At 49.8% G+C, this 59127-nt stretch overlaps 1 protein-coding gene across 2 annotated transcripts; it reads right to left on the bottom strand.

Annotated features, from left to right (window-relative positions):
* Positions 1 to 5369: 5369 nt before the first annotated feature.
* Positions 5370 to 31436, bottom strand: UBE2G1 (ubiquitin conjugating enzyme E2 G1). Of its 2 annotated transcripts, XM_054166469.1 has the most exons (6): positions 31147 to 31436; positions 16686 to 16788; positions 13651 to 13748; positions 12452 to 12630; positions 7804 to 7927; positions 5370 to 5574 (listed from the first exon to the last, which is right to left on the bottom strand). In XM_054166469.1, the coding sequence occupies exons 1-5, from the start codon at positions 31190 to 31192 to the stop codon at positions 7841 to 7843; spliced, it is 513 nt and encodes a 170-aa protein (XP_054022444.1). In that variant the 5' UTR covers positions 31193 to 31436; the 3' UTR covers positions 5370 to 5574; positions 7804 to 7840. The 2 variants fall into 2 exon arrangements, with proteins under 2 accessions (XP_054022444.1, XP_054022445.1); XM_054166470.1 differs by lacking the exon at positions 31147 to 31436 and having other exon boundaries at positions 13651 to 13743; positions 16686 to 16791.
* Positions 31437 to 59127: the final 27691 nt, after the last annotated feature.

Below are 59127 nucleotides of genomic sequence, written 5' to 3'. Positions count from 1 at the left end.
GAAGGGCCAGCACTGATAGGTCTGCAGCACAGCCATCGCTCCTGCCATGCCTACTGCAGCTCCTACTCGTAGTGCTTTGGTTCAGAGTCAGCCCAGATCTGTGCCCGCTGGGTTCAGAGTGTGGCTGGGAGTGGAGACAGGCAACGACCAAGTGACAAGATCTTTTCTCAAGCCACACGTTCAGCATAGCTGCCCCTAAGTTGTTCCTGATCCTGAACTCTCCTGCCTAGATGCAGCAGAAGTGCCAAAATCCTCTCCACAGATGCATCAACAATTTGAAGAGCAAATCAGTGTTGCCATACATCATACATGGGATTGTTATACAGACATCATTTTGGCCTGACTATTAAGTGATCTTTGAAGAATAGTTCTGCCTCATGTAACAGTCAAAATCAGAGAATTAGAGAATTATTTTGCTTGGAAAAGCCCTCTAGGATCATTGAGTCCAACCCTCAACCCAACACCACCATGGCCACATCTTTCTTGAACACTTTAGGGATGGGGACTCCACCACCTCCCTGGGCAGCCTGTGCCACTCCCTGACCACTCTTGAAGCAAAGAAATTTCTCCTGAGTACAAATCTACCCCTCCCCTGGTACAATTCCGGGCCATCTCCTCTCCTTCTATCACCTCATCCTAGGGAGCAGAGCCCTACCCCCACCCAGTTCCAGCCTCCTCTCAGGGAGCTGTAGAGAGCAATGAGGTCTCCCTTCAGCCTCTTCTCCACACTGAACACCCTCAGGGCCCTCAGCTGCTCCTCCCCAGCCCTGTTCTCCAGACCCTTCCCCAGCTTTGTTGCCCTTCTCTGGCCCTGCTTCAGCTCCTCGGTGTCCTTCAAGGAGTGAGGGGCCCACAACTGACCCCAGGATTCAAGGTACAGCCTCACCAGGGCCCAGTAGGTTTTCTGTGCCTGGGGCCTGGTTTCTAGTTACCATGGCCCAAGTTTTTCACAGCTCAATGACAAATGTGCAGGACTTTGCTATGTAGCTAAATAACACTGCTGCTTTATGGGTGCTATTGATCAGCTGCTATTGTAGATGTATTGCTGAAAGACACAGTTTGGCAGTGGCCTGGGTTAATGCTTGGACTCAGTGGCCTTAAAGGGTTCTTCCAACCAAAACAATTCTGTGGTTCTGCCTTGAAGAACTGTGAGGAAAGAGTCATCACTGTCTGATGGGGCTTGGTCTGAGTAACAACAGAGATTGGATTCCATTCTGCTGCTATCTTGCATCTGGGAAATCAGCAATCTCGCCTTCTGCTGAGGATCTGCCTGGGCAGGAAGCTGTCTTGTTACAGCCTCTTTACAACCCAAGCACCTCCTGGTTTGGTCTGAAGTCCCTCATGCTTCTGAAGATATGCAGGAATTTTAAGACTTATGGTGGTCCTCTGTTGGCAGTGTGATGGGACCATACAAACAGCAGTGCACCAGCTGGTGCAGGTGCAAGAACGTGTCCAGCCCTTCTCAGCCTACCCATAAAAAACAACACAGTACACTTCTGATCACTTCAGAATTAACGTTCTCCATTTATTGAGCTTCTTCCAAGAAGCACTTTCTAGGCACTTTCACAGCAGGAGAGGGTTTTTATCAGGGTGGCTCAACAGCCCTTCTGATTTTCACAGACACCTCTCACGCACGAGGAGCAGCGTGGAGAAATATAAAAGGAATCAGGGTGGCCACGCCGCTTAGATCATTAATAAAATCCCCACGCTTTGTTCCTCCTGTTTTCCTAGTGATGTGGTTATCTGACAGCAGGTGTTGGGGGAAAGAACAGCACAAAGCCCTCAGGACAAGCCTGCAGAGAACTAGACAAGGTGTGACTGATCAGCCAGTGTGCCAGCAGCCTACAGAAACCAAACCAGACCCAAGAGCTTGGAACCAGGGGAACTGAGTCAGATGCTATTTGCTTGATGGGTCAACAGGTGTTCCAGTACTACTTGTAGGTGCTGCATCTCTTCAGTGGTGTTCCTGGCTTGAGGCCAAGCAGAAATCTCTGGTTACATCAGTAACCATCACAATCAGGTCTGTCATGTGGGGGGTAGGGAAAAAAAGCCAGCTGGGATCACAGCAAAGTGAAACACGCCGTGGCCCGGCTGGTCAGAGGCTTTCTACAACTGGGACATTTGGCATAAGACCCAGAGCTGCTTCTTTCATTAAGTCCCTGGGCTTAGCCAGACCGGGACATCCGAACAGCACCCACACCAACACTCCTTCCTTTGGAATAGCTGGGCCAAGGGATTAAGGGACTGCAACATCTCTCCTATGAGGAAAGGCTGAGAGACCTGGGGCTGTTTAGTCTGGGGAAGGCTGAGAGGCTTTATGAATGTCTAGAAATAGCTGAGGGGTGGGTATCAAGATGAAGGGGCCAGGCTCTCTCTGGTGGTACCCAGTGATAGGACAAGGAACAGGGATAAACTGGAACACAGAAATAATCTTGTTTGATGGGAGGGTGCTGGAACCCTGGAGCAGGCTGCCTAGAGAGGCTCTGGAGTCTCCTCCTCTGGAGACTTTCAAAACCTACCTGGTGTGTTTCTGAGCGACCTGCCCTGGGTCATCTGCTAGACTCTAGCTCTGGAGTTCCCCTTTTCAACCCCCAGCCTCCTAACATTCTGTGACTCTGATCAGGTAGGATCACAAGCCTCTGTGTAAGCCCAGGAGGGGAAGCTGCTCTCTGCTGTGGAGTTAAGGGCCCTTCTACCTCACTGATGCAAACTGGCATTTCCAGGCTGCTCAATAAGCAGCACTTCTGGAGAACAAATGAGGTAAAATAAAGCTTTAACCCACTCTGAAGTTCCCAGATGGTGATCTGCTCATTGTACTGAGGAAGACAAACAAGGACCATGGTTGAACTGGCTGGAAGCAGCAAGTACAAATTACCTTGAGCTGCTGCCAGCTCTTTAGATGGGTGCTGGAAAGGAACAAGGGCAGCCTGGGGGAGCAGCAGTCTCTGCTGGGTTTGGGAAGGGCAGCTTCTGCTTCATGGCAAGAATGGCAGCATGCCACTGAGTCTCACAGGGCCAGCTCCTGCATAAGAGTAGCCAGCTGGGGGGCAAGAAACCTCACAAGCAATTTCCTCAAAAGGGAACTCAGCTTCTGTTGGGGAATTCATAGCTCTGAGGTACTGCACACAGGTGCTGTACAATTAAAGCAAATTTAGCTAATGAGGTCTCACAGTAACTGGTTCCCATCTAAACAGGTATTGGGACACATCCGTGTGGATCCAAAGCACCTGGAGAAGGAAGCACACCTCTACTTGTAAGGCTGCTGGTACTTACCACAAGGCTTGGTTGTCCCATGTGGCTGGCTAGCAACTGTCAACTTCCCACACCCCAGCTCTCAGGAGACCTGCAGTGGATGCCTTTGACTGTGAGGATGGTGCACAGCAAGCTGAAGTCCAGCCAGCTAGCCGATCAGCACCGAAGGCTTCTTACAAGGGGACCCACTAACACGGGAACCAATTTATTACTGGGTTACTCCATGATGTTAGAAGCCATGGTAAACTTGTGACACAGCAGAGAACAGGAAAGAGGTTAAACTTCCTCTATGAAGTTTGCAGCCCAGAAGGCAACCCTGGCCTGGGCTGCATCAAAAGCTCTCCCTCTGCTCTGGTGAGACCACACCTGGAGCACTACATCCAGTTCTGGTGCCCCCAGCATAAAGAGGACATGAACTATTGGAGAGTCCAGAGGAGGCCAAAAGATCAGAGGGCTGGAGCACCTCCCCTACAGGAAGAGGCTAGGAGAGTTGGGGCTATTCAGCCTGGAGAGAAAGCTCCAGGGAGCAGCCCTCCAGTACCTGTAGGGGCTGCAGGAGAGGGACTTTAGTAAGGACAAGGGACAATGGCTTTGAGGTCAACTGGAGAGATGAGGAAGAAATTCTTTCTAGTGAGGGTGGAGAGACACTGGAACAGGTTGTCCAGGGAGGCTGTGGATGTCCCCTCCCTGGAGGTGTTCAAGGCCAGGCTGGATGAGGCCTTGAGGAACTGGTGAGCTGGTGGGAGGTGTCCCTGCCCACAGCAGGGGGATGGAACTGGATGATCCTCAAGGTTCCTTCAAGCCCAAACCCTTCTGTGATTCTTTGAACTTCCCTTTAGCAGAGAGAAATTTTGATGTAGACTTGGAAAACTCTTCCAATCAGCTACTCCTGGGATGAGGATTTGCTCACTAGAGCCCAAGAAGTGTGTTTTGGTTGCTTTTTAATCATTCCAAAGTGAAATACAGTCAAAGCCAACAAACGGCTGCTGATGTGACACTGCTGAAGATGTTTGAGGAAGCTATGCTCCAACTGCAGTCACCCTTCCTATTTTGATACTCAAGACAGCCAGTTTGACACATTATTATTGGAAAAAATTATATTTTGGAAGAACTCACTACAGAAGGTGACAGAATTCCAAAAATCAAATTACATGAAAATATACATCGCCATTTTCTTTGTACATTAGGAGAGGAAAACTCTGAAGTAGAAGGCAGAGAATATGAAGGGCCACAGAAGAGAGGAGAGGGACAAAGGAGGGAAACTATTTTTGATACCAAACCCAGAAGTTAGTCATTTGAAAGCCTAGAGCTGTGCATGCTTGAAGTCAACCTTGAGAAAGAAAACCAAGCCTCCCACACACACCCCCCACCTCACAAACAGGCAATTACAAAGGCAAAACCAATTAATTAAAACTCACCCATAAAAAGCAGCTCATTCCTGTCTTGGACTAACTTTAGTCAACTGAACTTCCAAATGAAAGCACGAGTCCCTTGGAAGTTAAAAATCCAGCAGGCTGCTCAAGGGTGCTCCATGGCCAGAATTATTGCTATACCCAATTCAAGGAGTCTGTGCAATTGGGTTGAAAAAAGGGTGGGAAAGGAAAAATGAAAAAGCACCTTTGAGACTATGGAGGTCATCAGAAAAGAAGAGACAAGGAATTCGTAGCCAATCCTGTCAGGCTTTCATTGGGGAAAACTCCAGGTCTGCTGAGGGAAGTAAAAGGGAGTGCATTTCCAACCCACCCACCCCCCCACCCCCCTGCCTCCAAGATACTGAACTTCCATAAGCAAGAGATTTTAATTAAGCCTCAATGGGTCCAAGGAAAATTAAGATGGGTGGGAAAGAAAAAAAGCAAAACAAACCCCAAAACCTTTCTCCTAATTGGTTTATAGTTTAACATGCGTCACAAGTTGTGTTGGGTTGTTGCTTTTCTTTAAACTGATAGGAACCAACCAACAGGGGAGAGGAAAACCTGCTAAAATCTTTCCAATGTCCATTATTCTATTCCTACCTACAGAGAGCATGGGGTGGTACAGGTGGGTGTGTGGATGTACATGGACAGTAAATATATTATCCAGATCATGTTGTGCTATGTACACATCTTTACAATTCTTCCTGAAGGTTAAAGCAGTTTTTATTAGATTTCAAAATGCGTAATCATCTCGTGTTGGCACTTGTTAGGCTCTTGTCAGCATTGATAACTGGCATGTTTTATTGCAGCCCAGTTCCAGCCAGTGTTTGCCAACTTGTAACAACAGAAGTCCAGCAATAGGTGGGTAGAGTGCAGGAAAAAAACAGTGCCATGTTTCTCAACTGGAGACCTACAAAGAAACCACAGGTATTAAAACAAACCCCCTTATCATCCTCAGTTATGGTAAAGATGTTAAAGTGTTTCAGCTCAAGGAGAATATCATCACTTGTGCAAGAACTTTACGTACCTCTGGAGAGAGGATGCTCAAATCCCACCTCATCACCCGACAGACTTGGGCTTGAAGACCCAGAGTGCTGAACTCACTCAGCTATCAGCCTGGCAGGCTCCTGCTACTCCTGCTGCTTGCAAGCGCCATGTGGAGACCTTGGACTGTTCCCACACAGGGCTACAACTCCGCAGCTCCCGTGCAGCACTTACTGTGAAGGATGGACTCCGCTTCCCCAGGCAGGTGTGGCAGCAAAATGGCACAGCAGGGACACCGTAGCTCCACAGCCAGGCTATGTTTGTGCACCAGCTCTGTGGCCCCTTCTCACCCAATTCACTGCCCATCACTTTCTTAGGAGTCACCAGGACTTAGAAAACCTCTCAACACAGCCAATTACTGGAATACTTGTCACGAGCCTTGCTTCACCATGGCCAAGTCTGACATGGCAACAGAGCTGAGGTTAGCTAAGGACACTCTGCAGCATTACTCACAGCTACTCCCTTTCTCACAGAGAGAAAACACTGACAGCTGCATTAATTTGTACACTCTAGTTAGAGGCAGCTGTACAAAACATTCAGTTCCTTTGCCTAGGCTTTTATCAATATTAAGCTTTTTTCTGTGCTTCTCACTGGACTGGAGAAAGCTCTGCTCAATCAACACATTCCTGCAGAGAGGAGACACTGCAGTGCTGGTATGTCACAGATGGAGCCTTCCCCCACCCCCAACCCCCACAGTTCTTACAGCAGGATGAGAAAGGGAGGATCTCCTGTACAACCCTGGTGAAGAAAAATCCGCTAGCAGGAGCATTTAGCAAAGGTGCTGCAGTTGTTCAGACAGTGCAAGCCCTGTAAACAACCACCAGTGACACACTGGCCCACTCCCCAGCTTCCATACCCTGGAGCTAACCAGCACTCATGACTCCAGGCTTCTCAAGCCACTTCACCTGCCAAAGCAATCACTGAGCAAAGGAGCTTTGACAGGAAGCTCTGCTTTGCTTTCAAAAGTAAGACTGGGCATTTATTAGCTAGCTTAGGAAGTTCTTCCTTGGCACACTAAGATTAAAGTGACCAAAGGCCAGGTACTTAAGGGCCACCTTTGAATAGTTTCTTTTACAGGAGCTTTATTCATTATTATTACAACAAGTCTCATTCAAACGAGGATGGGACTGTTCTAATTACAGCTGGTATCTTGAGTCATATCCCATCAGCATCTCTCAGGTTAGAATCTGTCCAGACTCTCAGTTCAGTTTCCAAAATATCATGGCTTTGCTGAAGCTATTCATAAGCCTTCATCAGCACAAAATGTTTCTTGGTTGGGGAAAAAACCTTCCACCTTTCCTGATGTTATTGAAGGGCAACAGCTCAGTTGATCCTTTCTGATATGCTTGTAGACAGACATTCTAGTAAAACTTCCACCCAGACTTGCAGCAAGCTTCCTAACAACCTCACCAGTGACTTATTTCAAACCTACATGCAAAATGCCACCAACACCTGCAAGGTATCTCCACAGAGCTGCAAGAACGTTTTTAAGAGTCAAAAAAACCCCACTCTTCACAGTAATCCCAGAACCCCAGCACAGTGGGGTTGGAAGTGACCTCTGGGGATCACCCAGTCCAACCCCCCTACTAAAGCAAGGCACTCACAGCAGCTTGCCCAGGGTCACAATGGCCAGGGGGTTTTGGAAGCTCTCCAGAGAGGGAGACTCCACCACCTCTCTGGGCAGCCAGCTCCAGGGCTCCAGCACCATCAGACCAAATAGGATTTTCCTGATGTTTAGGTGGAAATGAAGGAATGATTCCCCCTCTTTGATTACAGCCCTGAGTGCTATGAATAAAGCAGGACCAACACCGATAGAATAACTTCAACTTCTGAACAGTGTAAATGCAAGAGAAGCCCCACAGCCTTGGCAGAAGGGGCTGCTCCTGCACTTGAAACCGATTTTAGTCTCTGGTATCACATACAGGCACAGAACTCCACAGGGACCACGCAGCTGACAAGAAAGGTTTGGGGGTTGGTTTTGGAGATTTGGGGCTTTGGCTTTTTAGCTTTTTGAGAAAAAAAGAAAAATTAGTTCAGCACTTCTGCAGGAGATCCTCAGCTGGGGCAGCTGACTTGTCTTGAGAAGGATACTTACCCTGAAAAAAGTGAAGCTACTAGCTGCTGAATAAGTGTCACTCAAAAGCAGTTTCTTGGCTTTTCCTTACACAGCGGGCAACTTTCCTTTTGAATTCTCCATTTCTGTCTTCTCTCCATTCTTTCTGTAATGGAACAGACAGCTTTCAGATGTCAGTCCTACAATCAGGCACAAGCTGTAGGATGGCTCTCAGTGGTTATGTCTGCAGGCACTGGCCATCTAGAAACACCGACATTTGCTTACAGTCCTTGAGCTAGTCACTGGAAGCCTAGAACAGTCAACACTTCTGAAAGCTTGTTGTGGGTGTCTCTGCAGGCTGCTCACCAGCCAGTGAGGATGCAGCCTCTTCCCCCTTAGATTTCAGGCATTTTTCAAGACTAACCTGGTGGCTACCTGTATATCACAACACCTAGGCTGAAATCTATTTACTTCAGCCTGCAAAGTAGCAGCAAACTCCAACTGCAGACCACAAGTTCTTGTTAAAGGTTAGAGAAAACATCCTCAACTGCAGTGCTGAGAAGTGACCCAGCTACTGTGGAGCCAGTAGTTACTGTGAGATTTTTAGGGTAGTTCCATCTATCCAGGACACTCCAGGACAGCAACACAGAGGTCACAGTATTCAGAAGTGGCACAGTGTCCTGAGAAAGACACCACCTTCTGGTTAGGCATGGCTGCAAGATATTGGCTCCACAAGACCAACCTTGACAGACCACTCAGCACAACTATGGGGATGGTCTTGGTGAAAAGGAGCTAATTTCAGAACTGCATAGATGAAAAACAAAGATAAAAGATAGACAGGAAGACAGCAAGAGGCACCCAGAGATGTGCACACCACAGAATCCCAAAACCTCCACAGGAAAACATGCAAGTTTTGAGCTTTTTGTGCCAGCCTCTTGGTGAGCTGGAAGCACAAGAGCATCATACAGCCTGGCTGAGGGAGACATGCTGGGTACTGTTTTAGGCAAGAAGTGGTGGGAAAGTATAAAGAACTCCTTAGTTCATGAAGCCACTCCTACAGGTCTTAGTTTTTGATACCAGCAACACATTCTTACTGCAGGGGTGAGGGAAAGGGTTAAAAACCCCAACACCAAACCACTGCAGTTTTACCCAAAGCTATTAGCACACAACACTTGCAGCCCCAACTTGGCATGAAGGTTGTAGCACATTTGAGGAGAACTGGCATATCCTAGCAGCTACCATCTCCAAGCTCACCTAGTGAGCTCTAAACCAAGACACCTAGCCAGTCAGCACACTGCCAGACTAGCAAAGCCAGCAGCTCTTATCCTTCCAGTGAAAGCACAAATAAAGCTGCTTAGTAATTGTTTGGATTTTCTTCCCAGCAATTAATATAGCCAGCATTCAGTTCCTTGGACTGGGACACAGGACAGGCCACAGAAGGTAACTTAAGCATGAACTTGTTTTCTCTCTGAGCTTCAGATTCTACCTTTTATACCTGTAGCTCTATAAAGCCAGTGTTCAGAGCTGGATAGCAAAGAGCTTCTAATTTGTCAACAATCTCTCAAAAAGCTCTCATTTTAAGTCAGAAACTGCTCACTTCTCCCAGTATCTGTTCATGCTCCTGTCCCTTGTTGTCCTGCTCCAAGAGCCATGAGATAATTTCTTTCTCTAGGGAGCAGCTATATCCTCTGTTCCTGTAATGCTGTGACCTGCCTGTAATCCCTTATGCTCTAAACTCACTTAAAACTAGGTTCTAAGCAAGGTTATCTTTTAGTAACTGCCAAATACTGCTGTTGCACTGAACTTCCACTTATTCAACCAAGTGGAAAGCATCTTGACAGCAGCTCAAAATAACAGCACCTGAGTTGCTGATTCTTCATTACCTTGATAAGTATTCTGGTGAATATGAAGAGGCTGCAGCTGACAATCCAGCAGGAGCAGCACATGGAGTTTAAAAGTTACTTGGAACATCTATTACCATGCTCAGAAAAACAGCTCTTAACAACCCAAGTGACACCACAGTACTGTCTTCAGTCAGATCTGGATTTCAGTTCTTGGTTCTTTCAAACTGGACTAGAAAACATCATGTCTCATCAAGACAGTGTCAAGCTTTACCCTAAGGTTTACATAAACAAATTCCTGATTTTTTTACCTAACAGCTCTGAGGCAAACAAATTTAATAAAAATAATTAATCATTCCACAAAGAGCAGAGTGTGGGGCACAGCAGAGCCTTTGATGCTGGGATGGTGACAAGCTAAATGTAAAAGCTTTCTCCAGTGTTAGAGCAGCTGCACTCAACATACAGGAGCTTGTCAGCTGAGGAACTCTGACTGTACTTCTAGCAGTTCATTAGCAACCTGCTCCTTCCAGGGCTCTCAGGTTTGCCAGCAGAAAACATCCACGTGTCTGAGGATTTGTTTCTACCAGTAAGGTGAGACAAGGGGAGGTCTAACACTCAAAAGAATGCTAAAACTGGGAATTCTTCACTGCAGCTTTGTGTTTGCTTTTCTTCCCCCATTAAGTTTGTTCCACGTGAGACTATTTTCATGATGAGCTTCCACATCTGGAAATATCAACAATCACAGGAGATCAAAGGTTTCAGGAAACTCCACTCCCACTCACTCTGCAGCAGTTAGACCTTTGGGAAGGCATCACTAGCTTCACAGAGCAGGTTAGCATGCCTCTACAAAACTCTGCATCTTAAGATTACCATCTCCCTTCTCCTCACTGTCCTATTTAGAAGCCCTAGAACTTCCCTGTGAGAGGACAGCGTGGATTGGTCACTGCTGAACTGCAAGTCAAGAGCAATTCAAAGTGTGCTGGCATACCTTACCTGAGTGGGGCCTCAAGTCTCTTCCCCCACTCCCTTTCAAAACTGACAATTTTTGCCTTCCCCACCACAAATGGTTATCAGTCCAATTGCTGTTCTGCTATGAATGCAGCTCTTCCAGAGCTGAGTGATGTGCTTACATACCCACACAGGACAGGCCATGCTCAGGGACACTGCTGCATAAAAACACTTCCACCTCTCTCAGGACAAAGCCCTCACTATAGACTGACTGTGGTCTTTAACCACAAACCAGGCTTGTTCATCACTCCTTAACCAGTCACTCCAATCTGGCACAACACTTCCTCTGGACTTCAAGGCCAGATGCCCAATGAAGCTTGTGAGCACATTCTCAAAGCACGCATGAGGAAGAAATTCTTTCCACTGAGGCTAGGGAGACACTGGAGCAGGCTGCCCAGGAAGGCTGTGGCTTCCCCCTGCCTGGAGGTGTTCAAGGCCAGGCTGGATGAGGCCTTGAGCAACCTGAGCTGGTGGGAGGTGTCCCTGCACTTGGCAGTGAGGTTTGGAACTGGATGAGCTTTGTGGTCCTTTCCAACCCAAACCATTTCATGAATCTATGAGTCAAACCTACTGCTTTCATCTATGATCCTGGGCAACTGCTCTAGAGAGGTGAATGCAAAAAAGTCACACCAACATGACACTGAAGGACCCCACCACATTTTCTCCTCACATTCAATAACTTTTTAACAGCTAAATCAATCTTCCAAAACAACAATGTTGGTGTGCTACGCATAGCAGGAACCAAAAATGTTGCAGAAGAGATTAACTTCCACATATAAATTTAATGGCAGAGATAACCACTCCATGTACACATCCACACAGGATTTTACAGCCAGCTTCCCTAAATTTAAGGCTGAAGAAGTTTAAATTCATCCATTAAGTATCTGTGCACCAGTTATCTACTATAAATAAATGTCTCGTTGCATAGAAGTTAAAGCACTGCCTATGAAAACTGACAGCATCTTTTCTTTGCAATCTGTTAGCAATTTTCCAGGGTAAGGACTAATTCTGTTTCACACCATGACTGCTTTCCCCCCCAAAAAAGCAGCCTGTGATATAAAAGGGTCTTCCAGAAGTTACTGTTTGTCAAGCAAGAATCACGGAATGGTTCAGAATGGAAGTGATCTCAGAGTTCATCTACTCCAAGCCTCCTCCTATGGGCAGGGACACCTTCCACTAGACTCATCCATCCTGGCCCTGAACACCTTCAAGACAGGAGGTATCCACAACCTCCCTGGCCAACCCATTCCAGAGACTCACCACCCCATACTGAAGAACTCCTTCAGCTCCAGTCTAACCCTGCTCTGCCTCAGCTTCAAACCATTCCCCCTTGTCTGTCTCCAGACACCCTGATGAAAAGCCTTCCTGTAGGATTCCTTCAGCTACTGGAAGGAAGCTCTAAGGTCCCCCCAGAGTCTTCTCTTCTCCAGGCTGCACGACCCCAGCTCCCTCAGCCTGTCCTCATAGCAGAGGTGGTCCAGTCCTTGGAGAGTCAAGGGGCAGAATCCCCTCTTTTGCCCTGCTGCCCACACTCCTCTGGATGCAGCCCAGCACACAGCTGCCATCTGCACTGCCTGAGGGCACTGCTGGCTCATGGGGAGCTTCTCAGCAACCAACACCCCAGGGCTTTTTCTCAGGGCTGCTCTCAACCCACTCTACACCCACTTCCACATGGACTGGGTTGGCAGGGACACCTCCAACTAGATCAGGACACCCAGGGCCACACCAAGGCCGGTCTTGAACGTGCCCAGGGAGAGGGCCTCCACCACATCCCTGGGCAGCCTGTTGCAGGTTCCCATGGTAAAGAGGACAAGCAGCAGACCAAGAAAAGAAAATCTTACCGCTGCATCCACATTGGCAGGAGAATCACCATTGGGATCTGCCAGCATGGAAATGACACTAATCATGATAGTTTCCACTGTGTGAATGGGCAGCCAGCGTTCCTCAGGTTTTTCATACCCATATTTGTCTTCTCCAGGCTCATGAAGAATTGAAATGCAGACATCACCGTTCTTGTCAACTACAAAACAGAACAAGGCGTTTTTCAGTCATGATCAACAGGCTGGCAGGGCTTCAGCATACTTATGGAGCTGCTCATCTTCACTCCAGCTAGGCTGGAATGTTGGTAGTGAAGACACCATACAAAAAAGGAAAGTCATTAACCATTGCAAAACTGCATCTGTACGGACAGGGCTCCAAGGAAGCCTGTGATGCTTGGACCTCAGGCAGACAGGGCACATAAGGAACAATAAGGCTGCTGCAGCTTTCAAGACTATTCAGGATTCCACTAAAGCTTTTTCTGTTAAGTTCAGCAAACTAGAGTGATTTTTTCCCACAGCAACAGCATCAGATGGATGTTACTGCAGTATATTGTAATAGCTAGCTCCTGGAATTTGAAGCCACCTGACAAACGCTCTGATACTTCCAGAGCTGAAAACTAACAGCAGGAAAACACTCCCTCTGTCCCTTAACCCAGGAGCACTGGATGGGTCTCCTCCCAGCTTTCAACGTCAATAATTACTTTAGAAACTAAAGCACATTCCTCCTTCCCAGTGAAAACCTTCTCCTGTTCTATTTTACCTTCCTGTCTATGGCCAGCAGTCCATAAGTAAAGGAGATATTAGGATTTGTCTTTGGAGGGACTAAAAAAACGCTGTTACTTCTTTTCATGCTTCACCAGAGGACAGCCTTGGCTCTTCTAGACTGAACTGCCAAACTAGTAATACCAAGGTGAAATATTAGAAGGTAAAGCAGAAGGCAGCTGGAAGTCAAGGTGCCTCTCAGATGGGAATTGCACACTTGGGAAAAATCAAAAAATCACTGAACAGCTACCAAGAATTCAAGAAGCTCCTTCCAGGAGCAGCCTCTCAGAGCAGCTCTGTTAAAAACTCCACCATGGTTACCGCTTCATTCTGAAGTGAAGATGGCAAAGCAAACGCCGTGTTTCACAGTTCTAAGAGGAGCAGCACCGTATCCAGTTGTCCCCCCTGCACTCTAGCTCCTAATGGCAGGAGGAGGTCGAAGCTCTGCCGTTCCTTACCGTTCGGGTGCCAGATTTCGGTGATGAATTTCATTTTTGGCGGCCTCAGCGGGTAGTCTTTTGGAAAAGTAAGATGAGCCTTGAACACACCACCTTCACTGGGGAAGCAAAAATATCTCAGTAGAGTCTCTTGTAAGCTCAAGCTGAAGACTGGAACTTGCAGATATATCAAAGTCTAAATTCACCCCTCACACAGCTTAACATCGTGTTGATAACGAACAGCACCAGCGCTTCCATGTGCAATGCAAATGGATTAAGAAGATCCTTTCACAAGATACTGCCAGCTCCCCAGCTTTTTTAGAATTAGGATGATGTTCCAGAGGGGAAAAGCTACACACAGAAAAAAAGCACTGCCAAGGAATTTACCATCTGGAATTACAACTTAACTTCTCCTCCTAGTATATTAACAGGGAAAATATGTATCTATTGCAAATAACCTCCCTTCTCAAGAACAACCCCTTAAATTTCCTCCTCTATGCACTTCAGTCCTAACTTCTTGCTATCAGTCTGCAGCAGTGAGCCTCAGGGGGAAATTTAAAAGCTTTATAGTCATGTCTACTTTTCTGAAAAAGGCTTCCAAAAGTACCTTTTCAACACTAAGCCAAAGGGACTCAACATGGCAGCAATGTGTTCAGCATTAGTTACCCACTGAAATGGGGAACAGTAAGAGTTGAGACACATCCGTGTTTTAGCTGGAGTTACAGCACATTAACTCAGGCAAGTCCATTGTGGTTTGTAAAAATATCCAGGCCTTAATATCTGGGGACAGTCCCTTTTCAAATGTGGGAAAGTCTCTTAAACAGAAAGCCTTAAGAGACCTTATTAACGTACTATAACTCCATACATATACACACACAGAGTAACTACAAGCACTCTGACATGTGCCCAGTCACTGGCACTTGTCATTGGTGTTTGGAAAAGAAAAATGAAATTAGAAACTGCAAAGGCAGAGATTCCAAAAACTGGAAGGTAATCTGCCAACCAAGAAGCACAAGATGTGCAGCATGACAAGCCACTCCTCAGCAGCCACAGAGACAAAAGAATTGCTGTAAAGACAAAGCTCTTGGATGCAATGCTCTTTCCCCACTGTGTTTCCAAAGCAGTAGCAGCCAGCATCTAAAGCCCACAGGCTGCTTGGAAAATACCAAGTTTCACAACCACTAAGCAAAGCTATACAATTCTCAAAAAACCCAAGCCAAACCCAAAATGCATTAGGTATGACTTGGCTCTTAGGATAAAGCACCTGAGGGAATCTGAACCCACAGCATTTGTTTTTCACAAGTTTTAGAAAAGGCAGGCAGTTTCTAAAGATTCCTGGGAAGGGTAAAAACTCCAGACACACTGGCTACTTCAACACCCCTACTAGGCCGGACAAGGGAGAGCTGGTAGTCCCAAACCACTTCAGTCCTTTCTTTCAAAGTGAAACAGTTCTTTCCCTCTTTAAAGCAGCAGATCCTAAAGCTACCTGTCTCCAGGCTCCTTGCAGGGAGCAGTAGAGAGCAACGAGGCCTCCCCTCAGCCTCCTTTTCTCCAGGCTGAACAACCCCAGCTCCCTCAGCTGCTCCTCCCCAGATTTTGTTAACTACACATAAATACAGCTCTTGAATTGGACACGTTAGACACCAGTTAACGAAGCACAACTGTCAGTTAAAGGAGATCAGTGCCATTTTCAGCAATATTGCTGATCAAGGGGTCAGTAGATTTGTGCTCTGAGTCTGAAGTCTTTTTAGGTAAATCGTGAATAAAGTAGGAGCAGGAACAAGACTAAAGTTTGAAACTGTTGAACCACCTGGTTCAGTTCAACTCTCGTGTTCTGATGTCATCATAAACAGAGGAGGGAGGAAGAATTCAGTAGACTACTACTCTGAAAAGCAGCAACCAGGGACTAGAAGGGAGCCTCAAAACAAGCTCAGCACCTTATTGAAATGGGAAAAAAACAATACTACTGCAGTTTTTAACATCTAAGAAGGGGTTCAGCTAGAAGCAGGATTTCTTTACTAACAGTATTTATATAAATGGCCAGGAGAATGTAACGGAGCTGTTCAAAAGCAGTCAAAGTTGGAGAACTCATCTTGTGCAAGGCTTGAGAATCACAATGCAGTGAGCTTGAGAAGCTAAGCAATTTGATTACTGTGCTTGAGCTTCTACTTAGAAGTCCAGAGATAGAGGCATGCAACAGCTTCAAGTGGGAAATAAAATTGACTCAGGTAAATGTCACTGGGCTTTCTGTAACAGTAATTTACCACTGGAAGAGCATAATGAAGGGGAATAGGACTCATCAAGAGCTACACTTAAACCTAACCTCTTCTGGGCACAGAGCCTTTTCCCAGGAGCTAGAGCATGCATGTAACATTTATGAGAAGGAAATTGTTCTCTCAGTTTTATATGATCTAGCAATGCAAAAAGAAAGACTTAGTGAACTTAAGGCCCAGGAGAACAAAAAACAACTTACAGTATGAACTGCATGGGTTTGTGTTCACATGCCAAAACCCCAGACCTTAGGATAAAGAGAAAAGCTCTTTAAAGCCCACAGTGCACTATTTGCCAACAGTTCAAATCTGATGAATACTGAAGGTGTCTGGGTCACTAGGAATTTCTCTCATCTTATGGTGACAGACCTTGAGGCTAATTCTATGGTTTGCTGCAACTTTCCCAGCTACATCCCGTTTCAGTATTTCCCTACAACCACCAGCATGAAGTTGTAACAGTTCAAAATGGTACTGGCAGCTAAACTAGAGCCTCATAGCAATAACAGCAAATAGTGGATTATACCTGCCTTAGAAGGGTAAGGAAACAAGCTGCCTCTAAACAGAGCCTGTTTGCTGATTTCTACCCAAGCATGAAGGATCAGGGTTGCATTTTCCCAGGACTGCAAAGCACTTGACAACTTCTTGATAGCAGTGTCAGCTATTTACAGGCATTTTACTAGCAACAGAACAGCACCTAGCTTAGTATGAAGATTCAGGTTAACTTCTACTCACTTAGACCAAAGTAGAACTAGAAAATCCAGGTTCTGTATAAGTGTCAGTACTTACTAGAGTGTATCTGGAGGACCAATAATAAGGACTTCCCATCGATAAAGATCATTGTCATCTATTAAGCCCGCTGAAAAGCCTTCCACTGGATTTTTGTTGAGCTCTGTGTAGGAAAAAGAATTTAAGAGTGACTTTAGTGTCTGATACGCATTTGCTGGTCTTGCTCACACCTCTATACCCGACTAAAACATCACACGACTTGGCACCTACCGAGGGACTCATGGCCTGGGTGAAGACCCTCAGCTCCCCACCACGCCCAACAGCATGCTGCCAGAGCCGAGACCCACTAGCTGCTCTCAACTATCAAAGTCCCTCTGGAGAAGGTGGAGCAAAACACCTTAGAAGTTTAGGACCAGACACCAATGGGTTTGTGCCCAAGTCAGAAAACAGATTTTCTACTAAAAAAAGCCATACTGCTTTACAAGAACCCTGGGGAGCCAGACCAAACTAGAGTCTATCTCCAACTCTAGAAACTGAAAGGAACGAAGTCACATTATGTTTCTATTTAAAACTAACACCCTGCTGTCTTTAAATGCTTTCAGATTCTGAAGGAAAAAAAAATAAAAAATTAAGACCTGTGTCCAGTGCATCCTTGACAACAATTTACTGCATGATGAACTACTAGATGAGAGCACAGAAGATGAGCTGCTAAGGTTTTGGGGGCTGTGCGTTGTTTTGCTTCACACTTTTTTCCACTAGTGATAAGCAACATAGGACTCAAGTTCCAAGGCTACTTCATGCAGCCCTTGCCAGGTAGCAGGCTTAGCTGGAAATAGCCATGCAGAAAGCCAGGCTTAGACATAGACTCCATTGAGTTTCTGTTTTCAGCTGGCTCCAGGAAAAAGGACAAGGTTTGAAAATAAATACCTCATAGGAGTTCTGCCTAAAATTCACCTTGGATGTGTCGGGGCGGGGGGGGGGGGGAATGCCTTTTAACTGATACCTATGAGTTAAAAACTGCCATATTAAAAATGCCATATTGATGCCAAGTTGCAATTCTTGATATAGTATTTCCCTCACTGTTATATTCTACAGTACAGCTGGTCTACAACACCCCCCTTGGTAAACCCAAGGCATGCAATTTGTGTTGATTTTTAGGAATGACAGCCGAGTTCAGAGGCCTTTGTGATACCTTCAGGTACATGCAGAAGGACTTCTCAGAAGAACCTCATACCTTTATGGAGTAAAGGCTACCAGGAAGTCCAAACCCACTTGCCCATAAGATTGCAGTCACTCTTTGCCAGTTAAATTCTTAAACTATTTAAAGCAGAGTTTAGGGGCAGGAGGGGGGAAAGCAAGCAGTAATCAGTTCAAACCTTACAACGGAGGAGTCTAAGTCCATGCAAGTTAAAAGCTGCTCAGCTCACCGTAGGACCAAGGTCCTGGAGAAACAGACATCAGGAATACCAACTTTGTTTGGCCAGTGGTAATTCAGAGTCAAATCTGTTCACAGAGGTAGTGCAATGCTAAAATCCCAAAAAATATATTGGAAGGGCTCTTCTTAAAAGCTGCTCAGCAGGGGGTTAGTCAGAGGAGATCAATCATTCCTTCTCCAAGTTGCAGGACAAAGACTTAGGTACTGAACCAAATCATCTGTTCTCATGACAGTGCCTGAAACAAAAGGTGCTATTGTGGGCTGATTAACCAAGACCAAGCCTCAAAACCAAAACCCACAGCATGGCCAGTGAGCAGGCCAAGTTTTGCCCTTCAGCATCTATGAAATTTGGTGGAAACAGCAGCATGGGCTTGAGTAACAGCTCTAATTTTAGGTCAAAGGGGCAGAACAATTAGGCAAGCGTCTCAAATGACTTCAAGTTCCTTACTACTTACTACCTCCCTACTACAGATATTCCTCCAGCAACAGGTATTCAAAGTTCCACAACATCAGTAGTTGAACACAACCTGCTTTTTCATGCAGTCATTGGAAAGTTTAAATACTAGATTTTGGTATCTCACTGTACAACTTTCAGACTTGAATTGAAGCCTCCAAAACACAAGCTCCCTGATTTCTGAATTTTCCACAGGGTTCATGCCAAGCTCTGTCTAAGCTGCTTTAACTCAAGTTGCTCACATTTAGCTTCTTTATTGTTTGCCAGTTATCACTCCTCAGTGATAGGACTGTAAGCAAGCCTGCCAGGAGTTAGGACTCTAGCAAATTCAGTGTGCCTCTATCTAAATATACCACACTGTTCTCAAGTCCACCACACATTTTCTTCTCTGCTTCCTGGTTCGTGTTATTTCAAATTTCTTTTTACATCAGTCTCAGCCTCCAAACATTCTTTATCCTCAAGTCTTTTGAAATGTGTTTCATGTACTTGTTTCCAGTAAAAGCCAGCTCTTGCACTCTGACTCATACCTAAGACCTCACAGCACTATACTGCAACAGATCCTACAAGGAGGAGTAAGATTGCTGGATGTCAATGCTTGGAATGCAGAAAATCTGTAGACAGCCACTGACACAAATCTGCAGTTATGGAAATCTGCTTAGTGGATGCTGCCTAGAAAGCAAATTAGAACGTTGCTTTTTTTCACAGAAGGGGGCATCTTTGCCTGTAAAAGGTTGTAATTTTCCTTCTGCAGCCACAATACTGAAGCATAGTCAAATAGCCAGTGCTTGCACAGATACTTTAGTCTGCAGTAAAACAATGGCTATATGAGCATAAGCTTAGGCCCCTTCTCCACTAGTGGTATGAAGAATTAGCATAGGCAAGTTAAAATGAACTTTTCCATCCAGATTATTTATGCTGAACTGCTGGTTGGCAGACAAAAAAAAAAAAAGGGAGTTTCAGGAAAGTTTTGCACTGGGATGTGAAAACCATCATCCTTGGCTGCTTTACCACGGCTAGCTAAGAGCTGCTACCCATTAAAACCTGTAAATACTGAAGCCTAGGGTTTGGCATTTCCCCCATGGCTATAGCCAATGCTGCACAAGAGAAAAGTTAACTAGTTAACTACCCCTCTCTCTCTTACCCATCTCTTCACGAGTTCAGACTCACAGCAGTGAAATCCATGCACCCAAATACCAAATGAACAGCAATTCCACCATGGCGAGAGGATCACACAGTCAGAGGGCTGCTGCTAGGCAGAGGGACTGCTGTCCACCAACCAGAGCCTCTGGTGACAGTGACAGGGCACTCAGAAAAATGAGACACCTGTTCTCTGCATCTGTCATTTCCCACCAACTACAGCAGTTAACCACTTGCAGCCTGGATAGGAGGACAGAGATGAGGAATATGCTTTGCCAAGCAGAGGATTCAATTCCCTCCTGCAGGCAGGGAGAGGGGGAACAAACACTTGGTAAAGGTCCTCTCCAAAACCCTGTTGAAGATCTAGCTTACAAGCCCTAGAAAAGCAGAGAAGTCAGACATCTACAAAGAAACATATCCTTCCACATTTTTTACCCCCCTAGTTTTCCTGTGAGATTTTTTGTTTAGCTACAGCTATGTTTTACTTTTAAAAACATAAACAAGCACATTGACACATTCCCATGGTATCCATGACTAAGTGAGTCAAATTTACCTGCTCCTGCTGTGTATTACACTCTATGGTTTAGTCTTTCTGCCAATATTTTCTGCATTTCTGATAGATTAACAGATTTTTTTCTTCCCAAAGGAAAAACAATTCTTGCATTCAGTCTAGAGGCAGTTTCAGGTAGAGTCCTCCGCAGCTCAAGCAACAGCCAATGGCCAAAGCAGCACAAACCTGGAGAGCTGCCAAGCAGCACCATACTGGGAACAGAATCCTGTGGCTGCTCATAAATTAGACATTCAGTTCCTTTAAACCCAGTTCTCAACCAATACCCAATTTGGGAGGTAAGGAAGACTAAAGGTCTGTAATCCAACAGAGCAGTTGAAGTCCAGAGCAGACTCTAAAGGCCAATGCCCACTCTCCCACACAATCTACCCACCACACGGCGGTCCTTTAGCAGTGTAGCTCTTACCAAGGCTGAACTAAGTCACCATGGCCGTAAGCTTGAATCAACACACTGCCATAAACTGTGCTTCCAGTTCAGTGTTTAGTTCACACCAAGATACTGACTTTCCCACACTCATTAAAACTGCCTTTATACAAGCCGAGAGACCTTTGCCAATCCAAGAGCAAAACAGCACTGACAAAAGTGACTAAGCAGAAAGAACCCCATGGGTACGTGGAGCAGCTATGTATGGCATCTAAACTTCTCAGCTTAACGTTTGGCCCTGCCAGCCACCACACACAAACATGTCAGAGTGTGTTAAGCCACCTTGCCGTACAAAACACTCAAAAAAGTAAGGTTATACATTATTTTTAATAGCAGCCTCTTCAGTAAACTCCATAGTGGTTGAGTTTTATGCAGCCCATGGATTGAGGCCCTGAGTCCAGCCCAAGTCCAAGCTAAGGCTTCTGGAGAAGTCATCCAGCTGACTGCCAGTTCCCATGAGCAGGCCATACGAAGCTTCACATTTGCTAGATACTAGGCTTGGGTTTTGCTGGTTGCTTTTTTTGTGAGTCTCAGCACTAGTCCAGGAGCTTCTAACAACAGTACAGCCCAAAGCACATTGTTCTAGCCACCTTCTCCATAACCCAGGCTGTGACTTATGTAGTTACATGAAGTCAGCTATGCTTTCCAAGACTCTCCCTTCTGCTTGCACAGCCAGCTGGAAGCCTCCAATTCTAGATGATTAGGGCTAAGATAACGGTAAAAGTAACATGATCTCCTTGCACAGATGTACTCCCAAAGGTCTCCATACTATCTGCCTTCATCAAGTTCTGTCTTGCTCCACAAGCACAAAAGGTGTAGACAAAATGTAGCACAAGATATGCTCCTGGTAGCCACTTCAGCAGTGACCAATTAAGGCAGAACAGTTTTCATCTCATGACACTAATTATCTTGGAGTGAGACTGAAGCAGTAAAGACAACCAGTTCAGTAGCAGCTTTAGATTTGACTCAGCTTCAACCTGGCAACTAATGTGCTCAGCTTCAAGCATCATGCCCTGCTGGTAAGGACAGCCTTACAGACTTCTACAAACCCATTTCTCCCCTCGGTTCAGAGATCTTCCAGGAAAGGCTGCACAGTCAGTTAACAAGAAAGCTGCTCACAGAGGTCACCTCAGTGTAGTGCTACAGCTTCCTGCACTGCTGCAGCAGTGTGCTTTGCTTACCATCTCCTCAGCAATACCTTCAGAGCCTTCCAAGGACCTGCACAGTGCAGCAGGTTTTAGAAGGATGGAGGCCAAGGCTGGTATTTCTTGATTGATATTTAGTTTTCACTCCCAATCAGCCTCCTAGTGAGGGCCAAAGCTCAGCTCTGCAAACAAGAGGGCAGCACTAGCCCAAAGCAAAGAGACAGAAGCTCCTCTAACTGAATTTCAGTACCAGAGAAACCTGACTAGACAAACTGGATTTCTGTACCCAGTGAGGTGTCCCATTATTCTAGACATAAGCTAAGGACAGTTTCTTGACTGGGTATGCTGTGCAGCTCAGTGCTCACCTGAGTTAGAGCATACTTGAAAGCAAGCAACTGGAAGTTTTGGTTAGCTACCAAGTTGAAAAGTGACAAATAACCAGAAGCTTGCAGGTCTTTGGTAACATCTTGGTTCTTAAAAAGTTGGCTGTAAATCAGTGGAGGTGGACACCAATAGACATAGTCAGTGCTCCTTTAGACATCAGTCTCAAAAAGATTTCAAAGCCAGCTCATAAACACAGCCTCAATTAGACCCCAGACAGCAGCTGTCCCTGCTTGTCTGGCAGCCCAGTTTACCTAGCCCACAATCTACTCCCATGCACCACTTTACCTGGGAGTCAAAGGCAGGCAAGAACAGGGATGATCTATTTTAAGATATTTTCATTCTGCAGCACTCAGAAGCCTTTTCTGTCCTTTTCCAATGTCCAGCCTTACCGTACAGAGGAGGAAGGTCTCTTCCCCCTCCACACGATGTGTTTGCCGTTAGGCAAGCCTCTGAACTCAGAAACAGTTCCAACTGTGGAGCAGTTGCTCCTAAGTTTGTGTTTGCTAAGCCCAGAAGAATTTTCTCTCAAGATTAAGGTGGTGTTCTGGATACTTTCCTGTCCAAACCAGCTTCCACAGAACACTGGAAATACAAAATATACTGATGAAAAACTTTCAATTTTGTAACTATTGTTTGAAATTTTCAATAGTTCTGCTTCCAGAATTAAGATTCTCAGCAGTCAGTGTAGCACATATGTGCAAATTAATAGAAATCATGTCATTTTGGTAGAAATTCAGAGTAACTGTTTCCTGAAGAACAACTGCTTGAAGCACACTAGAATAATAATAAACCAGGTTGGAAGAGACCTTCAAGATCACCGTGTCCAACCCCTCAACCAATCCAACACCACCTAAACAACTAACCCATGGCACCAAGCACCCCATCAAGTCTCCGCCTGAACACCTCCAATGATGATGACTCCACCACCTCCCAGGGCAGCCCATTCCAATGGGCAATCACTCTCTCTGTATAGAACTTATTCCTAACATCCAACCTAAACCTCCCTTGGCATAGCCTGAGACTGTGTCCTCTTGTTCTGGTACTGGCTGCCTGGGAGAAGAGACCAACATCCATCTGTCTAAAACTTCCCTTCAGGTAGTTGTAGAGAGCAATAAGGTCACCCCTGAGTCTCCTCCTCTCCAGGCTAAGCACCCCCAGCTCCCTCAGTCTCTCCTCTTAGGGCTATGTATCCCACCACACTGGAATATAGCAGTTATATCCCTCAGGTTAAAATGGAGGTTGAACAACAGGTCTGTTAAAAACAAACCAACCAACACCAAACCAAGCAAACAAAACAGACCACATCACACCAAAGCAAATCAGCCCTTCCCAGAAAGGTCTGAATTTGGAGGGGGAAGTGGTATGAGTAAGGGAAGAACAAGGTTAATTAAAGAGAGAACAACCCTGGATTCTGAAGCCCACATCTGGAAACAAGGCAGTATGTCCCCAGGAAACACTCAGTGGTTTGCTCTAGAGTAATGTGCAGCACTGGGCCACATTCCTCTGTCACCCTCAGTACAGCAGCAACACCTTCATTTTCTCCTGATGTGTGTTTCCAGACAAGTATTAGGCAGGTACACAGAACTGCCTGTATTTGAGACTCACTCTCAGCAGCATTCAGCAGAGACCTTGCTGAAACCCCAATTATCTCATTCCAAAGCAGATGTCAGGAAGAGGTCAGATGAATTATAGTCTACAAGTAATTATTTCTCCCACCTACTGTCTACTGCATACAGCTGCTAGGATTTACCCTAGTTGCTAGTCTTATCAGTTGAGTTAAGCATGGACAGCAGAAGTTAACCAACTTCGACAGCTGTCCGTGAATTACCAAAGCCACAAATAAAGTCCATCCAAGCATCTTCTGAGCAGTTATACACACATCAGTCATGAAGCAGCACTGTTAAAGCTAAGAGCTGTGGGATGAGTGGGTTCTCCACTGTGGAAGAGATTCTACGAAATACACTAGAAAGGCTAGATCACAAGACTGTGCCATAATGAGATGTCAACATCTGAAGAGTTCAGCAGAAGCCTTCCTCATCACATGCTAAGTTTCTGTGCTAGTCAAGGACATTCTCCAGCTTTTCTCTCACTTATAATGAGAATAGCAGGCTTGCAGATCCTGATTTGAGCTGATATTCAGCAGAGTTTTAAGACATTTCTTAAAGTGACTCCTGACAGCAGCATCTTTTAGATCAGTACAAAGTACAAGCCAGCTAAAAATCCAAAACCTTCCAGTTTCACCTCCTTGGTACTGGGATAACTGCATGCACATAGACTTCCCTTGACTAACACTTCCCCTATAGAAAAACTGTATGGGAAAGCCTTCACCAAGGGTTTCTATCATTCTAGGCTCATAGCAGCACTGCTAACATTCACACCCAGGAGATCAGTTATTTTTGTGAAAGCCTATTTCAATCAGATTGCTATACTTAGTGTTCTTGCAAGGGCTGGATATCTGATCTCCCTTCCAGCTGATATGCCTTGGACATGAGAGCAGGAAGGAGAAGCAGATAAGAACACTTACACTTGCAGAGTGGCCTAAAGCTCAGATCCACTAAATTCTGAAGGCAAAAGATCTTGCCAAGACCAGTCTAAGGGCAGATACCCACACACCACTGAAAACTACAGCGCACAGCTGGTGCAGCATGGTGATAGCACAAGCCTGCATGCAAAGCGTCACCCAGATTCTGTTCCCATATGCTGGGACAAAAAGCAGACACTGAGCTCCAGGAATCACGTGCCCCCCTCCTCACCCAAGCCACCTGCTCTTCTTTCTCCAGGCACCTAACTTTGCACACTTATCTTGGCATTTGCTTAGTTCATGCTTTCAGAATGGCAGCCACCTTCCAGTGCAGCTCCACTGTGTTAGAATCCAGTCACTGTGCTACAAACAAAATGCTGTGTTTTAGATCAAGAGAGAGATCACATTAAACACCAGAGGAAGCAAATTCAGCACAGTATCTCTTTAATGCCTACCAATTGTACCTACAAGGTTTACTTGTTTTCAGACTGCTTAGAAAAGGCCATTGGGAGAACTAAAAAACTACTTAGACAGAATTACTTGGTCCCTTTTGTGGTTTGTACAAGTTGGATGTATGTGCTCTATTCCTAGCCTTTCTTGCCTTAAAAAAGTAACAAAGACACAGAAGAGTCAAGGCAGAATCCATTGGAATTCTAATACGTGCTTTTATGAGTGTTCACTCCTCTTCATTTATCTTAGATCAGTTTCACTTAAACTAAAAAGAAATTGTCAACCAATCAACAAACCCTTACAATATCCAGTTCTTCAGCAGTTAACTCCAATACCACAGATGGAATCACTACCAGCCACAGAGCAAGGGACTTGTGAGATGTGTGATTAAAGTCTCCATCCATAAAACAGGAATTTTAACGAAGGTATTGTCTCAATACAATTATTTTTTCCTCCCTACTTCTCAAGATCTCAGCAGCATTTTCCCATTCACCATTCTAATGCAACAGACAGAAATCATTCCACTGTTAGATGTTCATTCTTTGGTGTAACTTACAATGCCTTGCTTTGGGAGAAGCAGAAAAGGAAAAGAACTCAAATTCTGGTGAGATACTAACCTTTGAGGGAAACAACCTAAGCTGAGCTAGCTAGAGCCAACTGGCTGACTACAGCTGCCCCATCAAGGAGTAAGTTCATCAAGTAGGTTGCTGCTGCTTCATCCTGTTCAGGCAACTGGTTGAGTCATCAAGCCACTCCATTGTGAGGTTGAGCTAAGCCTCACTGTCAGCATCCCTGAATTTTTGCTCATGTGACTGTTGTCATAAATATACTTTTCTTTGAAGAGGCAGAGTTCACCTTGCTTCTGCAAGAGGAACATTTGGAAAATTAACACAAGCACTTAGTGAAGTTTGCTACAAATCACATCCATCATGTCATTTGCAGTGCAGAAATCAAGGCTGCTTGTGCTGCCCGGACTCTAGTAACCCTAAGAGAACACGTTTCAGTTATGATACCATTGTAAAGTCAGCATGAGCAAGGTAGCAGCCTCACAAGAAACAGGATTATCTCACCTGCCATAATACACTGCAAGAGCATTAAGGTGAGTGGCACACATGCTGGACCTAAGCACTCCCAAAATCACCACAGCAGTGAAGACTGATAGTTACCTAAAAATAGGGGTCTTTAAAAAATTATGCAGGAGTGAGAGGGGGTTATAGCATTTCAGGTGATACTGAAATTAAGTTTGACATGTCCAGGACCCTGGAGTCTTAAATATTCAGGAAAATGCAGAGTATCACTGACTGTACAAAGAGGCCTCTCTCCAAGGAAGAAAACAGGCAGACTAGCAGCAACTCAATACTTCAGATCAGTGCTGTTCAAATGATTATCTCTGACAAACCTACTGTAAGCCAGTAAGCAGCCAGCGCTCAACTGTAAACAAAAGCTTCTTGTACCACCAGCCACTCAAGACCTACCATCCCAGCTTCTATTTATAAAGTGATCTTAATTCCCTAATTCTCTCAGAATTCACTACTATTTTAAAAGCAAATCCCATGTAATTGCCAGAAATTCAATTAGCTCAACATTACACTGCAAGTTTTCCACTCAAGGAAGTAAAAACTGTTGAAGTGTCACAACTAGTGTTTAACAGAGTTTTCTGATTTGTTAATTAAGACATTCTTCCTTTAAAATAGGAGCTGAATACACTTTGAATTGAAATAATGCCATGTTTCTCATGTTGGGAGAGAGTATTAGAGTGTGGATTTTTCTGTATCCTAAGTTGGGAAATATGCACAAGACAACTAACTGCAGCCAGGAAGGGCAGGGGTATTCCCCCCTTCCCAGTGCTCCATGGCTATTATGCTAAAGAGGACTCGCACTTCTGGTTTCACTGCACTACCCATTTAATGTGTCCTGCCTACATAATTTTCCTGGTTGAACTAGACAAATCTGCCTACTCTCAACAAGTCTGTGTCAGCAAGGATTTGGTAGAAAGATGAAATAAAAGCATTCAGAGAAATGCTTCTGCCTGCAAACCCTTGGGTTTGACAGCTGTGGAAAGTGGAAGGGAAGCCTTACACTCTCAGTTGTCTGCTGTCTCTTTTTAAAGAGCAGTAAGTTTGGGGCTATAGAGAGAACAAATCTTATCCTCCCCCCTCATCTCCCTGGGGATGAACCCTGCTGATCCAGAGCTATACCAATCCACATGCTTGGTGTAGATGTTTTTTGAAATTCAGAGGCATGTAACATTTTGATTTTCTTCTGCACCATACCCACAAGGAGCAATGGCCAGGTCATGGCTCCTATCTCACCTTATAGCCAATCCACACAGTGCCTTTCTCCTTAAAGCAAAGTACCATTGGAAGAACAAAGCTATTTATTGAATTTTGAGACATTTCCAGAAGCTTCTACAATTAAATTGATTTGAGAAGGAACAGCTATTTAACTTCACATATCCATAGAGACAAACCTTCCCTCAGCTCTAACTGGCACTGCTAGGCAGAGATCCCCACTCACCACTTCCTTTAAACAAACAAGCAAAAAAAAACAAACCATCCAAATTGCAGGCTCTATTTTGTGGCTGCCATTGCATATCCCTTCTCTTAGAGTATTGGCAGCATCCAGAACATGCCACTTAGGCTGACAAGCATGTTGCATATATGGTGCTGTGCTGCATTACCTGCTCAAGTTACAGAGTGAACCACCTCGCTCCAGAAAAAATAGAAATGTCTTCATATACAGAGCAACCCCAGGTTATGTTGGCAAATTCTGTTCCCTGCTTTTATAAGAGCCTTGCCTTTAAGTCTCTCTGACAACCAGGAAGTGCTAGTTGACCTTCTCTTTAACAAAGCCTTCAAAAATTAAAATGCCTTTTTTCCCCACAATGCCTTTATTAAGAGCCAATGTATGTGAACTACTTTATAACTTTCATTTCTTCTCCTGTCATTTCCCCTCCCACCTTGGGTCTCATCCAGTAAAGGAGTTTCTATATTCCTCAACTGCTGCTCCACCATTACATGGGTTTCAAATTCCTCCTTCAGCCTCCCTCCACTTTTGGATGTCTTGCTCCCAGTCTAACAGCTTCACTTCAGATCTCTTGTGCTTGAATAATGCTAATGTGATAAGTGATCTAGAGCAATTTAAGCTAGTTTAGATCATGTAACTCTCATCCACTGCCTGTTTCCTGTCCTCCAAATCCCAAACACTAGACACAACCCAGTGACTCACCACACCTGATACAATGCAAAGCTGCATGTAGCAGGAGGAGTGAAGTATCAGCCCCACCAGGGGAGTGAATAGTACAATGTTGAGCAGTGTAGGTGTAAACAAAGGGGCATATTGGAGCAGTTGAGACTTAGAAGACAGCAGTAGGGAAGGAAGATCAGACACCATCTGCACTGCAACTTCAAGTAGCCTGCCATCAAACAAAGCAGTGCAAGTCTAGTTCAGCTCTGTTCAAATGTTGCTTAGGTTATCACACATGGAAAAAACTATTTTCCTTCTCAGGTCAGTTACTCCAGATGGGACTTTTGAAGAGTTCAAGACTCTTCTTCAGTACTCACCACACACTCACAACTACTTTTCTATCTGTTTTTGGTAGTTTGAAAGGATACCAAGGGCACTAATATTACTGAAAACACTAAAACCCCACAGAAGAGTTGGATGTTACATGCAAATACTTACAGTAGTTGAGAAATTACAGCTGAATCAGTGTCAGTAATAGGGGCAACTGGAAAAGCTTCCCAGTTTTTAACCATTACACATGAAGCCTTCAGAAAGATAAACAGAAATTAGCCTCCAAATCTAAGTCTACAAGTCTGCTTACACATCCAACCACCCTGTGCTGACAGAAGGTCTTAAGACCTCACAAGACAAAGAAAAAAACAACCCTACATAACAAAAGTCAACAGCTAATACTTATTATCAAGAGATTTCAGCTAAATGTCAAAACTTTCTTTCTTGGAGCACAATTAGTCAAATCAAAGAGAAATTCCAGCCAGCCAAAGAACTCTATTAGGTTACTAAATCTTAGTATTTTTTTTAGCAAGTTAGAGAGCAACCACTCCACACTACTGCTTCCCTGCAGGGATCATTTATAGAGAAGAGCAGCTTTGCATCAAATCCAGTCTGGAGATCCTGCAGTAAGCTTACCCGTACTGTCATCACATGCAGACTCCTCACAAAGTCACTAACAACCTGCTTGTGTTCAGCAGTATGTATGTTGTTTTAATGTCACCTCAATGGGGTAAAAGAATCCTGTGCTACTAGGTAACCGTGTGCTACTAGGTAACTTACCAACTAAAACTAGAAGATCGTGCTGGAAGCACATCTTCTAGCTTGCTAGACCCGGTTACGCAACTTCACCTCCTTCCTGTGAACAATGCTGGTTTCCACCCTCACGCTTTCCAAGACACAACTGAGGTCTCAGGCCAAAATCCTCCTCCGGGAATTCCCGTAGCACTTTGTGACCCTGTCCCTTTGTATGGCCACGCAAACTTCAGCCAGCGCTCTATTTGTCCGAGTTTAGATACACTTAACACATATTTCCTTATCTGGGTATGAGGCAACTTTTACGTAAGGGCCGAAAAAGGCAACCAGATTCGCCCCAGGTGCCGGGCAGACCTGTGCGTTTCCTCGGGGGGATTGCATTCTGTCGGCCTCAGAGATCCAGACGGCAGAGGATGCGGGAGTACCGTGGGGGACAGAGAGGCGGCAGGCTCCTCGCCGCCTGTAGGTCGTTTCTCTTTAAATCTGGCAGCCAGCGGCACATGGAGCTGCATTGTGCGCCCCGCCGCCCGGGCGGCCCTGCGCATGCGCCCGCCCGGGCCCGGCCGAGCCAGGTCCCCTCGGCAGCAGCGGCCCAGGCAGCGCCAGCGCGCCCAGCCACCCGCCCGGGGACAAAGGGAGAGGGCGGGGGAACGAGACAACGAGTGGCGACGCGGAGCCAAGCTGCCACCCCGCTCCCCTCCGCCGCGGGCCTGGCGCTCCGGCCCTTCCTGTCTCCGATCGCAGCCTCCCAACTCCTCCTTCCCCGCACCCATCCCGCCCTGCCCTCTCGCCCCCGGCGGACCCCCTCGCCCCTCCCTGCGGCTCCCCCCCCCGCAAAGCCGGCCCGATCCACCCGGATTCCCGTGTTGCCCGGTCCTCTCCCCCCAGTTAGTGCCAGCGGTCCCCGGCCCTTCTCCTGACAACAAAGGGGAAAGCAGCCTTCCCCTCCCGATCCGCCCGCCCCGGCACAGAGCACGGGAGGTGAAGGTGGGAGCCGGAGAGGGGAAGCGGGACGGGGGCACCTCAGGTCCCCACAGGAGGTGTGCGCAGCACGGCTCTTCACCCCGCGCCTGAAGTACCGTTTCCAGGAGGGGTAAACACTCCCTCCTCCGCTTCTTTACGGGGATTGACAAATATCGCCTCACACCACGGAGGCTTCCCCGCACACATCCCCCACGCTGCGGGAAAGAAAGCTCCAGCTCCCTTCTTCCCACTGCTCTGGAAAGGCAGGGCCGCGAGAGATCGGGGAGGCTGCCAGGCGGGGCTGGGGGAAAGAGGAGGGTGGCACGGGACAAGCGGGTAGGCCGTTGCCAAGCCCCACTTCCCTGCCGGGACAGGAGCGACGAAGTAAACGCTCCCCCCTCCCCCCCCCCGAGCCATGACGGCCCTCCGCACCCCTCCCCCCGGCTCCCCTGGCAGCGATCGCCAGGCAGGCTCCCCCTCCCCCCCTCGGCCTAGTTCCTTCAGCTCCCGGCTGGGCAGGAGAGCGACGGGGGGGGGGGGTTGGGTATCATAATCTCCCCTTTCCCCTTCCCTCCCCCCCTTCCCCCAACCTCGCCGGCCGCCCGCCCACCCCCTCCTCCGAGCCGGCAACCCTTCCCCCACCGCAGGCCCCAGCCCCTCAGAGGCCAGCCGGCCTCCACTCCCCTCCCTGCCGCTCTGCCACCCCACCCCCTCACTCCTTCCCGCAACGGATCGCCTTCTTTCCTCCCCTCGGGCCCCTAGCCCGGTTACCTGCTAGTTGTCTCCGCAATAGCAAGGCGGACTGGAGCTCCGTCATTCTCCCCGTCTCTGCCTGGGGAAGGAGTCCCGGCAGCGGCGCGGACGGCGCGGCTCCTGGTGTTGCGAGAGCCCGAGGCGGCGGCGAGTGGCCCTCAGCCCGCCCGCACCGCGGCCCACGGGGGTCTGGCTGCGCGCCCACCGCCGCCACAGCACGCGGGGTCCCTGGCAGGGGCGCACGGCCGTGGCTCCGTGCCGCCCTCCTCCTCACCACCGCCACCTCCTCCTCCCCCCCGCCCGCCAGGAATTTCACTGCACTTGGGGCCGCGGCGCGCACGCGCACTCCGGACGGCCCGCCGGTCCTTCCGCGGCGCCATCTTGAGAAGGGGATGCAGGGCACGGAGGCGGAGTGAGCCGCCCTTCCGCCGCCATCTTGAGAAGGTCTCCGTAGGGTTCCCCCACCCCCCCTTTTAAAGCCCTAGGCAGCAGCGGGGAAGCTGTTGCCGAGGAGCAGGCGTATCGCGGTAGCCCTCCACCGCAGGGTAAGTGTGTTGCTGGCTGCCGTCTTGGCTGCCGCTGCTTGACACCTCTGAAGGCAGAGAAACTTCTCCTGAAGCTGCTCCCTGTGACATCCTCCCTCACTTCCAGAATCACAAAATCATAGAACTGTTTCGTTTGGAAATGGCAACTGAGATCATCCAGTCCAACCATCAACCCACCACCACCATGGCCGTCAAACCACATCCCCAGAAATTAGGAAGCTCCTCGCTCCAGTGCAGAAAGAAATTATCCAAAGGGATTCAATCAGTTTGCCAAAATGTCTGAATCCCTTACAAACCCAGCTCTTTTTGGTTTTTTTTCTACCGAAAGAGGTTTGATTGTGAACACCAAACTTGGCTTGCAGCGAAGGAAAAGAGAATGCGTTTGTAAGAGAGACGCTTTTAGTTGGCAATGCTCAGATCATTTCCCATGCGGCAAACTGGAAGGCCTAGTATAGTCCGAGACTTTCATTACTGTGCTAGAACAATTAACCAGAATACTATTCCCATTTATTCTTGCAGTTCTGATTAAATCTGTGTCCTCTTCGATGATTAAAGTAGGATGATACAAGACATCATACAGTGTGTGATGCCGTTACCAAAATTCATCTCGTAAATGGTGTGCTTTGCCAAAGAAAGTCTCTGAAGAAAGGGAAAGTCTTTCTCCTTTGTAGGCTGTCTCATTCTTCACAGTATCACAGTAACTAAGGTTGGAAGAGACCCCAAGGATCATCAAGTCCAACCTGTTCCAACAGACCTCACAACTAAACCATGGCACTAAGTGCCACGTCCAATCTCCCCTTGAACACCTCCAGGGACGGCGACTCCACCACCTCCCTGGGCAGCACATCCCAATGACGAACGACTCGCTCAGTGAAGAACTTTTTCCTCACCTCGAGTCTAAACCTCCCCTGGCACAGCTTGAGACTGTGTCCCCTTGTTCTGGTGCTGGTTGCCTTAAATGTATTTTCTATTTGTATTTTGTATTGCTTCAATCAGGCCATCATGTGCAAGTGAGTTTTGTAAACTCATTATACTAAGAGACAGTCAGCCAGATTGGAATTCAGGCGTGTTGATGGGAAGTGTGGACGGTATTTCTCTTTCAGGAATAAAAGGTAGGCTTTGTTCACAATGTCAGATAAGCCAGCACTGAATTCACTTACTCAAGTTTCTGTACCTGATGTTAATTCAGGCATGAGTACACATCTCTGACAGTTCTATTAATAGAGGACCTAACTGCAGCACTGAAGACTGAAAGGTTGTATGAAACAATTCTATTTCTATTAGATTCTGTTAATCAAAAACATCCTGAATTGTTCACGATTAGGTCACTTGCTGGCAGCCATCTCACTTAAGAAGGGAAGCTTTCTATGGTCTCCTATGGCTTGTGTATGATTTTCCTTGTAAGGAACATAGGAGGCTATGGCATAGGAAGGAAAGGACGTGGTTTAAAATGGGACTGATGACCTGGATTGGTTTATTCTGGCAGCAGATTCAACCCGAGTTTATAAAAGCGATGTGTATTTCGTTATAGGAAGCCCTGGCAACTTAAAATACTCAGACTTTGCTCTGTTAAATCACCTTGTGTGCAGCTGCAGAATATAGAACATGGCTACTGCTGGTGAGAGCAAGTGTGTGACCAACACATAAAGCAGTTTAGTGTTTCCTTACAGCAATGAAGACGCTGTGGAATCCCATCATGAGAGTGAGGCTGTTGTGCCACAGAAGTGGGAACTCTGTTGGCTCACAGTTCATGTTGCCTGTCCTTAAATATAACAGGACATCTGAAAAGAGATAAAAGCCTTTCCCCTGGCTGGCTGAAGCAACCTTCCATACTGTCACTATCTAGTTTCTGTACTCCCTATGCACAAACACCTTATCCTACTGTCTGCTGGTGCATGCAGGGCGTTTTAGGGAGATACAGAGCAGGTCCAGAGGAGGCCACAAAGATGATCAGAGGGCTGGAACACATCTCCTGTGAAGACAGGCTGTGAAAGTTGGGGTTATTCAGCCGGGAGAAGAGAAGGCCCCAGGGAGACCTCAGAGCAGCCTTCCAGTACCTGAAGGGGCTCCAGGAGAGCTTGGGAGGAGCTTTTAACAAAAGGATGGAGTGAGAGGATGAGGAAGAAGCTTGATTTAGATATTAGGAAGAAATTATTACTCATGAGGGTGATGAGGCACTGGAACAGGCTGCCCAGGGAAGCTGTGGAAGCTGCAACCCTGGGAGTGTTCAAATCTACATTGAATGGGGCCTTGAGCTACCTGGTCTAGTAGGAGGTGACCCTGCCCATGGCAGCAGGGTTGGAACTGGATGATCTTTAGGGTCCCTTCCAACACAAACCATTTTATGATTGTATGAAAAGATGGCAGAGACTTTCCTTACATTTGTTTTAATGTCTCTGGCACACATCCCCTGTGCAAACATCTCTTCCATCTCTGCTTTGGATGGAAGGGCAACAAGGATTCAGATTTCTCTTTCCTGAGACTATTTCTTGTGTAATGGCTTTTCAGATCTTACAGCCATTTCCTGCATTAATCTCCTGCCTTGGCAAGGGGATATTATCATACTCAGTCATCTTGTGGTTAGAATAGGAAATCTTGGAAGTTTTTCTGTCGCCTTAAAAAGGATCAAGGTTCAGCATCTCACTTTGCTTGAATATGATATCTTCTGATTGACTTTCTCCCCCAGTTCCTCCTTCATGACACGAATCACAGACTACACTAGGAGATAGTTTCTATCTAGCAGAAAGTTAGAAAGATATCCATATGCATTTACAGTGCTGGCAACATTGCCCTCACTCCAAGAAGGTCATTGAGGGGCTGGAGTGTGTCCAGAGAAGGGCAACAAAGCTGGGGAAGGGTCTGGAGAACAGGACTGGGGAGAAGGGGCTGGGGGTGTTTAGTGTGGGGGAGGCTGAGGTGGGACCTTCTGGATCTCTACAACTCCCTGGAAGGAGGCTGGAGACAGGTGGGGGTTAGTCACTTCTCCCTAGTAACAAGTGATAGGGACAAGGGGAAAAGGTCCTGGTTTAGGTTGTACATTAGAAGAAACTTCTTCACTGAAAGGGTTCTCAAAGCCTGACACAGGCTGCCCAGGAAGGTTGTTGGATCCCCATCCCTGGAGGTGTTTCAAAGAGGCAGAGGTGTGGTGCTGAGGACCGTGGTTTAGCACCAGCCTTGGCAGAGTTAGAGAATGTTTGGACTAGATGAGCTTCAAGGGCTTTTGCAGCCAACACAATTCTATGATTCAATGATCTGCTCTCCTGCTTCAGCTTCTTGGCAAAACCGAAAAGCTGGTGGTGAGATAGACACAGCTCCCTACAACTTGTTTCTGCAGTGGTCATCTGTTTTAACAGGCTGGAGTTGGTGAGGAGGTATTTGAAATGGTAGCAATGTGGGGTATCAGTTGTTAGACTTAAAGTTCCTGTGAAGCACGGGACAATTTATACGTCCAGTGTAACATTTGCAGGCTTGAGTTTCTTGCAGTTCTAACAATTTGTTTCCTTAGCAGTGAAGGCTGAGCATTTTTAAGGGCTTCTTTTCTGGATCCAAACTGTCACAAGGACAGAGAATGAATTTGCTGAGCCATGGTGTATTGCTCTACCCCCTTACCCTTATTTTTGCTGTGCATTCACCGGCATGTGAGTAGTTTGCTCTAAGGAGTCGCTCTCTGAATAAACCTTGACTGAGTTTGTGTGTGAGTAGTAAAATCCAAATTATCCCTTCATATATTGTATGCCAAGATAGCAGCTTGCCAGGGATGTGTATCTTAAAGGCAAATGCCCTGAAAATTCCTTGTGAAGAGAGAATTTGGGCAAAAGGAGACAGCAATTAACTGTATTTTGTCTTTGATTCGTAGCTTCCTGCTGACTTGAGTAAGAGCATAACAAGGACTAAAAGCTGGTTTGGTTCCAGTTAGGTGTGACTTAGAAATAAAGCAGGGGACTAAACCCAGCCTGAGCACAGCAGCCTGGTCAGAAGAATTTTGCCTAAGTTCAAGGCTACTCCTACATCACAAGTTCACAAGTTCAACTGTTACTCAAATGTTGTTGGGCTCACATTTCACTGGGAAGTGGGAGGGGGGTGGGTGTGAAGAAGGGAGGTTTCCTGGAAGAAAATGGACATGTGAGTCAGCAGCAGTGCAGAGAGAGAAGGCTGGTGTGGGAATCGCTGCAGCTGCTCCAGCACATCCCCAGAACGCTCCTCCACACAGAGCACCATGGACTGTTTCTATGCCATCCTACTGTAGCAATGGTTAGCTTCTCCAGCTAGGATCAGAGTCCCACTGGTTAACTTAAATCCTTGACGATCTCCTGTAGAGGTAAAAATCGCCATGCTTCCCTAAGAGTCCAAATAGTTAGGATGGATGCATGTGGCAGCCCATGGTGCTGACATGGCTTGCCCAAGATGCCAGAGCAACCCTGTACTGGAGCCAGAAATAGGAACTGGTCCTGACTTCCATTCCCTGATACATGAAACCACAATGGCTTTGATGTTCAAACCTCATCACGTGTCTCTCTGTCATTCCTTAACAAATCCAGCAGTATTCCACCTAGGTCGCTGACCACAGATAAAGCTTTCACTTGTGGCATCAAGTGTGGCTTGAGCCAGGAGGAGGTATGCAGATGTAGGTTAAGTTGTTCAGTGAAGGGTGAGACCTAAACTAAGTGTTCTGATGTGACTTTTGGGTAAGATTTCTGCTATAAATCAGCCCTGACAGGAATGGTCATGGTGAAAAAGTCTCTGGAACTGCAGGAAATCCTTATGGGTTCTTATGGTGCTGTTGGCTCAGGCTTTTGGCAGGAAGGTGCTGTTTAAGAATTGGGTAAACCAGAATGACCTTGCTCTAAGCTTTATTTGTAAAGTTTAAACACTTAAGCTGAGAGCATTCTCAGCTAGGAGCTGAGGCTCTGCCTAGCCATGAATGTTGGTGCCAGGGGGAGAAGGTTTTTGTCACAGGAGTTGGCTGGGCTCATCAGTCGAGCTTTAAACTAGATTTGAAGGGGAAGAAAGGAAAGGGGGAAACCCAGGCTTGTTTCTAGGCTTGCTGGAAACAAACCTGAGACATCTGTGGGACGGTGTGCCAGCTCCAGTGCTATCTCACGGGAGGCAGGGGACAATGAGCCCTGTGTTGGGGAAGACGCAAGGGCTATCAGTGAGCTCAGACTCACAGCAGAACCTGACCAATGAACAAATAGATGTGAAGGGGAAGAGGGATAGTGGTAATATCAGGCCTTCATGTGACAAGCTGAGGCATGACACACCGGGTCCTCCAGCTTGTTGCCTGTCAGTATGCTAGGGACACAGCAGCAGTCAGTCTCACATAGTCTCCCACCCACCCCCCCAGGGCAGAATTGTTGTGCTCAGCTCGCTCCCTGCACACCAACACATGCAGCATGGGGAACGAACAGGAGGAGCTGGCAATCCATCTGCGGCCAAGTGGCTATGATCTGGTGGCAGTTACAGAGACATGGTGGGACAGCTTACATGACTGGAATGTAGTCATGGATGGCTATGTCCTTTCTGTGAAGGACAGGTCAACAAAGTGAGGTGGTGGAGTTGCTCTTTATGTGAGGAAGCAATTAGAATGCATTGAGTTCTGTCCAGGGGGGGCTGAGGGGCAGGGTGGGAGTTCGCAGGTGCGGATTAAGGGGCAGGCAGCGTGACTGACACTGTTGTGGGTGTTTATTGCAGACCACCTGATCAGGACAAGGAAGTTGATGAAGCCTTCTACAGACAGCAGCCTTGCAATCACAAGCCCTGGTTCTCGTGGGAGACTTGAACTCCCCAGATATTTGCTGGAAGCCCTCCTCAGGCATTCATCCACGTTCCAGGAGATTCCTCCAGTGTATCAATGATAACTTATTGTGACCATTTTAGGCTACACCTTTAAGAAAGGGACAGTGTGGTGAAGAGGTTATTAAATGTATGAATATGAAATATGAATTGTGAAAATGTTATTTTTATTAATTATCAAATTATTAATAACCGATGAATCACCAACTTATATGCATGTTCTAGTGCACGTTCGTGAAATAGATTCCACAAATGGCTTAGTGTTATAATTAGAACTCAATTGAACTAGTTACAAATTATTCGGTATAGCGAAGGGTGCAGTTCCGCCGCTTGGCCACTAGACGGCGACTCGGCGGAAGGCGGGTGGCTGCTGGCCACACGCAGCAGTAGCTTTGTGTACGTCAGCGAGTACTCTGCCAGCCGCGCATGCTTTGATCTGAGTGCTAGCGGATGGAAAGCTCGTAGAAGAGACTCTGTAGCTGTTAGTTTGTAGCAAAGTGGGGGTCCAGCAGGCGGCTGTCGCTGGACTGATTCCTAGCCGAGTTACACGGCGGTGTTGGGTTACTGTCGCCTCTCTCCGCAGTAGTGGAGAGGGAAATAATGGAACCAGTTCAGGTGGAACCTCCTTGGTTCCAGTTTGTGTCCCTTGCCCTGTCCCTGGGCACCACTGAGAGGAGTCTGGCCCCATCCTCTTGTGCCCTACCCTCTAGCTCTTGATAGGCTTTGAGAGATTGTCTCTCAGGCTGCTCTTCCCCAGGCTCTCAGCCTCTCCTCACAGAAGTGTTCCTGGCACAGCTGCTCCCCACACCCACAGCCTGTCCTGTCCTTGCCAGTGATCCCAGGTTGGTCTTGGCTCACTGGTTCTCCCTAGATGGGACACCTCCATGCTGGATGTGCGAAGGACATCACAGTGACCTTGCAATCAGAAGTTGAAGTCACCTTTAGAAAGCACCCAGTGAAGTGTCAGGTGTCCAGGATCTCCTTCCAGCTGCTACCAGAGGAGGTCCCTGACTGGGATGACAGCCTGCATGCCATCAAGTGGGTGGATACCACAAGGGCCCCAGGTGCCAGCTGGCCTCTCAAGAAGAAGGTGAGAAGCACAGCAGCCAAAGCTACCTGAACAGCCACAAGAAGGTCTGCTGATGGCAGCAGATCTCCATCTCTGCTGGCTGAGCTGCTCCTCCTGACAGTGAATCCATCCCTGAATGGGAACCAGCAGGATGTGTAAGAGGAAAGGATGCTGCTCAGGGATCTGAGGGCTCACACAAGATGGGGAAGTCTCTTTGTCAAGAGAGGCAAACCCTAAACCAAGAGCTGAAGTGTTGCAGTCTGTGTTGGATGGGAGCTCAGAGTTTTGAACACACTTGCACAGCATGGTGGGGGTTGGAAGGGACCTCTGGAGGTCATCCAGTCCCAACCCCCTGCTAAAGCAGGGACACCCACAGCAGCTTGCCCAGGATCACAGTAACCAGGGGGGGGTTGAGACCTCTGCAAAGAAGGAGACTCCACAGACACTCTGGGCAGCCTGCTCCAGGCCTCCAGCACCCTCACAGCAAAGAATTTTCTCCTCCTGGTCAGATGAAACCTTCTGGGCTCCAGTTTGTGCCCCTTGCTCCTTGTCCTGTCACTGGGCACGACTGAGAAAAGAGTCTGGCCTCATCCTGTTGCCCCCCAACCTCCTGCCCCCAGCTTAACTGTTGGTCAGCACTGAGCAGATCTCCATTCCCTGGAGTTCAGATCTGTTTTAGATTCAGTGCCTTTGAACTCCCAAGGAGTTCAATCCCCTGCTTCTTGTTTTGGGTGCAGAGCAGCAGTAGCAGCACTCTGCTGTGTGTGCTGAGGAGCCCCCCAGCACCCTGGGGCTGAGCTTTGAGCGTTGTCTGCACTGAGCAAGGCAGCAAAGCTGGCCAGGGGTCTGGAGAGCAGGGCTGATGGTTGGACTCAACAAGCATCCAGGTCTTTTCCAACTCAAATATCCTCTGCTTTGGGCTGTGGGGATCTCAGTAGCAGCTTCTGCTTTGACTTTCCTTGCCCAACACACTTCTCTTGGGTGATGGCTCTGCCCCAGCTACTGAACCATTGTAAGACCTGGAACCCAAATGGTTTTGCCTAGCAGAGGCAGAGCAGTCAGAGACTTTCCAAATGAGTTCACTCCCACCCCCAAGTGCCCCCTCCCAGCCCCCAGCAGTGTGGTGGCTGCCCCACACCAGACATCTCTGTGGAAAGGCCTTTCTCCTAAAAAGAGTTTCCAGAGCTGTTCATTCTTGGGGTTCTCCACCCACAGTATCCAGGAGGGAAACTGGAGGCTGCTGGGTTTCTAGGGGCCAGGAAAAGCAAGGTCAGGCACTGATAGCCAGTGGCAGTCCCCACGTGTGTGCTTGCAGTGCTGGCACTGATGGCTTTGGGCAGCAGGTGACACACAGCCTACAGCAGAAGGGTCTCCTGCTGCCGTCTTCACGGGATGAGCCATGGGAACGTCCTTCCTAGCCCCTCTGTGTGGCTGCTGCTGGAGGCTCCCTGATCAGCCTGGCACTCAGGGCCCTGCTCAGTGACTCTTCTCTCTTCTCTTTGCAGGTGCTGGAGCCAGAGGCAGAGCCAGCTCACACTGTCTTGGAGAGCAGCAGCCACAAGGTGCAGCTTCTCCTCAGCGCTGTTGTCAGTGGCTCTGAGTGTGATGAAGAGGTTATTAATTAATATGAAATACATAAATATTGATTGTATTACTTATTAAAATCATTAATAACCACTATTTTATATACATATTCTGGTGCACAATTGTGAAGTACATCCCAGAAGTGGTTTAGTATTTACAATTGGGACTCAATTGGAATATTTACGGCATTCATTTCTATTAATATAATGAAGGGTGCAGTTCCACTGCTTGTCCACCAGACGGCGACTCGACGGGACATTGGCAGCTGCTTAACTACAGAGCTAGAGCAATGCATCAGAGGTTGCTTTGCTAGACGTGGGTGCTTTGAACCAAATGTTAATGAGTGGAAAGCATGGGGAAGATTCACTGTGTCCTTTGTCGTAGCAGACTGCTGTCACCGGGCTGGCTCCTGCCTGGTCCAGATGGTGACAGTGCGGGGCAGCCTTCTCCCTCCCATGGCAGCGGAGAGGAGATGGAATGTAGGCTAGCTGGTCAGCAGGTTCCCTTGGCAGGACTGTGGCGGCTCCCTCCGGATGGCAGGGAGTGGTCCTGTGGGATTGGCCCGCAGGGCCGGTAGGGCCGGTCCCAGGATGGGCTCGGCCCTGTGGCAACGACCTTCCGGGCCGGCGTGGACAGCCCCGGGGAAGAAGTGCGGCTGCATGAAGCAGCAGCTTCCCCTTTGTTTGGCTCAAAGGAGTGGATGGGACCCTATCGGGGCGGTCCCAGCTTTGGAGCACAGGGCACGGACCGTGCTCTGGATTCCCCTGAGGTTCACGGGGCACGGAGCAGTGGAAGTGACAGCTCCTCTTCTCTCCCACAACAGTGGCGTCATGCAGGCATGCGATTAAGCACCGGTCCTGCTTTCTGAGCTGACATACAGGGTTGTGCAGCTCGTTAGTCTGCTGCTTAAGGCTGAGGCAGGTGTTTGGACTGCTGGACTCAGCTAGTCTCTTCCCTGGCAACTGGGCAGATCTTACCCTCAGGGTCCAGTCCTCTTGAAGACATGGTGGGGTCTTCCGACCTGTGAGACTGGTAATACAATGATGTAGCTTCTCAGGCTCTCAGCCTATGTCACTCCTCTGGAGATCCTCTCAGGGCCAAGGCTCAACAGGCCTGCCTGGCTTAATAGCAAGGCTATGGCATGAGCTTAGGCTCGAGCAAGGAGAGAGAACAAAGTGAAAGAGGGCAACGTATTTACAAGTTGGGGGAATACTGAGAGGTTTCTTGCGGCTAGACTTGGCCAGTGGGCACGCTCGTAAACAACTGGCCGCAGCCTACAGGAAGCGTGAAGCTGGAATTATGCCACACTTGGTATCAGCACCAGCGTCCCATGCCATGGGTGTGCGCGGTGGTCTGTGCCACCTCGGCCTTTGTTCCCCTCATGAAAGGAGGGGGAACTTGTCTGCATGCTGGGACAGGTTTATCTGGGCATAGTTCTGGGCATAATGTGCCTTCACCACACTGAGCTCCACCCCTTCTGAACAATTCCAGTGGCTGCTAATACTATCCACCTAATCTAAAACAATAGCTACAATGAGTAAACAAAGCTCACAGTCCATTCTGGCTATCCTCAGATATAGATGATTCAGAAGTCCAAAAACCTGGAAAGAAGAAAACAAAAACCAGTTTGTCTCTCTGCAGATGAAGCAAAGAAAAGGAACAGGGACTCTCAGGTGACTCAGGGCTCTCAGGGTTCTTAGGGTTTGTGCTCCGTAGATTCCTCAGGGATTCTTCCTTTGGGCACAATGTTGTATCTGTACAACACTCTGCAGTTAAACTCTCTCAGCTAAAGTTGGATTTCTTTGTGGAACACACTAAATTTCTCCATCCTCTTGCATTACCCCATAAGTGTGACCAGGACCTTCAGCTGAAACCACCACTCAGACAGGTTTGGCCTCTCCTGAAGGAGAAAATATCCAAACAGTTTTGCCTAACAGATCCTTTTCTCTAACAACAGGAACTCTATCACTTTCTACCTTTTGGAACAAATCTGAGTGTGCAGCTCCAGCTCCATTCACTGAGCCTCTACTATCTACCAGCCAGGTTGCTGGTGCTAGATATTTCTGCCAGAGTGGTCTTCAGCAAACCATTGTAGTGTTCAACCTCCCCTGCAGCTGGTGCATAGCAGGGGATGTGGAATAGCCACTCCATGCCTGCTCTGTGGCCCAGTTCTTCACAAGATTGTTTTTGAAGTGAGTTCCATTGTCTCACTCAATCCTCTCTGGAGTTCTGTCTCCCCACAGGATTTGTCTCTCCAGACCGAGAATGGTGGTGTGTGCAGTTGCATGAGGTACAGGATAAGTTTCCAACCATCCAGTGTTTGCCTCTACCATAGTCAGCACATATTGCTTACCAGAACAAGGTAGAGTGATGTAGTCAGTCTGCCAGGCCTCACCACACTTGGACCATCTGTCACCATACCACAAGGGCTTAATTCGCTTTGCCTGCTTAATAGCAGCACAAGTGTCACAGTCATGGATGACTTGTGTGATAGCATCCATGGCAATGTCTATGGATCAGTCAGGAGCCCACTGGTGGGTTGCAACTCTGCCTTGATGTCCTGACGAATCGTGAGCCCAGTGAGCTCAGAACATCTCACCTCGGTGTTTCCAGTTGAGATCAAGATCAGAGTCCTTGTCTACTTGAGAAACTCCTGCAGCTAGATCTGCCTGATGGTTGTGTTGCTGTTCCTCAGTAGCTTTGCTCTTAGGAATGTGAGCATCAATGTGTCTCACTTTCACTGGAATTCTCTCGACTCGATCAGCAATGTCCTGCCACAGGTCAGCTGCCCAGATGGGTTTTCCTTTCCTCTGCCAGCCATTCTTCTTCCAGTTCTTTAGCCAACCCCATAGAGCATTGGCTACCATCCATGAGTCGGTGTAGAGATAGAGCTTTGGCCATCTCTCACGTTCAGCTACGTCGAGAGCTAGCTGGACAGCTTTTACCTCTGCAAACTGACTGGATTCTCCTTCTCCATCCTTTGCCTCTGCACTCGGCGTGGCGGACTCCACACGGCAGACTTCCACCTTCGCTTGTTCCCGACCAGCCGACAGGAGCCGCCCCGTGTGCCGCTCTGAGCCCTGTAAACCTCAGGGAAGACTAAAGCACTGTTCGTGCCTATACTGCACCAAACCTGGGACCACTCCGAACGTCCCGCCATTTCTTTCAGCCCAGTAGAAGAGACCCCGCTGCTCGATGCAGCCGCATTCTCTCCCCGAGGCTGTTTACACCAGCCCCGAGAATCGCCGCAGTCGGGCCGACCCGCGGCTTCGCCTGCTGCCGTGTCTTCCAAGCCCGCCTACCGTCGCCCCGCCCTGGCGTGCCAGCCGACTCCGAGGGCCAACCCCATGGGCCGAGCCCGACCAGGACCGATCCCTGTTGTCTGGAGGGAACTGACCCAGTCCTGAAGGGAACCTGCTTCCGAGCTAAGCCCAGGTTCCATTGTTCCCTCTCCACTGCTGCGGAGAGAGGAGACAGTAACCCAACGCCGCCGTCCAACTCGACTAGGAACCACTCCAGCGACAGTCGCCTGCTGGACCCCCTCCTTGCTACAAACAACAGCTACCGAGTATCTTCCACGTGCTTTCCATCCGCTAGCACTGGGTTCAAAGTACCCGCGGCTGGCAGAGTACTCGCTGACGCATGGAAAGATTAGAGCATTGCTGTAGATAGCCAGAAGCCGCCCGCGTCCTGCCGAGTCGCCATCTAGTGGCCAAGTGGCGGAACTGCACCCTTCATTATATAAATACAGACATGGTCTGCAGACAGTTCACTTAAGTTCTAATCATAACACTAAGCCACTGATGGAATGTATTTCACCAACGTGCACTAGAATGTGTATATACGTTGGTGATGCATCAGTTATTAATAATGTTTTATTAAATTAATGTTTTCATAATTAATATTTCATATTCATAAATTGAATAACCTCTTTGCAACACCCCCCAAAGCCACCTCCAGCACCTCCCGTTCAGGGGACTCCCCCCAGAACTAGCTCTGCACCCCTAAACTGACCAAGGACATTCAGGGAACTGCAGGGAGGAGAAGGTTTTAAAGGGGGAGAGAAGGTGTCACAAATGGGTTCTTTGAAACCCCCCCCCGCAAGAGTATTTTGGGATCCCCCAAGAGGATTTTTGGGGTGCCCAACACCCCAAGGAGGGTCCTGGGGTCCCTGGAGATGATTTTGGGGTTCCTCAAGATGATTTTTTGGGGTGCTCAAATTTCCCCCCCTCCCCCAGAGGATTTTAGGGTCCCCACCTCCTCCAGGATGGTCCTGGAGTTCCCCAAGATGCTTTTGGGGTCCCCAACCCCTCCAGGATGCTCCTGGGGTCCCCCAAGAGGATTTGTGTGGGCCTCAAACCACCCTGAGATGATTTTGGGGTCCCCCAAGATGACTTTTGGGTCCCCAACCCCTTCCTGGGCTACTTTTGGGGGATCCAGAGGGGGGGGTGTTGAATTTTTGGGATACCCACGAGTCCCGGGAGGGTTTGGGGAGGGTGTCCCTGGGTGAAGGCCAAAGCGATGCAGGTCTGGAGGGTGCTCAACCTCGCCCTCTGCTGGCCACCGGAGTCAGTCTGCAGCACACAGCACCTGGGGGGAACTGGGAAGGACAGGAAGGGACTGGGAGAGGATTGGCAGGGACTGGGAGGCAGTAGGAGGGACAGTGAGAATGCAGGGAGCGTGGGATGGGTTAGGGTTAGAGGCCACTCATTGTTCCTGGGAGCCCTGGAGAAGGATTTTGCAGTTCCTGGGAGCACTGGGAGGGACTGGGAGAACACTTCATGAAATGGAGCAGAGCCCTGCAGAGTGCTGCACACCCACCCCAGTCCCAACAGATCACCCCCCACTGTCCCCCACCGCCCCTGCCGCTGCCCCCCACCCGCAGATCCACGGCAGAGTCCTGCAGCTGCCGCAGAACAACGCCAGGTTGGAGCCAGCAGGCACCGTGCTGCTGAGGGCAGAGCCAATGGGGCAAGGGCAGAGCCATCTCGGTGAGGGCAGGCACCATCACAGGGAGGGCAGCGCCATCTTGGTGCCTTCAGACTCGTTTACATGTCCCCAGACCCTCTTTGTCACCCTCTAAAGCCCTTGAGGTGCCCCCAGTTCGCTTTTAGGTGCTGGGGGAGACATGGCTGCGGGGTGTGGGGGTGTGTGTGTGTCCTGGGACTATAGGGACACCAAAAACCAGAGTGAGACCTCCCCAAATGTCCAGAATTCCAAGCCTCATTTGAACTCTCTCCTGCAGAGAGATCAAATGGAAAAAGACACTGGGTGCTAGGCTTTTCCCTTTAGCTTTTACCATGCCCTGGTTTTTCCCATCTGTCTATGAGGACTGGAAAGTGATCTGTTTAAAGTTGATTTGCCCTGCCCAAAACTCCTGACAGGAAAGTGCTAGCCCAGAATTACGATCACTGGATGTGCTGCACTGTTGTGCATGGGATGTGCTGCATGGCTGTGCACTGGATGTTGTGCACTGCTGTGCGTGGGATGTGTTGCAATGCTGTGCAGTGGGTGTGGTGTATTGCTGTGCACTAGATGTTAAACATTAGATGTTAAGCACGGGATGAGGTGCACTACTGTGCAGGGGTTGTGGTGCACATCAGTGCACCACATTCAATAAACAGCTGTGCACCACATCCAGTCCACAACAGTGCACCACAAACCCAGCTTGAAGTGCACCACATCCCATGCACAGCAGTGACCCGCATGTAGTGCACCACAATGGACCACATCCAGTGTGCAGCCGTGCAGCACATCCCCTGCATAGCAGTGCACCACGTGCAGTATACAGCAATGCACCTTGTGCACCACATCCTATGCACAGCAGTGCAGCACATCCAGTGCAGAGCAGTGCAGCACATTCCATGCACAGCAATGCAGCACATCCAGTGTACAGCAGCACAGCACATCCCATGCATAGCAGTGCACCATATGCAATACACAGCAGTGCACTCATCTAATGGGACAGAGATTGGAATCAATACAGCTGACCAATATGATCAAGTATTGTTCCTTTATTGTTCCAGTATTGCAGGCCTGTGGTGCAGGCCTATGGTGCAAGTATAGCACAGTAAAGTAAAGCATGGATGAAGAAGGGATAGGAAAGGCAGAAGTGCCTAGCAAGGGAACTTCTACAACTGATATAAACTCGGAGTGACTTGTTGGCATGGACTCATTGGTTCCCTATGAGTGACCACACATCACACAGTTATAGATTATTGGCCCCACTACTGATGACACATGAGGTTTGTTGATGCAGGTGCATGTCCTGTTGTCCCAAGATAACTTGCTGTGTTTAGAGCTACCAGTGCCTTGTTTTACTTACATGCTGCAGGCACAGCACTGTTTGGTACACTGCTAGCAGGCTCTGCACTTGTGCTGAGCATGGCCTACCACCATGTCAGGCTCTAGGCCTGCACTGCCAGATTGCTCACACTGCTCATCGCTGGCATTGCTACACTCATCCAGAGCACAGAACTGCATCACAAACCTGTACAGCAGTGCACCACAAACCCTGAACAGCAGTGCAGCACATCCTATGCACAGCAGTGCACTGCATCCTGTGCACAGCAATGCACCACATCCCGTGCACAGCAGTGCACCACATTCCATGCACAGCAATGCATCCTGTGAACCACATCCCATGCATAGCATTGCACCATATCCCATGCTCAGCAGTGCACCACATCCAGTACACAGCACTGCAACACAACCCCTACACAGCAATGCACCACATCTAGTGCACAGCAATGCACCACATCCATGCACAGGAGTGCACCCATTCCAGTGCACAGCAATGGACAACATGCAGTACACAGCAGTGTACCACAAACCCTGCACAGCATTGCAGCACATCCAGTGCACAGCAATGGACCACATCCAGTGCACAGCAATGGACCACATCCAGTGCTCAGTAGTGTACCACATCTCATGCTCAGCAGCGCTCCCCATCCCATGCACAGCGATCCAATGCACAGCACTGTACCACATCCAGTTTTCAGCAGTGCACCAATTCCAGTGCACGGCAATAGACCACATCCAGCGCACGGCAGCGCACTGCACCTCACCACAACAACGCACCACATCCCACTGCAAATCTAGAGGGCACGTGAGCGGTCAGCTTCTGCAGGGAAGCAGCAAGAGGAACGCGAAAGGGCACGTGGTGACCTAAGTACCCCCCAAGGTTAGCAGTTTCTGACTGGGGCACATCCAGCTCAGCAGGCCCTACCTTGTTTGACAAATTATCAGCCAAAACAAGGGGATCAGTAAGGATGGATGCATCCACAGCAGATGTAATGACTGTTTCAGACACAAAGATACACAAGGTACCTTTGGATGCATGGGGGCCCGCTGGCAAGGGGCTCAGTGCTTCATTAACAGGACGATGGAGTGGTACCCTTCAAGGAACAGAAACACATGTAGGGGGTAATTGACGCGGATTATGTTGGGCAAATAGGTGCTTTAATATCCACTGCAACACCAGCTGTAACAATTCCTAAAGGGACTCAAATTGCTCAGCTGGTACCTTTTGTGAGTCCTGTTTCTAGAACAGAGCAGACTATCCGTGGTGACAAAGGATTTGGATCGACAGGACCACCTGGTCTCAGACAATCACTGAGAACAGGCCCCAGATGACCTGCGTGCTGTCACCGGAGCACACGGCTCCCGCACAGACAGGAGGCACAGGACGGCGCGACACAGGAGCGGACATGGCTGCGCAGCATGACTGGCCTGCCGCCTGGCCACTGCTATCCAACCACACGGGTGTAGCGGGGCTTGGTGGAGCTGCCAACACTTTTATGAGTGCTAAACCTGTTGTAATCACCGACCCTGAGGGACCAAAAGGCACAGTTAGACCGTATGTGACCACAGCACCCCTTAGTTTATGGGGAAGAGACTGGGACAGTGGGGAGTGAAAATCATGACAGATTTTTGCTAGGGGGCATTGTGCTGCAGGGTGTGACACAACCCACATGGCATTAACATGGCTAACAGAAAAGCCTGCAGCTGCAGGACGTATCGAAGCTTCACACGGTCCTTGGAACACTCCTGCATCTGTGATAAAGAAGAAATCAGGCAACTGGCGTTTGTTACATCATCTGAGAAAAATCAGTGAGGTGATGGCTACTATGGGGGCTTTGCAGCCAGGGTCCCCTTCACCAACCATGATACCAATGCGATGGGAACTTGTAATGATAGATCCAAAAGACTGGGTTTTTTAACCATTCCTCTTGCTAAGCAGGACATGGAGAAATTTGCATTTACGGTACCCTCAGTGAACAAGCCAAAAGGTATCATTGTGTGGCAGGTTGAGAGAGGGCCTAGCTCTCTCTCCTCCACAGAGTAAGAAACCACAGCTAACCCAGTCGGAGCAGCAAAGCTTTAGCCAGATATGGCGACGACAGAGGTTCTTGGAATCAATACGGCTGACCAATATGATCGGGTATTGATCCTTTATTGTTCCAGTATTGCAGGCCTATGGTGAAAGCATGGCACAGTGAAGCATGGAAGGAAAGGAGATAGGACAGGCAGGAAAAGAAGTGCATAGCAAGGAAACTGCTACAATTGATATAACCTTGGTGTGCCTTGTTGGCATGGACTCATTGGTCCCTATGAGTGACCACACATCACAGTATCGTAGATTATTGGTCCAGCTATGGATGACACGTGAGGTTTGTTGATGCAGGTGCATGTCCTGCTGTCCCGAGATAACTCACTATGTTTCTAGCTACCAGCATCTTGTTTTAGTTACAGTGCTGCAGGCACAGCGCTGTTTTGGCATACTGCTAGCTGGCTCTGCCCTTGTGCTGGGCATGGCCTACCACCACGTCAGGCTCTAGGCCTGCACTGCCAGATTGCTCACACCGCTCTCTGCTGGTGTTCCCACACAAAGCTATATATTTACAAGCATATATGGAAAGCAGGTTATATATAACACAATATATACAGGTATTTACAATATATACACAGAAATACACAGCAAAGAGAAATAACACAACAAAAAATCCCTCCCTGAGGGAGGGATCCCCTCCTTGGAACCCCCTCTCTCCCCCCCTACCTCCCTTTTTCCCCAAAAAGGGGTTAGAGAGAGAGAAAGGCAAGTTACTAAGGAGAAGAGTTGTTAGCAAGCTTCAAAAGCCCATGCAGGATTAGTGTTTGCTTATCTGAAGGCCAACTCCAGCTAGTTTGCGAAGAAGCAGGCAGGGAGAACAGGCTGAAACCCACACTCCCCCAACTCCCAAACCACACTGAACTGAGGGGGAAAAAAAATTCCAACTGCTCAACAATTTAAAGTTGCATTTTGTCTACCCACCAATGAAATTCGCTTAGAATATCAGAATGTTTCGGTTCTAGTAGCGAAAACATTCAGCCAGCGTGTCCCAGCACTCTGTTTTGTCTCAAAGGCACAGCCTCAAACGATCACACATTGGGAAGTCTTACCACAGTGTAATGGGTTGGGGCAGATCCCCTCCCCACCACAGGCAGAAATAACGACTCAGGCAAATGGATTGCAAAAAGTGATGGAAAGTTTAAATAGGAAAAACAATAACAAACAACAATGAAAGTTTTACAGAGACCCACAAGCACCATGACAAAGAGAGAGATCCCAGAACATACCCAAGAACATCCCATCCCCACCTGGGGGTACACCCAAACCCCCCCAGGGCTCTTTCTTCCCCCCCCCCAACCCAGCCTTGGGCCTGAGCAGGCCCAAGGGAGGCAGCTCACGCCATGTTACCCAGGCAGCAGCAGGGGATGAAAGAGGAAGTGAAGACCCCGCATGGCCTTTTTATAGGGGAGCAGGGCATTATGGGAATGGAATACCTGGTCCCTGTGACCACCCCCTGGGCTGGGCCCACCCCTTGGGACCTCCCAGGTGTGGCCTGCGCAGTGGCATCTGGGCCAGCACCCAGCCTAAACCACCACACACAGGGTATGAAAAACTCACCAACTCTCCGTCAGTGGTTCGTGGCTAAGGCGCTCAGTCCTGCTTGGGCTGCGGTTCCATTAGGCTGTTGTTACCACTGTACGGGTGACATCTTATCAGCAGCCCCTTTGCCAACAGTGCTAGCTGAAATGGAAACCAAGGCACAAAAATCACTACAAAACCACGGATGGGTGATTGCCCCAGAAAAGGTACAACACCAGCAGCCGTGGTGGTACCTGGGCATGAAAGTAATAGAGCGAAGAGTAATGCCACAACCAGCTCAGTTGCTTTGAAAGAACTATTGCTTGATGTGGATTCTGGTCCACGTGCTGCTTTGCAGAATAAGGCTGCAAGAGATTTCTTGCTGTTAGCTCAGAGGCAAGGCTGTGAAGAATTTGAAGGATTGTGTTGTATGAACCTGTCAGATCATTCTGTCTCTATACACAAGTGTATTCCAGAACTGGAGCAGGGAGCAACACATCTGCAGATAGATAATGAAGGATGGTTTGAAGAATTGTTTAAAGGATGGGGAGTCTCTGGCTGGCTTCTTTCAATTGTTAAAGCTGGGTTGTTAATTTTGGTACTTGTGATTGTAATGTTACTGATGCTGCCCTGCCTGATTCATCTGTTGCAGAGGGCCCTGCAGCAGATGATCAAAGCAGCATTTGTAGCAGAAAAAAAGGGGGATTGTGGGGGACTGTGAAGAATCTTTGGACCTTGTGAGGTGCTCTGGTGAGGAGTTCAATATTGAAAACATCACTGTGTTCCCATGAGATCTGAAAAGTCCCTGGACTGAATGTCTGAGGATGAGAAGCCACAAGATGAGCTAGAGGAGCCACATGCAGCAGCTGAATGAGTAACTATAGCAATGCTATCACTAATCAATAAGAATCTTTAGAAAAGTTTGTTAACCAATCACAGGAAGCCACAATAACAACATGCAGAAAAATATGTGTTGCTTTGAAACCAGCTCTGCTGCTTTGCTGACTCTCCTCTGCCCTCCAGCAGGTGCCAGGGGAGCAGCTGAGGGAATGCTCCCATGGCTTCCCCAGGCACAGCCCAGGCAGGGGGAGTCCCCCAGGGTGCTGTGCCCCAGTCACCTCTCTTGTTTCAGCTCCACCACCTCTTCCTCTGCTTGCTGCAGCAGAGCTTTCAGCCTCTCCAGCTCACTCTCAGACCGACGAAGCCTCCTCCTCAGCTCTTCCTCCTTCCTCTCTTTCTCAGCCACCTCCTCCTGGAAGTGTGTGCAGAGCTGCTGGCAAGCCAGAAGGGCTCCCTCCTTCTCCTTCAGCTCTTTGGTTAGCCTGCAGAGGAACCCAAAAGCATCACAGGAACTCCCCTCTGGGGAGCTGCAGCACATGCTGTGCAAACCCACACCCAACCTTGCCCCCAGGTGCAGCCCAAGCAGCTTGCTGCCCCTTTGTGCCTGAGTCACAAAGCACAGCCCTAGCCTGTACCTGGACTCTGAGATTCTGCTCTCATATCTCAGCTTCTTCAGCTCATTCTGACAGGCTTCAAGCTCTGCTGACTTCACCCTGGGGAAAGAGGAGCCCCCCATAAATGCTCTGTGTGTGTTCCCCCCAGGGAGAGAGAGCCTTGCCTCAGGCAGTGAGCTCAGCTTGAGCTGCATGCAGCACAGCCTCCTGCAGGCCCTGCCAGAGCCCCTGGCAGCTGAGGCAGAGGTGAGTGCTGGCTCCCCAGAGGGCACATCCTGCCTGCCCAACCCTCTGCCTTCCTCTGATGGGCTTCCAGCAGCAGTGGGGAAGGGAAGAGCAACTGATGGCATCTCCCTGGGCTTGACACTGCCCCCCAGCACATCCTGCTCCCCAGGCTGGGGAAGCATGGCCTGGAGGGGAGGCCTCTCACTGGGTAAGGAGCTGGCTGGAGGGCTGCACTCAGAGCAGTCAATGTCTCAGTGTCCAGATGGAGCCCAGTGCTGTCCCTCAGGGGCTGGTGCTGGCACCAGTGCTGGTTAACATCTGTGTCAGGGACAAGGACAATGGCACTGAGGCACAGGGCAAGGGAGGGTCTCCTCCCTTTCTACTCTGCTCTGGTGAGGCCACAGCTGCAGTCCTGGGGCCAGCTCTGGGCTCCCCAGCTCAAGAGAGACAGAGACCTGCTGGGGAGAGTCCAGGGGAGGCTGCAGAGCTGCTGAGGGGCCTGGAGCAGGTCTGAGCAGCAAAGGCTGAGAGCCCTGGGGCTGAGAGCCTGGAGGAGAGCAGCCCCAGAGGGCAGCTGAGCAATGCTCAGCAAGAGCTAAAGGCTGGGGGGCAAGAGGCTGGGGCCAGACTCTGCTCAGTGGTGCCCAGGGCCAGGCCAAGGGGCACAAAGTGGCAGCCAGGAGGCTCCATGTGAGCAGGAGGAGAAAGTTGTTTGGGGTGAGGCTGCTGGAGGCCTGGAGCAGGCTGCCCAGAGAGGTTGTGGAGTCTGCTGGTGTGGAGAGCTTCCAACCCCCCCTGGGCACTGTGCTGCTGGGCAAGCTGCTGGGGGTGCCCTGCTGGGGCAGGGGCTTGGGGAGCTCCAGAGCTCCCTTCCAGCCTCTGCCACTCCACAATTCCCTCACCAGCTCATGGCTGCCACTCAAACACATCACTGCTGAGCTCTCCTGGCAGGACTGCTGCACAGCACCAAGCACCAAGCCTGTCCCCAGCAGCAGGAGTTGGTAACCCACCAGAGGGCATCTGCAGCCTTCTCCTTTGCAGCCTCCTGGGGGCTGCTGGCCCTGGCACTGAAGGATCAGTGACATTCCTTCACCAGGAGCAGCACTGAGAGCTGCTGCTCTCAATCTGACCATGACATCCTGAGCAGAAGGCAGCATGGGAATGGCTGTGCCAGTTGGATGACTCAAGCCCCTGCCCAGGAACAGCACAGCCTCTCTGTGTGCCCAAGGTCTCAGCCTGCAGGGGAACAGGGACTGAGGCCACACTGATAGGAATCAGTCTGCAATCAGCAGAGCTCAGCAGAGAGCATTTCCCTCTGCTCTTACCCTCCCCAAGAGGACTCTCTGGACACTTGAGATGCACCAGCAGCAGTCCTCAAGTGTAATGAAGCCAGGAGAAGAGAGGCTGCCTGAGCCTGCTCTGCAGCCCACCTCTGCTGCTGCCAGCCAGAACCCTCCCTGGCCTTCCACTCAGCAGCAGAGCATTGCTTGGAGTGTCCAGAGAACCCCAGAATGGCTTGGGGTGGAAGGGACCTCAAAGCTCATCCAGCTCCAGCCCCCTGCCAGGGGCAGGGACACCTCCCCCCAGCCCAGGCTGCTCAGGACCTCATCCAGCCTGGCCTTGAACACCTCCAGGGAGGAGGACATCCACCTCAGGTTGTCCAGGAAGATTGTGGCTGCCTCCTCCCTGGATGTGTTCAGGGCCAGGCTGGATGAGGCCCTGAGCAAGCTGTGCTGGTGGGAGGTGTCCCTGCCCCTGGGGCTGGATGATCTTGAAGGTCTCTTCCAACCCAACCCAACCCAACCCAACCCAACCCAACCCATCCCATCCTTTGGGCTATTTACCACCTTTTGCTTTCTTTCCCCCACCTTGAGATGGCCAAATCCTCTCACCTAAGGTCTCCTTCTGCAGTTCATGGCACTTGCTTTGGAGCTCCTTCCCTTGCTGCAGTGAAGTTTGAAGCTCCACTGTGTCAGCCACCAGCCTGAGCTGCTTCACCTTCTCCTGCAGGCCTTGCTTCTCTCTCTGGGACTCTGCCAACTGCTGGTTCAACTTGGGGATGTCTGAGGAGGGAAAGGGGGAAGCAAATGGCACAGGCTGCTGGGAGGATGACCTTCTTCAGCTACAAGTGTCCCAGCTGAGCTGTGGCCTCAGTTTGACACAGGGCAGTGTAAGCCATGGGCACTCACACCACACTCCCAGCAGGGTGGGGATGGAAGTGACCTCTGGAGCTCACAGAATGGGTTGGGTTGGAAAGGATCTTAAAGCTCAGCCAGCTCCAAGACCCTGCCATGGGCAGGGACACCTCCCACTGGGTCAGGCTGCCTAAAGCTCCATCCAGCCTGGCTTTCAACACTCCCAGCCTTGGAGCTTCCCAGGGCAACCTGTCCCAGTGCCTCAGCACCCTCCTGGGGAGGGACTCCCTCCTCATGTCCAAGCTCAATCCAGCTGCTCTCCCAGCCCCTGCCCTGCCAAGAGCAACAATCTGCAGCCAAGCTTCTGATGGGTTTGTGCACAGCCAATTCAGGGCCCTGCAGGCAGCTGCTGTGGGACTGTCCCTGGCCCCTGGCAGCAGCCTGCCCCACAGCTGAGAGAGTGCAGGGAGGCCACAGCTCTGCAGAGGGGTCAGGAGGGAGAGCTGCAGGCAGCTCCTGGCTGCTGCCAGCTTCACTCCCATCCAGCCCCAAGAGCTGCCCCCAGAGTGCCCCCAGGCTTCCAGGGGTGAGGAAGGCTCTTCCCTTGCTTTCCCCATCAGGGACTCAGAGACTTGGCTGGGTTGGAAGAGCTTCAGCAGGAGCTGGACTGGATGAGCTCCAGAGGTCACTGCCAAGCCCCAGCACATCAGCAATCAGCAGAGAGATTTCCCAGGGCATTGCTACCTCTGCAGCTCCTGGCTGCCCTCTGGGGGAGCGAGGAACTCCAGGGAGGGTCTAAAGAGTCTTCTCCCTGCCTCTGCCTGCACCTCCCCAGGTCCCTGCACACCCTCACAGGAGGCTCAACATCAGCTTTCCTCTTTGGGTCCTTACCTGAGCTCTTGTGATTGATTGTGGGCAGCTTCCTTCTCCTCCTGGGAATACCTCAGGTCTTCTTTCAGGCTTCTTAATTCATCTTGCTTCTTCTTCAGCTCCACTGAGAGGTTCTTCAGCCTACAAGGGAAAAGGACTTAAATTAATTCATTGAATCACAGAATGGTGCTGGGGGCTGGAAGGGACCTCTGGAGCTCCCCAAGCCCCTGCCCCAGCAGGGCACCCCCAGCAGCTTGCCCAGCAGCACAGTGCCCTGGGGGGGGTTGGAAGCTCTCCACACCAGCAGACTCCACAACCTCTCTGGGCAGCCTGCTCCAGGCCTCCAGCAGCCTCACCCCAAACAACTTTCTCCTCACCTTTAAGTGAAATCTGTGGGGTCAGTTTGTGCCCAGTGTCCCTTGTCCTCTTGCTGGGCACCACTGAAAGAAGCCCAGCTCCATCCTCCTCAGCCCAGCAGCTGAGGGTGGAGAAGAGGAGGCTGGGGGAGACCTCCTTGCCCTCTGCTGCTGCTTGAAAGGAGGCTGGAGCCAGCTGGGGCTTGGGCTCAGGTGATGGAAGAAGAGGCAATGACCCCAAGCTGTGCTCTGGTGTGAGCCCACGGCAGGGGGCTTGGAACTGGCTGAGCCCTGAGGTCCCTTCCAAGCCTGGCAGCTCTCTGGTTCTGTTATGCCCTGGAAGCACCAGGGCCAAGCTTCCTTTCCCCTCCTTCCTTCCCTGCTCTCTTTTCTCACCCCAGTGCACAGCCCCTCCCTGCTTCCCCTTGCCCTGAGCCAGTGGGAAGCCCCAGGGCTGTTTTCCCTGGCAGCTGCAGGCTGTGCTCTGGGAATGTGAAACTGGCGCTGGGGAGAAGCAGCAGCAGCAGCTCCCAGAGCCCTCAAGTGACCACACTGAGGGAAGGACAAAACGAGCTGTCAGCAGGGGCCTCCCAGCCCCCAGAGAACAGCTTGCTCTAGCAGCAGCCCTGCCAGGCACAGAGGTTCCAGCCCTGCCAGGCACAGAGGCTCCAGCCCTGCCAGGCACAGAGCCTTCAGCCCTGCCAGGCACAGAGCCTTCAGCCCTGCCAGGCACAGAGGCTCCAGCCCTGCCAGGCACAGAGGCTCCAGCCCTGCCAGGCACAGAGGTTCCAGCCCTGCCAGGCACAGAGGCTCCAGCCCTGCCAGGCACAGAGCCTTCAGCCCTGCCAGGCACAGAGGCTCCAGCCCTGCCAGGCACAGAGGCTCCAGCCCTGCCAGGCACAGAGGCTCCAGCCCTGCCAGGCACAGAGGTTCCAGCCCTGCCAGGCACAGAGGCTCCAGCCCTGCCAGGCACAGAGGCTCCAGCCCTGCCAGGCACAGAGCCTTCAGCCCTGCCAGGCACAGAGGCTCCAGCCCTGCCAGGCACAGAGGTTCCAGCCCTGCCAGGCACAGAGGCTCTAACCCTGCCAGGCACAGAGGCTCCAGCCCTGCCAGGCACAGAGGCTCCAGCCCTGCCAGGCACAGAGGCTCTATCCCTGCCAGGCACAGAGGCTCCAGCCCTGCCAGGCACAGAGGCTCCAGCCCTGCCAGGCACAGAGGCTCTAACCCTGCCAGGCACAGAGGCTCCAGCCCTGCCAGGCACAGAGGCTCCAGCCCTGCCAGGCACAGAGGCTCCAGCCCTGCCAGGCACAGAGGCTCCAGCCCTGCCAGGCACAGAGCCTTCAGCCCTGCCAGGCACAGAGGCTCCAGCCCTGCCAGGCACAGAGGCTCCAGCCCTGCCAGGCACAGAGCCTTCAGCCCTGCCAGGCACAGAGCCTCCAGCCCTGCCAGGCACAGAGGCTCCAGCCCTGCCAGGCACAGAGCCTTCAGCCCTGCCAGGCACAGAGCCTCCAGCCCTGCCAGGCACAGAGGCTCCAGCCCTGCCAGGAGGATCAAACGAAAGCAGCCAGGGGCTGAGCTCCAAAGCTTTCTGCACAGGCACTGGAAGCTCTTTCACTTTCCCATTCCGTTTGGTTACTGAACTCAAAAGGAAAGTGACAAGAACCCACTGGAGCCAGCCTGGTGGAGGGGACCCCTGGAGCTGCCCAAGCCCTGCTCCAGCAGGGCACCCCCAGCAGCTTGCCCAGCAGCACAGTGCCCAGGGAGGGTTGGAAGCTCTCCACACCAGCAGACTCCACAACCTCTCTGGGCAGCCTGCTCCAGGCCTCCAGCAGCCTCACACCAAACAACTTCCTCTTCACCTTTAAGTGAACTGTGTGGTGTTGGTTTGTGCCCAGTGTCCCCTGTCCTGTGGCTGGGCACCACTGAAAGAAGCCCAGCTCCGTCCTCTTGACATTTACATCCTTATATGCATTGCTCAGCTGCCCTCTGGGGCTGCTCTTCTCCAGGCTCTCAGCCCCAGGGCTCTCAGCCTTGGCTGCTCCCAGAGCTGCTCCAGGCCCCTCAGCAGCTCTGCAGCCTCCCCTGGACTCTCCCCAGCAGTTCTCTGTCTCTCTTGAGCTGGGGAGCCCAGAGCTGGCCCCAGGACTGCAGCTGTGGCCTCACCAGGGCAGAGCAGAGGGGCAGGAGACCCTCCTTGCCCTGCTGGCCACACTCTTCTTCATCCACCCCAGGACACCATTGCCCTTACAGGCCAAGCAGGCACATTGCTGGCTCAGGGTGACCTTGCTGCCACCCCCCAGCACTCCCAGGTCCTTTCCAGCAGGTTCCCCCTCCGCTGTGCTGCTGCAGGAGGTTGTTCCTCCCTAGCTGCAGGCCCCTACCCTTGCCTGGTTGAGCTGCATGAGGCTCCTCTGCCCAGCTCCCAGCCTGTGCAGGTGAGGTGCCTGAGGAGCACTGGGTGAAGGGAGCAGGGTGGTGAGTGCTGGAGCTGACAGCTGGAGCTCAGCATCTCCTGGGGCTGAGGATGCTCAGCCAGCTCTCCTTCCATTTCAAACCCATTCCTTCCTCCTCTTGATCTCATTGGGAATCCTGGATGAGATACAAGTGAGAACCTTCTCCCCTGGGCAGGGCCTGCTGTGCCAGGGCAAGGGGGGGTGGCTGCCACTCAAAAGGGTCAGATTCAGAACTGGAGAGAAGGAGAAAGTTCTTCACTGTGAGGGCAGAGAGAGACCTTGGCCCAGGGGGCCCAGGGAGGTGGCAGCTGCCCAGCCCCTGGCACCAGTGCAGGGCAGGCTGTGTGGGACTGTGAGCAACCTGCTGTAGCTGCAGAGTCCCTGCTGGCTGCTTCCTCTCCCTGCTGGCAGCACACACAGTCCCCTTTCTGGTCAGAGTTTCATTTTCTGTTTCCTCCCAGCTCTGCTCTCCCCCTGCTGCTTCTCTGCTTTGCATCTGAGAGGATGACAGCAGCCCTGTGAGCAAATGTCAGCAGTGAAACACAGACCCTGAAAGCAAGAGCCACTTGACCAGGGCATGGAGTGACAGAGGAGGGCTGATGGCTTCAAACTGGGGAAAGATGGACTGAGATGAGGCATGAGGAGGACATCCTTCCCCAGGAGGGTGCTGAGGCACTGGAACAGGTTGTGCAGGGGAGCTGAGGAGGCTCCAAGGCTGGAAGTGCTGAAAGCCAGGTTGGATAGGGCCTTGAGCAAGCTGATCTGGTAGGAGCTGTCCTTGCCCACGGCCAGGGGGTGGAACTGGAGGGACAGAATTGGTTGGGTTGGAAGGGACATTGGAGAGCTTTAAGGCCCCTTCCCACCCCACCCCATCCTATCCACCTGTGAAGTCCTGTCAGGTTTTGCCATGAGGAAGGTAGGGACACACTGCTTGCCCAGCTCAGCTGGATGAATGTGACGACACAGAGCTGGAAGGAGCGGCTGGTACAACAGGACAGGACATGGGCACAGACTGCACCCCAGGAGGCAGAGAATTGTTTGGGTAGGAAGAGACCTCCAAGATCATCCAGCCCAACCCCACTGTGGCCACTGAACCAGGGCCCCAAGTTGCCCTGTGAGAGGTCCAAGTCTAGACAGACCTCTGGAGGTGCTGCACCAAGGTGATAGGACTGAGGCAGCTCTGGGAGCAGCAAAGGCTGAGAGCCCTGGGGCTGAGAGCCTGCAGAAGAGCAGCCCCAGAGGGCAGCTGAGCAATGCTCAGCAAGAGCTAAAGGCTGGGGGGCAAGAGGCTGGGGCCAGGCTGGGCTCAGTGGTGCCCAGGGACAGGCCAAGGGGTACAAAGTGGCAGCCAGGAGGTTCCATGTGAGCAGGAGGAGAAAGTTTGTTGTTGTGAGGCTGCTGGAGACCTGGAGCAGGCTGCCCAGAGAGGTTGTGGAGTCTGCTGGTGTGGAGAGCTTCCAACCCCCCCTGGGCACTGTGCTGCTGGGCAAGCTGCTGGGGGTGCCCTCTGGAGCAGGGGATTGAACTGAGTGAGCTCCAGAGGTCCCTTCCAGCCCCTGCCAGGCTGGGCTGTGGGGATTCTGCAGCCCAGCAGCAGCAGCTCTT

The sequence above is a fragment of the Dryobates pubescens genome, chromosome 13 (genome assembly GCF_014839835.1).
Source record: "Dryobates pubescens isolate bDryPub1 chromosome 13, bDryPub1.pri, whole genome shotgun sequence".
In the NCBI taxonomy this organism is placed as follows: domain Eukaryota; kingdom Metazoa; phylum Chordata; class Aves; order Piciformes; family Picidae; genus Dryobates; species Dryobates pubescens.
This window is presented reverse-complemented; position numbering and strand designations above follow the sequence as displayed.

Bases quoted from the DNA above. Each gene is read 5' to 3' on its own strand.
- UBE2G1 (XM_054166469.1), bottom strand. From the start codon at position 31,192: ATGACGGAGCTCCAGTCCGCCTTGCTATTGCGGAGACAACTAGCAG. The intron at 16,789-31,146 runs GTAACCGGGCTA...TTTCCTACACAG, and splicing joins ATTGCGGAGACAACTAGCAG to AGCTCAACAAAAATCCAGTG. The intron at 13,749-16,685 runs GTAAGTACTGAC...TTGCTTCCCCAG, and splicing joins GGTCCTCCAGATACACTCTA to TGAAGGTGGTGTGTTCAAGG.